This window comes from Macaca thibetana, chromosome 3 (genome assembly GCF_024542745.1).
Source record: "Macaca thibetana thibetana isolate TM-01 chromosome 3, ASM2454274v1, whole genome shotgun sequence".
NCBI lineage: Eukaryota > Metazoa > Chordata > Mammalia > Primates > Cercopithecidae > Macaca > Macaca thibetana.
This window is the reverse complement of record NC_065580.1, coordinates 6,670,569-6,742,657: the sequence shown is the minus strand read 5'-3', so window position 1 is coordinate 6,742,657 and position 72,089 is coordinate 6,670,569. Positions and strand designations below refer to the sequence as shown.

General features: G+C 44.0%; 1 protein-coding gene across 1 annotated transcript; it reads right to left on the bottom strand.

Annotated features, from left to right (window-relative positions):
- Positions 1 to 19,114: 19,114 nt before the first annotated feature.
- On the bottom strand, positions 19,115 to 51,462 carry XRCC2 (X-ray repair cross complementing 2). The gene is made up of 3 exons (XM_050785914.1): positions 51,303 to 51,462; positions 31,772 to 31,853; positions 19,115 to 20,494 (listed from the first exon to the last, which is right to left on the bottom strand). The coding sequence occupies exons 1-3, from the start codon at positions 51,339 to 51,341 to the stop codon at positions 19,773 to 19,775; spliced, it is 843 nt and encodes a 280-aa protein (XP_050641871.1). The 5' UTR covers positions 51,342 to 51,462; the 3' UTR covers positions 19,115 to 19,772.
- Positions 51,463 to 72,089: the final 20,627 nt, after the last annotated feature.

Sequence of the window (72,089 nt, the reverse complement as noted above, 5' to 3'; positions counted from 1 at the left end):
GCGGCCTGATCATGACTCACTGCAGTCTTGACTTCCCAGGCTCAAGCGATCCTCCTCTCTGAGCCTCCTAAGTAGCTGGGACCACAGGCATGCACCATCACATCTGGGTAATTTTTAAATTTTTTGTAGAGGCCAGGCGCGGTAGCTCATGCCTATAATTCCAGCACTTTGGGAGGAGGAGGTCGGGGGATCACTGGAGATCAGGAGTTGGAGACCAGCCTGGCCAACATAGTGAAACCCCACCTCTACTAAAAATACAGAAATTAGCCAGGCGTGGCAGCTTGTGCCTGTAGTCCCAGCTACTCAGGAGGCTGAGGCAGGAGAATCTCTTGAACCTGGGAGGCGGAGGTTGTGATGAACTGAAATTGGGCCACTGCACTCCAGCCTGGGCGACAGAGCGAGACTCTGTCTCAAAAATAAATAAATAAATAAATAAATAAATAAATAAATAAGTTTTTTGTAGAGATGAGGGTCTCACTATATTGCTCAGGCTGGTCTTGAACTCCCGAACTCAAGCATCCTCCTGCCTTGGCCTCCCAAAGTGCTAGGATTACAGGTGTGAGCCACTGTGCCCAGTTTGAGATGTTTGATAACATTAAAAAACTGTAGAAAAATTGTATAATTCTTGTAAACTTTTTAAAGTTTTTTACTTCTATAATTCTATTTTCAAAAAACAAAGAAATTGAAAGCCACTCAGATATTTCAAGAGTGATTAAATAATTACATATTTATTCCATAAGAGGAAATACGATGTACTCATTAAAAATCATAAAATATTTCTGTGGGTAAATACTATTGCAATTCCGTCAAATCAAGATTATTTTAACTGCAAGGAATAGAAAACCCAGAATCAGCTTTAATGATAAAACTTCTGGATAACCACTGCAGTTGAACATGCCTGTTAACCAGTAATTCCTCCTGAAACCTACTAAAATCACAGGAAAGGGGAAAAAAGCATAAACCCATAAAGACAAAAAAAAAAAGAAAAGGAGGGAAGACAATAGCAATTCCCCCTCTTTTTAAAATAGGGTGGTTTCCCAAACCAGAATAGGCTCATAAGCTCAGAGTTTCCCTAATTCCAATTAATTTTTTAAAATTGTTATTTTCTGTATTTTGTTGAAACATTCCAGTATTTATTTACTTATTTATTTTGAGACGGCGTCTCGCATGTTGCCCCAGCTGGAGTGCGGTGGCACGAGCTTAGTTCACTGCAGCCTCTGCCTCCTGGGTTCAAGCGATTCTCCTGCCTCAGCCTCCCGAGTAGCTGGGATTACAGGTGTCCACTATCACACCCGGCTAATTTTTTTGTATTTTTAGTAGAGACAGGATTTCACTCTATTGGCCAGGCTGGTCTCAAACTCCCGACTAAAGTGCTGGGATTATAGGCGTGAGCCACCGCCCCCGGCTGAAACATTCCAATATTTAAAGCTGGTAAAGTGGGGTAGGTCTGTGGACATAACAGAGCAGATGCTGTGAAAGCTAAGCAGAGAACTGGACATGCTTGGAAGCGGGAGTGCGGTGGGACAGAAAGGGAGAAGGTGGACGAGTCTGTATGAGAAATGAGAACTCAGGCTCCCCTAAGAAACCAAAGTCTACTTGCACTTTCTAAAGGCTACTTTCCCTCCCACATCCAACCGTGAAGCTTTTTACAAAATGTGGAGGCCGGAACACCCTATTCGTATGTGTGTGTATGTTATGATTATTGTAATACGTGATGAGTTATGAGGAATATTAAAAAAATAACCTCGGCCGGGCGCGGTGGCTCAAGCCTGTAATCCCAGCACTTTGGGAGGCCGAGATGGGTGGATCACGAGGTCAGGAGATCGAGACCATCCTGGCGAACACGGTGAAACCCCATCTCTACTAAAAAATACAAAAAACTAGCCGGGCGAGGTGGCGGCGCCTGTAGTCCCAGCTACTCAGGAGGCTGAGGCAGGAGAATGGCGTAAACCCGGGAGGCGGAGCTTGCAGTGAGCCGAGATCCGGCCACTGCACTCCAGCCTGGGTGACAGAGCGAGACTCCGTCTCAAAAAAAAAAAAAAAAAAAAAAAAATAACCTCGATGAACTTACTGGAACATTCCCAAAGAGCACGCTGCTGGTCCCTTGCTTTTCTTCTAATTTTAGCATATATTGTTTAGTTTTGTTTTTGAATCTTATTTTAAAAGGCATCTCCACACAAAGACTTGTAAATTGATATTCATTGCAGCATTCATCTAAATAGCCCCAAATTGGAGACAACCCAAATATCCATCCATTGATGATGGATTTTTAAAAAGTGGCGTATTTGTGCAATGGAATATTATATAGCTATAAGGACTAAACTGGCTGGGTGCAGTGACTCACTCCTGTAATCCCAGCACTTTGGGAGGCTGAGGCATGTGGATCACTTGAGCCCAGGAGTTCAAGACCAGCCTCTGTAACATGGCAAAACCCCATCTCGACAAAAAATACAAAAATTAGCTAGGCGTGGTGGTGCATGCCTGTAATTCTCCCAGCTACTCAGGAGGCTGAGAGGCAGGAGAATCGCTTGAGCCCAGGAGGCGGAGGTTGTGATGAGCTGAGATCATGCCACTACACTTCAGCCTGGGTGACAGAGTGAGACCCTGTCTTGAAAAACAAAAAAAGGAATAAACTATTGACATATATTATGACATGGATGAATCTTGAAAACATTATACTAAATGAAAGAAGACTCAGACCACAGAGTATATAAGTCTATGTATTTGAAATGTCCATAGCAGGCAAATGCAGACAGAAAGCAGGATAGGGTTACCAGGAGCTGGGGAAGAGAAGCATATGAGGAGTGACTACTAAGTGCTATGGGGTTTCTTTTCTTTTCTTTTCGGGGTGATGACAATGTTCTAAAATTAAATAGTCGCAGAACTTGGAGTTTACTAAAACCACCAAATAGTATACTTTAAATGAGCGAATTGTATAGTATGTGAGTTATGTCTTTTTTTTTTTTTTTTTTTTTTTTTTGAGATGAAGTCTTGCTCTTGTCCCCAAGGCTGGAGTGCAATGGTGTGAACTCGGCTCACTGCAACCTCTGCCTTCTGGATTCAAGTGATTTTCCTGCCTCAGCCTCCCAAGTAGCTGGGATTACAGGCACACGCCACCATGCTCAGCTAATTTTTGTATTTTAAGTAGAGACAGGGTTTCACCATGTTGGCCAGGCTTGTCTCGAACTCTTGAACTTAGGTGATCCGCCCACCTCGGCCTCCCAAGTGAGTTATCTCTTGATAAAGCTATTTTAAAAGGTATTATATTGAAGTTTTTTTTTTTAGACAGAGTTTTACTCTTTTTGCCCAGGCTGGAGTGCAATGGTGCCACCTTGGCTCACTGCAACCTCCATCTCCTGAGTTCAAGTGATTCTCCTGCCTCAGTCTCCCGAGTAGCTGGGATTACAGGCATGTGCCACCATGCCCAGCTAATTCTGGATTTTTAGTAGAGATGGAGTTTCACCATGTTGGCCAGGCTGATCTCAAACTCCTGACCTCAGGTGATCCACTCGCCTCGGCCTCCCAAAGTGCTGGGATTACAGGCGTGAGCCACCGCGCCCGGCCAAAGGTATTATTTCAAAAGGTATTATATTGAAAGTATTCCTTTGTAAATTCTTTAAGAAAAATCAGCAGACTCCACCCCTAGCCCCTTCCTCTCCCTGCCCAACCCACCCCTTCCTTAGCCTCTGAAAAAAAGAAAAAGTTAAAAAAAAAAAAAGAAAGAAAATTCAGGATTACGTTTGTATGATTTATTGACTGTTTATGCATCCTATAGTAATGCGTTCATTTTTAATGCTGTTGAGTGCTTCCTTGTATGAATATGCCACCATTTGTTTATCCATTCTGTTGTGAATGGATGTTTGATTCTGGCTTTCGTTGTTATAAATAATGCTAATATAAATATATTTATGCATCTTTCCTGATACACATGAGCAAGAATCTCTCAAAGATATATGCCAACTTGAAGGGTATATGTGTATTTAACTTTGAAAAATAATGCCAAGCCGGGCGCCGGGGCTCACGCCTGTAATCCCAGTACTTTGGGAGGCTGAGGCGGGCGGATTATGAGGTCAAGAGATCGAGACCATCCTGGCCAATATGGTGAAACCCCATCTCTACTAAAAATACAAAAATAAGCCGGGTGTGGCGGCGGGAGCCTGTAAGCCCAGCTACTCAGGAGGTTGAGGCAGGAGAATCGCTTGAACCCGGGAGGCGGAGCTTGCAGTGAACCAAGATTACATCACTGCACTCCAGCCTGGCATCAGAGCGAGACTCCATCTCAAAAGAAAAAAAGAAAGAAAGAAAGAAAGAAAGAAAGAAAGAAAGAAAGAAAGAAAGAAAGAAAGAAAATAATGCCCAGTTCGTTTTCCAGGTGCTTGCACTTCTTTGGTTTGACTTTGCCAGCAGCCCAGAGTTGGCGTTCTTTGTTGCACAACTTCTTCACTACTTGTTAATGTCAGCCTTTAAATTTCTGTCATCCAAGTGTGCGTGAAATGACACCTTACTGAGCTCTTAATTTGTATTTGCAATTACCAAGGAGATTGAACATCATTTCATGTTTTTTGACCAGTCCTGTTTCTTTTCTGTGAAATGCCTCTGAATATCCTTTGCCCATTTTTCTACTTAATTTTTCCTTGATGTATGTATACACACATAGTTGTGTGCACATATATACACACTTATGAGCATATACACTACATTTTGGTTTTAATATTAAACGTGTTGTTTGCATGGGTTGCAAATATACTGTCAGTTTGTAGCTTCTCTTTTTGTTTTGTTGATGGTATCTTTGATGACTAAAAATTGTAAATACCAATGTAATCCAGTTTTCACCTTCATCTTTTTCCGTGATGTAACATCCATCCTTGCTACAAGGATTTGAATAGTCCACCCTTTCTACATGATTTGCTGCTTCTGAAATACACTGAAGTCCATACGTGTGGGTTTCTTCTGAAGCTCTATATTCTGTTTGATTTGTGTATCCTTGAACCAATAGCATAACATACTCTCGCTTTAGCTACGTATCTTTTTTTTTTTTCCCCTGAGACGGAGTCTCGCTTTGTCGCCAGGCTGGAGTGTAGTGATGTGATCTTGGTTCATCGCAAGCTCCGCCTCCCGGGTTGAAGCAATTCTCCTGCCTCAGCCTCCCGAGTAGCTGGGACTACAGGCGCCCACCGCCATGCCCAGCTAATTTTTCTATTTTTAGTAGAGATAGGGGTTTCACCATGTTGGCCAGGATGGTCTCGATCTCTTGACCTCATGACCCGCCCACCATGGCCTCCCAAAGTGCTGGGATTACAGGCCTGAGCCACCATGCCAAGCCTTAGCTACGTATCCTTACATTTAATAGGATGAGTTCCCCTACCTCAGCCTCTAAGAACACTTAGCAGCCAGGCTGGGTGCGATGGCTCACGCCTGTAATCCCAGCACTTTGGGAGGCCGAGGCAGGCAGATCACTTATGGTCAGGAGTTCGAGACCATCCTAGCTAACATGGTGAAACCCCATCTCTACTAAAAAGACAAAAATTAGCTGGGCGTGCTGGCATGTGCCTGTAATTCCAGCTACTTGGGAGGCTGAGGCAGGAGCATTGTTTGAACCCAGGAGGCAGAGGTTGCAGTGAGCTGAGATTGTGCCACTGCACTCCAGCCTGGGCGAAGAAGCAAGAGTCCGTCTAAAAAACAAACAAAACACTTAGCTCTGATCTCCCTTTGAAAGTGAGTTATCTGGCCGGGTGTGGTGGCTCACACCTGTAATCCCAGTACTTTGGGAGGCCGAGGCAGGCAGATCACGAGGTCAGGAGATCGAGACCATCCTGGCTAACACAGTGAAACCCCATCTCTACTAAAAGTACAAAAAATTAGCGGGGCGTGGTGGCCGGCGCCTGTAGTCCCAGCTACTGGGGAGGCTGAGGCAAGAGAATGGCGTGAACCTGGGAGACGGAAGCTTGCAGTGAGCCGAGATCGTGCCACTGCACTCCAGCCTGGGCGACAGTGCAAGACCTTGTCTAAAAAGAAAAAAAAAAAAAGAAAGAAAGAAAGAGAGTTATCTGACAGCCTGCAGCTGAAGTGCCTTTTCTCTGCCACATTATTTGAGCTGAGATCATGTGCTCCTCAGGCAGCTCACGAGCACCTGAGCAAGGCAGAGGGGCAGGGATACTTCTGCCCAGTGAGGGTGTCCTCCAGACAGTCTTTGCATAGGAGTTCCCTGGTGGACAGGCCAAGACTTTCCCCGAGCTGCGCTGCCAGTCTCAAGTTTTTCCTCCCAGTTCCTCCTGCCGCCTTCCTTCCACAGGTGTCAGCCCGAAGATTTTCCCTGCCTCATTCTGCCCCTCTTGTCTTTCACCTCTTAGGCTTCTGACGTCATTTTTGCATCTGCCTCCTGGCGGACCTGAGCGGATACAAGCGGCTCCAGGATTCCTGGCTCCTCACTGTATACGTTTAAGAATCAGTTCCAAAATGAAGCAAAACAAAAATAGTTTTGTTGGGATTTTGACAGGAATTGCATTGGATCAAGTGCTCAGTTACAGAACTGACATCTTTATGTTAATGACAGAATCTCTCAATCACAAGCATGCTACTTCTCTCCATGTATTAGGGGTTCTCTACCCTTTTCCCATTTGCCCTGAGAATGCTCACTGGCGGTGCTTGTAGCTGTAGCGTTTACCCTGAGATAACTTTGCCACAAAATGTCTTGCTTTTATGATTATTTTCACATCGCTCTAGTAGATCGACTTCGGAAACAAAAGCCATTATTCTAATTATAGCATTCTGTCTTTAGTAGTAGTATTTCCATTTACAAAATATAGTAATTCTCGATCGCCGAAAATGTCAAATCCTAGACAATGCAGCATTCCTATACATGATGTTAACATTGTTCTCGACAGCTGGCCAAAGATTCATTCGATGAATCCGACTTTTCTGAAATAGATGATTCTGATGATTCAGACAATTCTGATGTTAGTTCTGTTTAGAAATAACTCCAAGAACAGTGTTTATATTTTATTTTCACATTGAAAATCAGTCAGATTTGCTTCAGTCTCCAAGAGTGTGTTTATGTAAAATTAAATGAGCGCTGGCAGTGGGCTGCACTTTTTTTCCTAAATGGGAAAAGGGTTAAACTCAGCTTCTTACAATATAGCTTTGTAATTTTCTCCAAAAAGGTCTTGCACATTTTTATTAGATTTATTTCTAGGAACTTTATATTTTTAGTTATGATTAAATATTATATGTGTTTAAAATTCCATTTTCTTTTTAAAAATTTATTTTTATAGAGACAGCGTCTCACACTATGTTGCCCAGGCTGGTCTCAAACTCCTAGGACTCAAGCAATCCTCCCTCCTTGGCCTCCCAAAGTGCTGGGACTATAGTTGTGAGCCACTGCACTCAGCCTAAAACTCTGTTTTTTAATTCTGTTGCTGGTACTTAGAAAAACTTAAATGTTGATCTTTTAGCTCGCAAATTTGCTAAACTCTGAATTCTAATAATCTGCTCATAGATGATACTGGATTTCCATACACACAGTCATCTAATCTTTAAAGAATGATAGTTTTGTTTCTTCCGTAGGCCTTTTTTTTTCATTTCCTTGCTTTACTGTGTTGACACTTCCAGTATAATGTTGAATACAAGTAATGAGAGCAGGCACTCTTGTTTTTTATTTTAAAAGAGACACTTCTCATATTTCACTGTTAACTAATGTTTACTGCAGGATTTTTGTATATGCCTTTTATCAGTTCAAGGGAATGAGCTGGGCGAGGTGGCACACACCTGTAGTCACAGCTACTTTGGAGGCTGAGGTGGGAGGTTCACTGGAACCCAGGAGTTTAAGGCTGCAGTGAGCTATGATGCCACTGCACTCCAGCCTGGGCAACGGAGCGAGACCTTGTCTCTAAAAATAAAGCAGCAAATATGTATTTTAAAAAACAGTCTAAAACTGTCATTTTAACTGGAGTCCTCAGTCCCTTTGCATATAATGTAATGATTGGTGTGGATGGGGTTAAATACACCATCTCCTCCGTGCTTTGGATCTGTCCTGCTGTTTTTAGTTCTTTTAAATTTAAAAATCAGCCCATCATTGTCCTGTTCCATTTTAAAGTTATGTCCCTTTTTCTATCCTTGAGTGGTTAAGAAATCAAAAGGTGCAGACTCTTTATCAATGTCTAATGTTGATACTTTTCCCCTTCTCCCGGATAATGCAAGGACCTTAGAACACCAATTCTTCTGCTCCCAATGTCAAGTTATATGCTGTTCTTGCCACGTGTTCTAAGTCTGTGAGAGGGTGTGCGTGTGTGCGTGTGTGTGCATGCACATTTTGAGGGAGTCCTTTGTTTCTGCAGTTTCTCATTCAGGGAGACTTGTGTTGTTGTTGTTGTTGTTTTGTTTTGTTTTTGAGACAGAGTCTCGCTCTGTCGCCCAGGCTGGAGTGCAGTGGCGTGATCTCGGCTCACTGCAACCTCTGCCTCCCAGGTTCAAGCAATTCTGCTGCCTCAGCCTCCCAAGTAGCTGGGATTACAGGCAGCGGCCACCATGCCCAGCTAATTTTTGTATTTTTAGTAGAGACAGGGTTTCACCATGTTGACCAGGATTGTCTCGATCTCTTGACCTTGTGATGCGTCTGCCTCAGCCTCCCAAAGTGCTGGGATTACAGGCGTGAGCCAAGGTGCCCAGTTGAGACTTGCCTTTGTATGTGCCATGTTACCGATTGTACTTCAGACACCACATTTGAAAATTCACTTTTGGCCGGGCGCGGTGGCTCAAGCCTGTAATCCCAGCACTTTGGGAGGCCGAGGCGGGCGGATCACAAGGTCAGGAGATCGAGACCACAGTGAAACCCCGTCTCTACTAAAAATACAAAAAATTAGCCGGGCGCGGTGGCGGGCGCCTGTAGTCCTAGCTACTCAGGAGGCTGAGGCAGGAGAATGGCGTGAACCCAGGAGGCGGAGCTTGCAGTGAGCCGAGATCGCGCCACTGCACTCCAGCCTGGGCAACAGCGTGAGACTCCGTCTCAAAAAAAAAAAAAAAAAAAAAGAAAATTCACTTTTACAAACAAATTGAGGCCTAGGATGATATTATCATCTTCCAGAGATAATTTTTATTTTCATAGGGTCTTAGGGGCACTAAAAATCAGAGATTGGTACCATACCCTAACAGTTACCAATATTTTACCACTTTCCTTTCATCTGTCTATCCCCAACTTTATTTTTAAAATATTTTTGTAGAGACGGGGGTCTCACAATGTTGCCCAGGCTGATCTCAAACTCCTGGCCCCAACTAATCCTCCCGCCTCGGCCTCCCAAAGTGTTGGGATTACAGGCCTGAGCCACTGAGCCTGACCAGATTTTTTTTTTTTCTTTTTTTTAAATATTTTTTAAGGTTTGTGACTTGTGACTTTTTTTTGAAACGTGTTCTCACTCCCTCACCCAGACTGCCTGGTCTGGACTGCAGTGGTGCGATCATAGCTTGGCTTGTGACTTTTTTTTTTTTTTTTTGAGACGGAGTCTCACTTTGTCACCCAGACTGGAGTGCAGTGGCACCATCTCGGCTCACTGCAAGCTCTGCCTCCTGGGTTCACGCCATTCTCCTGCCTCAGCCTCCGAGTAGCTGGGACTACAGGCACGCACCACCACGCTTGGTTAATTTTTTGTATTTTTAGTAGAGACGGGGTTTCACCATGTTAGCCAGGATGGTCTCGATCTCCTGACCTCGTGATCCGCCCGCCTCGGCCTTCCCCAAGTGCTGGGATTACAGGCGTGAGCCACCGCGCCCTGCGGCTTGTGACTTTTTAAGCCACTCAAATGATGTGAGACTGAACTGCAGTCTGGGTAAGAGGCTGGTTGACTTCCACTTCACCCTTAACCCTCGGGCACCACTCTTCAGGGTCCTAGTGACAGTGGGCTGTGGTTGACTGCTCCCCCAGGGACACCACCAAAAGCACAACTCACTCTGGGCTGCTGCAAGCAGCGTACGGAATTCCACGTGGCCTCTTCAGGATCTTCACCGGCTTCTTCACCAACTGCTTTGCTGCTCTTTGAAGTGTCAAATACGTTTGTATTTTATCCCGTTTCTTCATTTTAGGGGGTGAGTTTATCTAAATTACATATTTTATTACTGAAAATGGAAATCTCCCTAAATGTCTGGGGAGAGCTCAAATTACTGATTCAAGGCTTGTCATTATAGTTGCTTTTAAAAATATGTCCATTTTAGAGAGAGTTTTCCTGTTTTCTTGGAGACAGTTTTAGTAAGATGTGCCTATTGTGTTTTCAAATTTATCCATATAAATATTCTAAAAAAAAAATCTCTGCTCTATCTATAATTCTGTCCTCTTACTCATGCCTCCTACTGTTTTGAACTTAAGTTTTAAACGTACTCTTTGTAATCATACTTGAATCGAACCGGCTTTCACCTTTGTTGTTCCTGTTTGGTTTTCTATTTAATTAGTTTCTGCTGTTATTTCCTCCTTCTGTGTCCTTTGTTTTTCTTTATATAATTTAAGTTGTATATTAGTGTTTTTAAATTTTGAATATGATTTCTTTTCTTTTTTTTTTTTTTTGAGATGGAGTCTTACTCTTGTCACCCAGGCTGCAGTGCGGGGGCACGATCTCGGCTCACTGCAACCTCTGCCTCCAGAGTTCAAGCGATTTTCCCACCTCAGCCTCCTGAGCAGCTGGGACTACAGGCGCCCGCCACCACGCCCAGCTACTTTTTGTACTTTTAGTAGAGATGGGATTTTGCTATGTTGGCCTGGCCTCAAACTCCTGACTTCAAGTGATCCGTCCACCTTGGCCTCCCAAAGTGTTGGATTACAGGCATGAGCCACGGTGTCTGGCCTCTGTTGTGACTTCCGACAATTGCATTATGACCAAGAAAAGTGGTCTCCATTATAATAATTCTTTAAAATTTGATGTGTCAATTTTTTTTTTTTTTTTTTTTTTTTTTTTGAGACAGGGTCTGGCTTTGCTGCCAGGCTGGAATGCAGCGGCGTGATCTCTGCTCACAGCAACCTCCCAGGTTCAAGTGATTCTCCTGCCTCAGCCTCCTGAGTAGCTGGGGTTACAGGCATGATTACAGTGACTGGGGCTCAATGCAGTCTTGTCCTCCCAGGCTCCTGTGATCCCTCCCACCTCGGCATCCTGAGTAGCTGGCACCTGAGTAGTAGGCACGTACCACCGTGCCTGGCTAATTTTTGGTTGTTGTTGTTTGAATAGAAATTGGGTTTTGCCACGTTGCCCAGGCTGGTCTTGAACTCCTGGGCTCCAGCTGCCTGCCTCAGCCCCTTAAAGTGCTAGGATTACAAGCGTAGCCACTATGCGCAGCTGAGGCTGTCTTACAAGCATTAAGTTTTCATAGATTTCTCTTGTGTGTGTAAGAATTCTACACATGGCCGGGCGCAGCAGCCCACGCCTGTAATCCAGCAGTTTGGGAGGCTAAGGCAGGAGGATCACTAGGAGTTTGAAACCAGCCTGGGCAATGTAGGACTCTATTTCTACAAAAACTACAAAAATTAGCCAAAAAAATGTGCCTGTAGTCCCAGCTACTCAGGAGGCTGAGGCAAGAGGATGGCTTGAGGCCAGGAGTTCGAGACCAGCCTGTGCAACATAGTGAAACCCCGTCTTTACCAAAAAAAGGTCTATTTATACAACTACAGGAGCTTTATTTTGGTATTTCTCTAGTATATCTTTTTTTCATCTTTTGGTTTTCAACATTTCTGTATCTTTGTTTTAGATGCTTTTTTTTTTTTTTTGAGATGAAGCCTTGCTGTTGCCCAGGTTGGAGTGCAGTGGCATGAACTAGGCTCACTGCAACCTCTCCTTCCTGGGTGCAAGCGATTTTCCTGCCTCAGCCTCCCAAGTAGCTGGGGTTACAGGTGCCTGCCACCCATACCCGGCTAATTTTTGTATTTTTTAGTTGAGACAGAGTTTCACCATATTGTCCAGGCTGGTCTCAAACTCCTGAACTCAGGTGATCGGCCCGTCTCAGCCTCCCAAAGTGCTGATATTACAGGCGTGAGCCACTGTGCCTGGCCCCTCTTTTTTTTTTTTCTTTCTTAGTTTGAGACAAGGTGTCACTCTGTAGCCCAGGCTGGAGTGTAGTGGCACAATCATGGCTCTCTGTAGACTCAACTTCCTGGGCTCCAGTGATCCTCCCGCCTCAGCCTCCTGAGTAGTTGGGACTACAGGTGCTGCCACTATGCCTGACTAATTTTTAAACTTTTTTGTAGAGATAGGCTTATTCTGAAGGCGAGTAAAGATATGGACCAAATTTAGCCTTGATTATGAAGTTGAAATTTGGAAGGGCTGCCTGTAAAAGAAATTCTACCAGTTTGGAAGGCTTAGGCAGGAGGATTGCTTGAGCCGAGGAGTTTGAGACCAGCCTGGACAACATAGCTAGAACCTGTCCGTAACCCTGCCCCCAAAATAGTCAGGCGTGGTGGTGCACACCTGTAATTTCAACTCCTCAGGAAGTTGAGGTAGGAGGATCACTTGAGCCCAGAAGGTGCAGGCTGCAGTGAGTCAAGATCACGCCACTGCACTCCAGCTTGGGTGAGAGAGTGAGACCCTGCCTCAAAACAAAAAAGAATACTACAAGATCTTCAGGTCGAGTAAGTTCAGTTACCTTATATATGCTAGGCTTAAAGGAGACAATGGGCTATCTTGAATTTTAACTTTCTGTCATGTTTTTCCCCCACAAATCAAATATTGTTTTATACTATCAACTTTTCAAAAATGTTTAAGTTCAAGGGTACGTGTGCAGGTTTGTTATATAGGTAAACTTGTGTCACAGGGATTTGTTGTACAGATTATTTTGTCACCCAGGAACTAAGCTTAGTACCCAGTAGTTTTTCTTTCTGCTCTTCTCCCTCCAACCCTCCACCCTCATGTTGGCCCCAGTGTGTTGTTCCCTTCTTTGTGTCCATGAGTTCTCATCATTTAGTTCCCACTTATAAGTGAGAACATGCAGTATCTGGTTTTCTGTTCCTATGTTAGTTTGCTAAGGATAATAGTGTCCAGCCCCATCCATGTCCCTGGCAAAGGTATGATCTTGTTCCTTATTTTTTATTTTTTTATTTATTTTTATTTTTTAGAGATGGAGTCACCAGGCTGGAGTGCAATGGCGCGATCTCGGCTCACTGCAACCTCTGCCTCCCAGGTTCCAGCAATTCTTCTGCCTTGGACTCCTGAGTAGCTGGGACTAAAGGCACGCACCACCATGCCCAGCTAATTTTTTTGTATTTTAGTAGAGACAGGGTTTCACCATGTTGCCCAGGCTGGTCTCGACCCCTTGAGCTCAGGCAATTCACCCACCTCAGCCTCGCAAAGTGCTGGGATCACAGGCATAAGCCACCATGCCCGGTCAATCTTGTTCCTTTTTATGGTTGCATAGTATTCCCTGGCATGTATGTACCACATTTTTTTAATCCAGTCTGTCACTGATGGGCATTTAAGTTGATTTTATGCCTTTGCTATTGTGAACAGTGCTGCAATGAACATACACGTGCATGTGTCTTTATAACAGAATGATTTCTATTCCTTTGGGTATATACCCGGTAATGACATTGCTGGGTCGAATGGTATCTCTGTCTTTATCTCCACACTGTCTTCCACAATGGCTGAACTCATTTAATTTACACTTCCACCAACAGTATATAAGCGTATCTTTTTCTCCACAACCTCACCAGCATCTGTTATTTTTTGACGTTTTTATAATAGCCATTCGGACTGGTGTGAGATGGTATCTCATTGTGGCTTCGATTTGCATTTCTCTAATGACAGTGATGTTGGGCTTTTTTTCATAGGATTGTTGGCCACAGATGTCTTCTGAAAAGTGTCTGTTCATGTCCTTTGCCCACTTTTTAATGGGGTGGTTTTTTCTTCTGAATTTGTTTAAGTTCCTTATAGATGCTGGATTTCAGACCTTTCTCAGATGCATAGTTTGCAACAATTTTCTCCCATTCTGTAAACTGTCTGTTTACTCTGTTGAAAGTTTCTTTTGCTGTGCAGAAGCTCTTTAGTTTAATTAGATCCCATTTGTCAATGTTTGCTTTTGTTGCAATTGTTTTTGGCGTCTTCATCATGAAATCTTTGCCTGTGCCTATGTCCTGAATGGTACTGCCTGGGTTGTCTTCCAGGATCTTTATTATTTTGGGTTTTACATTAAGTCTTTAATCCATCTTGAGCTAATTTTTGTATATGGCATAAGGAAGGGGGTCCATTTTCAATTTTTTTGCATATGGCTGGCCATTTATCCCAGCACCATTTATTGAATAGAGAATCTATTGCCCATTGCTTGTTTTTGTCAGGTTTGTCGAAGATCTGAAAATTATAGTTGTGTGGTCTCATTTCTAAATTCTCTATTCTGTTCCATTGGTCTACGTTTGTTTTTGTGCCAGTACTATGCTGTTTTGGTTACTGTAGCCTTATAGTATAGTTTGAAGCTGGGTAGCATGATGCCTCCAGCTTTGTTCTTTTTGCTTAGGATTGCCTTACTGTCAATATTTCTTTTTTTTTTTGAGACAGTCTTGCTCTGTCGCCCAGGCTGGGGTGCAGTGGCCGGATCTCAGCTCACTGCAAGCTCCGCCTCCCGGGTTTACGCCATTCTCCTGCCTCAGCCTCCCGAGTAGCTGGGACTACAGGCGCCCGCCACCTCGCCCGGCTAGTTTTTTGTATTTTTTAGTAGAGACAGGGTTTCACCGTGTTAGCCAGGATGGTCTCGATCTCCTGACCTCGTGATCCGCCCGTCTCAGCCTCCCAAATATTTCTTTAGATTTACTCAAGTACTTACCATTTACTCATCATTACTTCTGACATCTCCCATTTACTTTCTGGGATAATCTTTTAAAAGTTCCTTTAGTGAAGAAATTTTTGTGGTAAATTCTGTTTTTCTTTATCTGAAAATGTCTATTTCACTCTCATTCTTAGATAATCCATATATAACAGAGTAGTCTACATAAAAAATTAATGATATTGATCATACAGCATCTTATAGTTGAAAGCAGAAAACTATATATTTGAAGCGAGTGATAAGGCACATACCCTATTTTTGTATAGTATATATGGAATGAATGTCTGGACTATTTTTCACATGTATTTTTTTCACTAGATTCTCAAAATGACCCTGAGAAGAAAAGTATTTTATGATCCCCATTTTTTGTTGTTGTTGTTTTTTGCAGGTAAATAAATACATGGGATATTCTAAGATTTGTAAACATGCACTTCTATTATTCTTCTGGTTCTATCCCGCATCCCTGGTGTCTGCTACATATGTAACTTAAAATGTCATATCTCTCTTTCTCTTTATAAGGTAAATTCTTTTTACAAGTGCTAAAATTTTTTTTTTTCCTATTTTTTTTTTGAGACAGGGTCTCACTGTTGCCCAGTCTGGAATGCAGTGGCACAATCTCAGCTTACTCCACCCTCCACCTCCCAGGCTCAAGCAATTTTCCTGCCTCAGCCTCCCGAGTAGCTAGGATTACAGGCACATGCCTCTACCGCCTGGCTAACTTTTTTTTATATTTTTAGTAGAGATGGGGTTTCACCATGTTGGCAAGGCTGGTCTCAAACTCCTGACCTGAAATGATCCACCTGCCTCAGCTTCCCAAAGTGCTGGGATTACAGGTGTGAGCCACCATGCCAGCCTTAAAATTTCTAGTGTATAAGTCTTTTTTTTTTTTATTAACCGGTATTCTTTTCTTCTTTTCTTTTTTTGAGATGCAGTCTCACTCTGTTGCCCAGACTGGAGTGCAGTGGCACAATCTCAGCTCACTGCAACCTCTGCCTCTGGGGCTCAAGCAATTCTCTTGCCTCAGACTCCCTAGTAGCTGGGATTACAGGTGTGCACCACCACACCCGGCTAATTTTTGTATTTTTAGTAGAGACTGAATTTCACCATGTTGGCCAGGCTGGTCTCGAACTCCTGACCTCAAGTGATCCGTCCACCTCGGCCTCCCAAAGTGCTGGAATTACAGGCATGAGCCACCGCGCCCGGCCTAGCCAGCATTCTTAATTCCTTCTAACATGTCAAATAACAAATCTTTTTAAGATAATGAAGTCTTTAGTCTGATACATTAATATATAATTGATAATTTAATATGAAAGCTCATTATTTTTTAATCATGTTCCTGAAGAATAAGTTATAAATCTGTGAATAACAGTCCATTAAATTAACACTTCTTTTATAGAAAGGGGAAATGGAAAATCCTATCATATTCAAGGCTAGACTTCTGCTGTGAGCTGCTGAGTTTTTCATACACACTTGGCATGCACAATTTAGAGCTTGAAAGGGAAGGTAACTGAATATTCACATCTTTTCTGCAGAGCTGAAAGTAGGAGTCTAGAGTAGAGAAAGATTCTGAATTGTACTGACCATACACCCTGATGGGGGAAAATTAGCATATTTCCCCAACTTACAAATGTTTATAAATTACTTAAGTATAACATGTATTGCATATAATAAAAGTACACAAAATTCAGAAAGATGAACTATTAAAAAATATATATATTCATGGCCAGGCGCAGTGGCTCAAGTCTTAATCCCAGCACTTTGGGAGGCAGAGGTGGGTGGATCACCCGAGGTCAGGAGTTCAAGACCAGCCAGGCCAACATGGTGAAACCCCGTCTCTACTAAAAATACAAAAATTAGCCAGGTGTGGTGGCGGGCACCTATAATCCCAGCTACTTGGGAGGCTGAGTCAGGAGAATCGCTTGAGCTCAGGAGGCGGAGGTTGCACTGAGCCAAGATCACACCACTACACTCCAGCCTGGGTGGCAGAGACTCTGTCTCAAAAAAAAAAAATATATATATATATACACACACACACACACACACACACACACACACACACACACACACACATTTTCATGATAAAATATTTAGTGGGAGCGTACAGGTGTGTGGGTGTGAACAACTGCCATCCGGTTTAATTTCGTAATGTGGCTGAAGGGCAAACACCATTGAAGGGCTGTTAGTCTGATGACTTTTTACTGTCTGCTGACACGTTCCTAAGACAGGCCTTGTTCACGAGGGAGACATCCCAGGAGGCCCCTGAGAAAGTGGGAAGTGAGGAATGGAAGGGAGGAAGGGCAGCAAGTGATGTGTCCATGAAGAGGTTATCGCTGTAAGCAACTGGGAGTGCCTCCTGCTGGGGCCACTCTGAGCAACAGCTCAGTGTCCTCTCTGAGGGCTGAGCAAATCCAGGTGTTTATGCACCAAATGCCCCTCGTTGAAGGACAGCCCAGCTTGCCCCACATGCAGCCCAGCAGGCTGTGACGTCCAGAAGACACCCTCAGAAGCCCTGGCTGTTTGGAAACAGTGGTGGGCCAGAGAACTAGGACTGGTGGGTGGGCACGGACAGGACCTGCTGCATCTGCTAGGCTGCGTCATGAAGAACATGATTTCCAGCTCAGTTTCTTTGCAGTGTTCCTCTTAAACCCTTGACCAGAACGTTCATGAGATAAGTGCATTTACAGTGAAATAGTTTTAACTGAAGAGGTAACATACAAATGAACAAACCCATGAGAACACTACTCTAAATCCCTTCCGTTTTTCCCGTGGAGTAACTCAGATACATATGTGACATATGACACTCTGACATACAGATTGAAGGAGACTGCTGAAGCCAATCTAAATATCAAACCAATATAAATGGATCTTTTCTTGAATTAAAATGTATTAATAGAATTTCTAAAATTTTCTTCCTCCACCATATCACCTTGTATACCCCTTGAGGTGCACACTCCCATTCGGGCCATCCCTGCACCAAAGTTCCTGTCCATGCCAAGTGCGGTGGCTCACGCCTGTAATCCTAGCACTTTGGGAGGCCGAGGCAGGCGGATCACTTGAGGTCAGGAGTTCAAGACCAACCTGACCAAAATGGCAAACCCATCTCTACTAAAAATACAAAATACAGCTGGGCGTGGTGGTGCGTGCCTGTAATCCCAGCGACTCGGGAGGCTGAGCCAGGAGAAGCACTTGAACCTGGGAGGTGGAGATTGCAGTGAGCCGAGATTGTGCCACCGCACTCCAGCCTGGGCAGCAGAGGGAGAGAGTCCATCTCAAAAACAACAAAAAAAGAGCCTGTCCAGCTCTCAGCTGGAAATGATTCAATCCATTTTGAGGTATGCCTGACTATTCTAAATAGGTAAGAAAATACTAGTAATTGGCTGGGCATGGTAGCTCACACCTGTAATTCTAGCACACTGGGAGGCCGAGGTAGATGGATTGTTTGAGCCCAGGAGTTTGAGACCAGCCTGGCCAATGTGGTGAAACCCATCTCCACAAAAAAATACAAATATTAGCTGGATGTGGTGGTCCATGCCTATAGTCCCAGCTACTCAAGAGGCCGAGGTAGGAGGCTCACTGGAGCCCGGGAGGTCAAGGCTGCAGTAAGCTGTGATCGTACCACTGCACTCTAGGCTGGGAAACAGACTGAGATCCTGTCTCAAAAAAAAAAAAAAAAAAAAAAAAAAAAAGAGACATATGAGAGAGAGAAAAAAAAGGAAAGAAAAGACGCCAGGCGCAACAGCTCATGCCTGTAATCCCAGCACTTTGGGAGGCCGAAGCGGGTGGATTGCAAGGTCAGGAGATTGAGACCATCCTGGCTAACACGGTGAAACCCTGTCTCTACTAAAAATACAAAAAATTAGCCCGGCATGGTGGCGGGTGCCTGTAGTCCCAGCTACTCAGGAGGCTGAGGCAGGAGAATGGTGTGAACCTGGGAGGTGGAGCTTGCAGTGAGCCAAGATGGCGCCACTGCACTCCAGCCTGGGCGACAGAGCGAGACTCCGTCTCAAAAAACAAACAAACAAACAACAACAACAAAAATTAGCTGGGTGTGGTGACGCATGCCTCTACTCCCAGCTACTTGGGAGGCTGAGACACGAGAATCACTTGAACCTGGGAGGCGGAGGTTACAGTGGGCCAAGATCACGCCACTGCACTCCAACCTGAGTGACAGAACAAGACTCCATCTCAAAACAAACAAATAAATAAATAAATGCATTTAAACTTTCTTAAACAACAAAGGACTTAACTGAATTCCAAAAATGTGACACAAAGTTAAATATGTCCATTTTATTTAGGCAGAAATATATGTATATATTATTTATTTCCTTTTAAAGCAAGCTTAATACAAAGTTTAATTGCTAAAATCACTTTGATTCAACAACCTAGAAACAGAATAGTCTTTAGTTTTACTGTGCTAGTTTAACAAATCCATTCTGTAAAGAAATACTGTTAATTCCCCTGGAGTTTAAAACTTTAGGGCCAGGCACGGGCCTGCAATCCCAGCACTTTGGGAGGCCGAGGCGGGTGGATTACTTGAGGTCAGGAGTTGGAGACCAGCCTGGCCAACGTGGTGAAACCCTGTCTCTACTAAAAATACAAACATTAGGCCGGCGTGGTGGTGAGAGCCTATAATCCCAGCTACTTGGGAGGCTGAGGCAGGAGAATCGCTTGAACCCAGGAGGCAGAGGTTGCAGTGAGCCGAGATCGTGCCACTGCACTCCAACAGCCTGGGAAACAGAGTGAGACTCTGTCTCAAAAAAAAAGAAAGAAAGAAAGAAAAGAAAACTTGTGGCCGCAAGCAGTGGCTCACACCTGTAATCCCTGCACTCTGGGAGGCACACATAGGAGGATCCCTTGAGGCCAGGAGTTCAAGGCTGCAGTGAGCCATGATTGTGCCACTGCACTCCAGCCTGGGAGACAGAGTGAGACTCTGTCTTGAGAAAGACAAATTTTAAGGTTTGCATAGTACCCTGCAAAAGACTATTTTATGATACATATCAACAAAATTCAACCCCACTTTCTCCAATAATAAAAAAATGTTTTTTAAAACTGTTACTTTTTAAACAACGTGAAACTAATGAAAATTGGTTGCTGCTTTGAGAATCATCTTGTTTGGAGAAAAAGATCCTGTGCTTCACCAGTTGCTGCCATGCCTTACAGAGATAGGGTCTGTGGTCCACGTCCACGTCACGCAGGCGTCGAGAGGCAGGAGAAGGTTCTTCCGACGAGTTCGAGGCTTTCTGCATTATCGTTTGTGTCGTTGCAAAAAGAACCAGGCGATAGTCATTTACAAGCTTCTCTAAGCACTGAGAACATTTCCTCAGAGTAGACTCCTGTAAGTTAACACTCTCTCCTCCATTGACACGGTCTATCCAGTAAAAAGCTGACAGGCTATCCAAAATCAAAAGGCAGAGAGACGGGTGACTACAAAACATACTTTCTAGCGAGTAAAGTGTAAGAAGCAGGTGGGTGCTACTACTGCAGTACACCAAAAAAAATCTTCCCAGGCAGTATTTGATTATTTCTTCAGAGCTTTGGGATAGTCTGTGCTCAAGAACTGTAACCAGCCGGAGCATATCGAAGTGGTAATCTGTGTCAATAAATAAGACTTCCACTTCCAGGCCACCTTCTGATTTGGGAAGTATACATCGTGCTGTTAGGTGATAAAGCATTTCTGTTTTTCCTGTTCCTTCTGAGCCATGAAATTCAAGAATATCACCTGTGTAAAAATTTAAACATCTCAGTCAAAATGCAGTAGCTCAAGGGTAGGCTACAAAATGCAAAGTCTGCAAAAAAGTTTAAAAAGACGTTTACTGGAATGTGAAAGAAAATCTAAATACACTTTTGCCAAAATGGAGCTGTACAAGCAAACACAAGAAACAAGGAAATCAGAGCCCGGTGAGAAGACTGGGAGAGGCTAGGGGACTCTCCTCGGGCCAGGCTCACATGCACTTCCACTTCAATTTGCGAGATTTGAAAATTAAGAGCCACAGATCTAGGGCCTTTCAAAAATCTGACTACTACAGTACACACCATTTCTGGTAGTTGATGACACCATATCCATTCTTCCCCTCTTCCTAAAGTATAAAATCCTAATTTGATGAGGAGGGAAATGTGTCCACTTTAAAACTATTTTTCATGGTCTCCTTTGAAAAGAAAGGTTACCAGGTAACACAGCTGTCACCAGTGAGATGCAGGCTGCTCTCTGTTGATGATTCTTTCCTATCCAGGGACACCTTCTGCCCTGCCGCGCCCTCCTGTGGGGGTGGAGCAGCCATCTGGAAGCAGTGAGGATGAAAGCCCCCGCTCAGGATGGTGGCGTGGAAGACAGAAGGTGCCCAGGACTCTGGGCATATGGAGCCCCCACCAGCCACGCACAGCCTGCCTCTGTGCCACTCAGGATGTGAGGAAAACAAGCCTCCACCTGGGCAAGCCACTAAGTTGGACTTCTATGACCTGCAGGTGAAAGCACTCCCTAATTAGGGTTTCTCAATGTTACTGATGTTATGGGGTGAACAATTCTGGATTTTGTGGTTTCACACATTACTGAGGCAAGAGCCCATGGCTCACAGGCCCTAAATGCCAACAGCACCCTTCAACTGAAAACAACCTCACACGTTCCCAAACTGCCTTCAGTTATTCTCTGCTATTGGAATTATCTCTTGAAACCATGTCCAGCTGCATTAGAAATTATTTTCCTAGCATTAAAAATCAAAGTCAACTACTCTGAACATTAAAGACTCCAACTCTCCTTCTATATAGGCTCAAATAACTCATTGAGGACAGCACAAGTTAAATCAAACGACACTGGGCAAGTTGCCTTGTTTCCAGAGCTTTTCAAAATGCACTCAACAGTGGCATTCAACTCTTGCTTGTCATTATTAATGTATGGCTGAACTACCTGATTGGAAACACTATGTTAAAATGCCAACTATTATCCCCAACCAAATGATGGTCTATATAAGAATTCAAGGGCTGGGCACAGTGGCTCACACCTGTAATCCCAGCACTTTGGGAGGCAGAGGCGGGCGGATCACCTGAGGTCAGAAGTTCAAAGAAACAGCTGGGCGTGGTGCATGTGCCAACATGGTGAAACCCTACTAAAAATACAATAAATTAGCTGGGCGTGGTGGTGGGCGCCTGTAATCCCAGCTACTTGGGAGGCTGAGGCAGGAGAAACACTTGAACCCGGGAGACAGAGGTTGCAGTGAGCTGAGATCACGCGATTGCACTCCAGCCTGGGTGACAAGAGCGAAACTCCGTCTCAAAAAACAAACAAAAAAAGAATTCAATTACTTTGTTTCTTATGATTAATTTTAATTTTTTTTGAGATGGAATCTTGTTCTGTTGCCTAGGCTGGAGTGCAGTGGTGCAATCTTGGTTTACTGCAACGCTTCCCAGGTTCAAGCAATTCTCCTGCCTCAGCCTCCCGAGTAGCTGGGATTACAGGTGTGCGCTACCACCCCCAGCTAATTTTTGTATTTTGGTAGAGATGGAGTTTTGCCATGTTGGCCAGGCTGGTCTCAAACTCCTGACCTCAGGTGATCCACCCACCTCAGCCTCCCAAAGTGCTGGGATTACAGGTGTGAACCACCGTACCCGGCCTTTCTTCTTCTTATTAACAAACCGTTGTAAGTTGGAGTATTCACAAATAATGTTTAAGAAATCTAGGTTGGGTACAGTAGCTCATGCCTGTAATTCCCTGCACTTTGGGAGGTCAAGGCAGGAGGATCACTTGAGCCCAAGAGTTAGATATCAGCCTGGTCAATATAGTGAGACCCCGACACTACAATTAAAAAACAAAAACAAAAAACAGCCACCCATGGTTGTGTGCATCACTAGTCCCAGCTAATTGGGAGGCTGAGGTTGGAGAATCAGCTGAGCCCAGGAGGTAGAGGCTGCAGTGAGCCAAGACTGCACCAAATTTCTACCATAATCTTACATACAACTTGCAATTCTAAATTTACCTTAAGAAGAACTTTAAAAACTGATTCCACCTCAGCCTCTCAAGTAGCTGGGACTACAGGCATGTGTCATCATGCCTGGCTAATTTTTGTATTTCTTGTAGAGACTGGATTCCATCATGTTGCCCAGGCTGGTCTTGAACTCCTGGGCTCAAGTGGTCTGCCTGTGTCAGCCTCCCAAAGTGCTGGGATTACAGGCATGAGCCCCCACACCTGGCTTCGGCTTTCTTATAGCGCAGTATGTTATCAGTTCTCATAGACTTCTCTTTTGTATTTAAGAATTCTACACATGGCTGGGCACAGTGGCTCAGGTCTGTAATCCAGCACTTTGGAAGCTGAAGTGGGAGGATCACTTGAGCCCAGGAGTTCATGACAAGCCTGGGCAACATAGGGAGACCCTGCCTCTATAAAAAATTTAAAAAAAGAAATAGCTGGGTGTGGTGGCATGTGCCTATAGTCCCAGTCTCAGCTACTCAGGGTGAAGTGGGAGCCTGTGAGGTTGAGGCTACAGCGAGCCGTGATCATGTCACTGCACTCTAGCCCAGGCAACAGAGGGAGACCCTGTCTCTAAAAAGAAAGAAAGAAAGAAAAAAGAGATTCCAGGCTCAAGGAGTAAAATTATTTTCATATTAACAACTGTCCATCTAATTAAAAGTTAACAGAGCAGCTAAACCTGTATTCCACCCAGATGTTCAGCGTGCCCTCTCCTACTATGTTACTGAGGAGCTACACTGAACCCACCACTCCTACCAAGCGCTTTTACTGCCCTGTGTGATAGAGAACAGGGACCATGCAGAAGCGCAGACGGGAAACCAAGAAGCAGACCACAGCAAATCCTCCCTCTCCTGCTCCCAGAGAGGCAGCCAGGGAGGCTGACCCACAGCTACTCACCTTTCTAGAGTACTGCATGCCTTAAAGAGGCTGCTTCAGACATGTCCTGTTTGCTCCTAATAACACTGAGGTAGGGAAAATAACAAACTCTGTCGTCTCCCATCATCACACGGATCACACTATATAAGCACTGACTATTTACTTGATTACATTTCCTGTTAGCTTCTCTAAGGTTGGGACTTGAGTATTCTGTCCCCAGCACAAAACCCAGGATCTTCTAAATGTGCTTCATCAGTTACCTTCTTCTTAAGATCCTCATGAGAGACATCTAAAGAATAAAAATACGAGTTTTGGTTTGTGAGGGTTAAGGGCCTAAAAGCCAATTGTTAAACTGGCATTTTAAATGGAAGCAGGTCTGGTAGGGAGCGACAGGTGGGGTGTGTGGCTTTGGTGGCAGAGCTCAGCAGGTAAGAAGGTCCGAGACCAGGGTTAACACAGGGACCAACATAGGAGGCAAAGCAAGGGAAGCAAACTGCCTGGTGTGGGGCCTGCTGCCAGAGACCACAGGGTCTCACACTTAGCGTGGTGAGGGCCTCAGTCCTGCAGGTGATAGGGTTTGGCTGTGTCCCCACCCAAATCTCGTTTGAATTCCCACGTATTGTGGGAGGGACCCAGTGGGGGGTAATTGAATCATGGGGGGAGGTCTTTCCTGTGCTGTTCTCGTGATAGTAAGTCTCATGGGATCTGATGGTTATTATAAGGGAGAATTTTCCTGTACAAGCTCTCTTTGCTTGCTGCCATCCATGTAAGATGGGACTTGTTCTTCCTTGCCTTCTGCCATGATTGTGAGGCTTCCCCAGGCACATGGAACTGTAAGTCCAATTAAACCTCTTTCTTTTGTAAATTGCCCAGTCTTGGGTATGTCTTTATCATACCCCTTGGGTATGTCTTTATCAGCAGCATGAAAATGGTTACCTTTTACAGCAGGTAAACCTAATGTGGTGATTTAAAAGTTCTTCTGAGCCGGGCGCGGTGGCTCAAGCCTGTAATCCCAGCACTTTGGGAGGCCGAGACGGGCGGATCACGAGGTCAGGAGATCGAGACCATCCTGGCTAACACGGTGAAACCCCGTCTCTACTAAAAAATACAGAAAACTAGCCGGGCGCGGTGGCGGGCGCCTGTAGTCCCAACTACTCGGGAGGCTGAGGCAGGAGAATGGCGTGAACCCGGGAGGCGGAGCTTTCAGTGAGCTGAGATCTGGCCACTGCACTCCAGCCTGGGCGGCAGAGCGAGACTCCGTCTCAAAAAAAAAAAAAAGTTCTTCTGAAAGATAGGCTTGGAAGTACCTGCACACATCAAATATAGACACAAAGTAGACTTTTTTTGAGACAGGGTCTTATTCTGTCACCCAGGCAAGAGTGTAGTGGCGTGACCTCAGCTCACTGCAACCTCCGCCTCCTGGGCTTAAGCCATCCTCCCACCTCAGCCTCCTGAGTAGCTGGGACCACAGGTGTGTGCCACGACGCCTGACTAATTTTTGTATTTTTTTGTAGAGACAGTCTTGCTGAGTTGCCCAGGCTGATCTCAAACTCCTGGGTTCAAGCGATCCACCCATCTCAGCCTCCCAAAGTGCTAGAATTACAGGCATGCACCACCCCACCCAGCCCAAAGTAGAAATTTTTAATTCACATAATTCAAATTGAGTATTCCAGCAAAAATTTAGCTTTCAAAATGGTATTTTTTTTTTAATGTATCTCTAGGTGTCACAAAATGAAAATGTCCTACAGCCACTAAGACAAAAGATTCAAGATGGTAAGCCAGGCGCGGTAGCTCACGCCTATAATCCCAGTACTTTGGGAGGCTGAGGCATGAGGCAGGTGGCTCACCTGAGGTTAGGAGTTCAAGACCAGCCTGGCCAACATGATGAAACCCTGCTTCTACTAAAAATATAAAAATTAGCTGGGCGTGGTGGCACGCACCTGTAATCCCAGCTACTTGGGAGGCTGAGACAGGAGAATTGCTTGAACTTGGGAGGCAGAGGTTGCAGTGAGCTGACATCGCGTCATTGCACTCCAGCCTGGGCAACAAGAATGAAACTCCATCTCAAAAAAAAAAAAAAGATTCAAGATGGTAATAAGGGGCTGGTTATAGCAGTCTAGGAGTAATCCACATAGAAATAATAAGAGAAAAAACAAAAATCTCTTTGATGGGTGGGTAATATGGACCTAAAATTAAGGCCAAAACTAAATTTTTGAGATATATCCACAGTTAGAAGAGGCATTAGAAGACAGCTAAAACAGAAACTTAATAGGAAAACCAGGAAGAAAAACATTACCGGGCAAAAGAGACTGTTTCAAGAAAATGAAACAGCACTAAATAATAAATGCAGCAGAAAAGTCATGACAATGAAAAATGGCGGGAAAAGATCACTGAGTTTGTCCAAAATAGTGGCCTTGGGGCATTAATTGTGTAGTCCGCAAAAGCATATTTAACATCTTATTTTGTGAACCAAACTTTTAAAACTGAGATACTCAGAAGACAGGAGACAACAGGACTAGCCTAGGCATTCACTGCTTCTAGAGTAACAGCAAGGACAGAGCAGATTCCCAACCAGTGAAACTGAGGCAAAGAAGTTGAGGGTTAAATCCCTGCCTAAGAGATACTCTTTTCCTTTTACACATTAATAGCAAATCAGGTATAAAAAAGGCATTTATAACAACCAGGGAAGACACTGCAAACTTGCAAGAGACACATGAATTATTATTAAGGTCCTTGAACTAAATTCCTCACAAATACGTTTAATGATGAACTGAAATCAGTTTTACTGATTTTATAAACATTTACTGTTTGATCCTCAAGATCAAAACCTGTAATCAAATATTATGTCCTACAGAAGGGACACCATCCTTTTCAATGTACTTGAAGTCACCATCTCATATGTTTCTGTGGCTGCTACAGGATGCTTGTCCAGCCAAAGTATGGAACGTGACGACTTGCAGTAAAAAAATCCCTAAGGTTTGGCACTTGAAGATATTAAACTAAATCAGAAAATCTGGATGATTTGGCCTTGACAGTTACTCTTACAAATAGAACGCTGTAAGGAGTTTGGGTAACAGATTGTCAGAAAGAGTTATGAATCTAAAGATCCTTCAAAATAAGGAAAAGAAAGGAAAAGCCAAAAAATCTATCATCTTGGTACCAGCCTACCAACTATATAACAAATATGTTGAATTTGCAGATTATAATCATTACAGAAGTAAAGAAGTAATGAATTGGTACATGGTACTGAATAACTCCTATCCAAAAAAGCATTAAAAATATGTTTACAGGTTGGACGTGGTGGTTCATGCCCATAATCCCAGCACTTTGGGAGGCTGAGGTGGGCAGATGGCTTGAGCCCAGGAGTTCAAGGCCATCCTAGGCAACATGGCAAAACTCCATCTCTACAAAATATACAAAAATTACTTGGGTATGCTGGCACACATCTGTGGTCCCAGCTATTAAGGAGGCAGAGCTGGGAGGATCACCTGAGCCCGGGGCTGGTCGAGGCTGCAGCGAGCCGTCACTGCGCCACTGCACTCCAGCCTGGGCAACAAGAGCGAGACCTGTCTCAAAAAGAAAAGTTTGGCACTGGGCACAATGGTTCATGCCTGTAATCTCAGCACTTTGGGAGGCCAACACGGGTGGATCACTTGAGGTCAAGACCAGCCTGGCCAACATGTTGAAACCCTGTCTCTACTAAAAATACAAAAACTTAGCTGGGCATGGTAGCACCCGCCAGTAATTCCAGCTACTTGGGAGGCTGACGTTGCAGTGAGCAGAGATCAAGCTGCACTCCAGCCTGGGTGACAGAGTGAGGCTCTGTCTCAAAATAAAAAAATAAATAAATAAATAAAATAAAATAAAATATAAAATAAAATTATAAAATGTAAAATATAAAATATAAAAAATAACATAAAATATAAAATATAAATATAAAATAAAAAATAAAATAAAATGAAACGTTTGGATGAGAACACATGGACACAGGAAGGGGAGTAACACACACCGGGGCCTGCCGAAGGCATGAGGGGAGGGAACGCATCAGGACAAATAGCTAAGACAAGTAACCTAGGTGATGGGTTGATAGATGCAGCCAACCACCATGGCATGCGTTTATCTATGTAACAAACCTTCATGTTCCGCACATGTATCCCAGAATTTAAAATTAAATTAAATTAAATTTAAATTTAAAAAAAGTTTGGATGGGTGCAGTGGCTCACACCTGTAATCCCAGAATTTTGGGAGGCCAAGGTGGGCGGATCACCTGAGGTTGGGTGTTCAAGACCAGCCTGGCCAACATAGTGAAATTCCATGTCTACTAAAAATACAGATGAGACAGAGCAAGACTCTGTCTCAAAAAAAAAGTTTACAATGGCATCGAGACTCTATAACCCCTAAATCTCTTACTACTTCAACTTAAGCTTTTCTATAACAAGTTCTGATAAACTTCTATTGTTGATAAATAATCTTTATAATCCCAGTCTTCTACCTGCTGTTGTTCCAATGGAGTACTCATCTAACTAGTTTTACAGCTACAGGATCTTCAGTAGTTTTCAGTAAACTTTTTTGTTAGTGACTAAACATGATGATGTTTTTCAATGTTTCTATAATATTCTAATGTAGAAGTTGTTCCACAAACACATTTTAACATATTAATGTCAGTTTCATAAGGCTCACCTTATTAATATCCTTCCCTATAGAGAGTGTACAAAGACCATTCTGTTTTTTGTCTTACATACTCGATCAAAATTTGTGTTTTATTATGGAGAATTTTGGTTAGCAAATCTGCTGTACAAGAAACACTAAAGGGAGTGCTTCAGGCTACATGAAAGGACACTAGACAGTACCTGAAATCCAAATGAGAAAATAAAAAGCATAGGGAAATGTAACTATCTATGTAAATATAAAAGACAGTACAGGCCGGGTGTGGTGGCTCATGTCTGTAATCCCAACACTTTGGGAGGCCAAGGCGGGTGGATCACCTGAGGTCAGGAGTTTGAGACCAGCCTGGCCAACATAGTGAAACCCCTCTACTAAAAATAAAAAATTAGCCAGGTGTGGTGGCACACACCTGTAGTCTCAGATACTGGGGAGGCTGAGGCAGGAGAATCACTTGAACCCAGGAGGTGGAGGTTGCAGTGAGCCGAGATCACACCACTGCACTCCAGGCTGGGCAACAGAGTGAGGCTCCATCTAAAAAAAAAAAAAAAAAAGATAGTATAAATGTGTTTTTATATTTGTAACTATTTTTTCATCTATCTGATTTAAGAAGGAAGTTGTTTTTGCGACAGAGTCTTGCTCTGTTGCCCAGGTTGGAGTGCAGTGGTGCAATCTCAGCTCACTGCAACCTCTGCCTCTCGGGTTCAAGCAGTTCTCCTGTCTCAGCCTCCCGAGTAGCTGGGATTACAGGTACCCGCTATCATGCCCGGCTAATTTTTTAGAGACGAGGTTTCATCATGTTGGCCAGGCTGGTCTCCAACTCCAGACCTCAGGTGATCTACCTACCTCGGCCTCCCAAAGTGCTGGGATTACAGGCATGAGCCACCGTGCCCAGCCTGTACTTTAACCATTTAGAAGTGTACAGCTCAGCGGTGTGAAGTACATTCACATTGCTGTGAAGCAATGAAGCAGAACTCCACAACTTTTCCATCTTGCAAAACTCACATTTTGCATCCATTAAACAATGACTGACTTCCTCCACCTCCCCAGCTCCTGATAACTACCATTTTACTTTCTTTTCTGTGAATTTAACTACCTTAACTACCTTAGAAACTACATGTAAGTGGAATCAAGCAGTTTGTCTTTTTGTCTGGCCTATTTCATTTAGCACAATGTCCTCAAGGTTCATCCATGTTGTAGCAAGTGACAGAATTTCCTTCTTCTGTAAGGCTGAAATATATCAATTGCATGTATATATCACATTTTGCATATACCACTCAACCATTGATGGATACCTTTCCCCCCAGGGATTCGTTATGAGTACACTGACGGACATTTAGGTTGGTTTTACCTCTTAGCTATTGTGAATAGTGTTGCTATAAACAAGAGTGTACAAATATTTCTCCAAGATCCTGCTTTCAATTTTTTTGGATGAATACCCACAGGTGAGATTATGGGCTCATACAGTAGCTCTATTTTTAATTGTTTGAGGAACCTCCATACTATTTTCCATAATGGTCGCACTGTTTTACAATCTTACCGACAGTGCAAAAGGGTTACAATTTCTCCACATCCTTGCTAACACTTGCTATTTCCTGTTTTTTTGATAGTAGCCTTCCTAATGGATGTGAAGTGATGAAGAAGAACATTTTTTTTTTTTTTTTTTTTTTTTTTTTTTTGAGACGGAGTCTCGCTCTGTCGCCCAGGCTGGAGTGCAGTGGCCGGATCTCAGCTCACTGCAAGCTCCACCTCCCGGGTTCACGCCATTCTCCTGCCTCAGCCTCCCGAGTAGCTGGGACTACAGGCGCCCGCCACCTCGCCCGGCTAGTTTTTTGTATTTTTTAGTAGAGACGGGGTTTCACCGTGTTAGCCAGGATGGTCTCGATCTCCCGACCTCGTGATCCGCCCGTCTCGGCCTCCCAAAGTGCTGGGATTATAGGCTTGAGCCACCGTGCCCGGCCGAAGAAGAACATTTTATAATGATAAATGGGTCAACCAGCAATAAGACAAAATAAAAAGTTATGTGTGCTTAACAATACATGAAGCCCCAAAATACAAAAGTAAAAAATGATAAAACTCAGGAGAGAAACAGACAATTCAACAATAACAGTTGGAAACTTCATTTTTAGTAGAGATGGGGTTTCACCATATTGGCCAGGCTGGTCTCGAACTCCTGACCTTGTGATCCGCCTGCCTCAGCCTCCCAAAAGTGCTGGGATTACAGGCGTGAGCCACCGCGCTTGGCTATAACCTGATTTTTTAAATGAGCAAAGGATCTGACGTTTCTCCAAAGATACACAATTTGCCAATAAGCCTGTGCAGATACTCAACATCACTGGCCGTGAGGAAAATGTAAGTCAAAAACCACACAGAGATAACACTTCCTACTGACTAGGATGGCTATTATCAGAAAGACAGACAATAACAAGTATTCCCAGAATATGGGAACTGGAACCATCATTGCATTGCTGGCAATGCAATGACGGTGCAAATAAAATGTGAAGCTCCTCTGGAAAACAGTCTGGCAGTTTCTCAAAAGGTTAAATGTAGAATTGCCATATGACCTAGCAACGCCTATGCTAGGTATTACCCGATAGAACTGAAAACATCTATCCACAGAAAAACACGTACACAGATAACCACAGCAGCAATTATGCATAACAGCCAGCAAATGAAACAACCCAAATGTCCATCCGCTAACAAACGGATAAGCAACATGCATACCCATGCAATGAAATATTTAACAAAAAGTGAACTACTAATATGTGTTATGATGTGGTGACAATGAATTATACAATGCAAATTATTCAAAGTAAAAAAGGACAGTCACAGAAGATCACATATTACATGATTCCAGTTATACGAAATGTCCAGAAAAGGCAAATCTATAGTTAGAAAGTAGACTAGTAGTTGCCTAGAGCTGGGGAACATGGGAGATGACAATGATTAGAAATGAGCTTCTTTATGAGGAGATAAAATGCTCTAAAATCAGTTGTGGTAATGGTTGCACAACTGTGTAATATACTAAAAATCACTTAACTGCACACTTAAGTGGGTGAATTTTATCTCTGTGAAGCCGCTACATTAAAAGAAAAAAAATCAACCTAAGCACACGCCCTTTGTAAGTTTTCCCTGTTGTAGAAATACTAAGAGAACAATTGGGTACCTAAGGACTTCCCTGTAACTCCGCAAACTTCTAAAGAAAAATAATTTCAAAATAAACTATAATAGCAGGACTTGCATAAATATTGTGTGTTGGCAATAAGACAGAGGTCAAGGCAGACTCTGAAGATTTACTGCAGAGAAGCAAACTTATCTTGTCTGACACCGGTGAGGAAAGCTTAAAAGCTGCCTGTCACAACCTGTGTCTCAGTTTTCAACTGGACAGTTTAACCTGTATAACCTCTTGCAGGAATACGTGTATACATGTGAGCTGATGTGAAAAATCCTTTTATAAAGCTTTATTTGCATTTATATTTTTATAAAGGTTGTATTTTTACCATGCACAGGTGAATCTTCATCAGCAAACAGATTTGGTTCTATTTCTTTCAAGGAACTTCTACCTTCAAGTCGGGCAAGGAGCTTACAAAAGAAAAGAGAGAAGGAAAACTCATTATTTAAAAATAGAAAATCCTACACATCTGTATTTATACCATTTTCCGAAAGTCTGTAAGATTTCAAAACTTTAGGCTGGGTGCTGTGGTTCACACCTGTAATCCCAACACTTTGGGAGGCCAAGGTGGGCAGATCACTTGAGTCCAGTTTGAGACCAACATGGTGAAACCGACTCTATAAAAAAATACAAAAATTAGCTGGGCATGGTAATCCCACGGTAATTAACTGAGACACGGTAATCACCTGAGACACGGTAATCCCGGCGACTCAGGAGGCTGAGGTGGGAAGATCACTTGAGCCCAAGAGGCAGAGGCTGCAGCCTGGGTGACAGAGTGAGGCCCCATCTCAAAAAAAATTTTTCATAATTTTGTGGATTTGGAAGAAAATATGAAATAGGAAATCTAGTTTAGGAGAAATGCTGTGTTTACTTATTTTTCAGATATTTTACTTTTTGTTTATCTACCAAATACTGACAGTATGAGTCTGTACCCTCAAAGGAATGGATAGTCTAGTTTAGGATATAGGACAAACTGCTATGGAAAAATTTTTACCTTCCTTATAATTAACTCTCACATTGTAATTCTTACCACACTTGTTACAGTTACCTGCCTTCATTTGTCTGCCCCACTCATTGTGAGCTCTTCATTTCACTGGGGAAGGGGACAAAGGAGAAAGGTGGAGGAGAACTTCCTTGAGCAGTCACCACCTGAGCTCTCTCCTAAGTAAGACTCTGCCAGGTGAAAGGGGTACAGGCAGGCCTAGCAGACCTGCTAGCAGGGACAGGAGCAGCCGCAGTGCAGAGGCTATAAACAGCACTGTGCACAGGGACGCTGTGCGCAGATTTGAACTCCTAGAGACTATAGCAGCACCAAACAGGCAGGACACAGGGAAGCCCTAAGAGCAGAAGTCAGAGCATGGAAGGGCTCAGATGTCATGTTTGGGAGCTTATCTTTGGCTTGTAGACAACAGCCAACAGGTGTGACACTAAGCAGTGAGAAGTATTTAGCACATAGTTAAGAGGAGACATCTGGGACCCCAGAGCCAGACCTGCTAGGTCACTGAGGTCCTCAGGCTTCTCATCTGTAAAGTGAGGATAACAAACAGCACCCTCCCTCGTAAGGATGGTGAGGATTAAATATGTGAAAAGAGTACCTGGCTTATTATCCTTTTTTTTTTTTTTTTTTTTTTTTTCAGGCAGAGTCTTGTCCTGTTGCCCAGGCTGGAGTTCAGTGGTGCGATCTCTGCTCACTGTAACCTCTGCCTTCTGGGCTCAAGTGATTCTCCTGCCTCAGCCTCCTGAGTAGCTGGGATTACAAGCGCCCACCACCACGGCTGGCTAATTTTTGTATTTTTAGTAGAGATGGGGTTTCACCATGTTGGCCAGGCTGGTTTCAAACTCCTGACCTCAAATGATCCGCCCCCACCGGCCTCCCAATCTGATGGGATTACAGGCGTGAGCCACCGTGCCCAGCCTATCCACGTTTCAAACAGACCATCTTGGTGGTTACCAGGGAACAGATGTGAGGAGAGTAAAACCATACGTGGAGAGGGCTGGAGTCTGTCACCCTAGTCTGGAGGAGGAGTGTCTGCACCATGACAGAAGTCATTAGGATCACAGGCGGCAACCTCGGTGAAGGATTTAACTGTCACAAGAGAGACAAAACTGATTCTCCAGGGAATCAAAACTGATTCTCAAGTTTCTTGGGAATCAGCACAGATTTGACAATGCTTCTATATGACAAAAGAAAAAAAATCTATCACAAATGGGAAGAAATAGTCACCTTTTATTTGCATTTTTTAAAAACCAAATCAAGTTGTGGAAAGACTTCCTAAAGTGATTAAAAGTTCTATGCATTCATTTAACAGGCGTTCGTTGAATTTCTGTTGCATATGAAGCACTGTGCTAGGTAAAATGTTGACTACAAAGATGAAGATGGCAACCTCCCCTCAAAGAATGTACAGTCTCGGTCCTCTTGCTTTATGTCATAAAACAAGGTAAAGATATAGGGTGCTTAGCTAGAGCAGAGGTTCTGAGGGCATAACCGTGGCCGAAACTATTTTCGTAAACAGAAAAAGTAAAAATTAAGATGTTATTTGCCTAGTTTGACATTAAGGTCGTAAAAGCAATAGTGGGTACCTGCTGACAGCTAGCGTAATCAAGGCAGTGGTGTGGAAATGTATTAGCACACATCGCCAAGCACTACCTGCACTCAAGCAGAACAAACAAAACCAGTTTTATGTAAGAATGTCTTTGATGAAAAAAAAAAAAAAAAAAAAAGGCTGGTTTTACTAAATTATGACCCTTGAGTACACTGTAAAAAATATTTAAAAAATATTCTTTGTGATGACATGAGAAACATACTGTGTAGTGAACAATTTAACCTTGCCCAAAGGGAGGTCTGGTTTTTGTCCTTGGCTCCTGAGCGGTAATTCTAAACCCTTGGAATGTCTTGCCTGATAAAAGTGTCTTTGGGCAGGGCACAGTGGCTCTCGCCTGTAATCCTAGTACTTCAGGAGGCCAAGGTGGGAGGATCGCTTGAGCCCAGGAGTTTAAGACCAGCCTGGGAAACATGGCGAAACACTGTCTCTACAAAAAATACAAAAATTGGCTGGGCATGGTGGCATACGCCTGTAGTCCCAGCTACTCAGAAGACTGACAGAGAAGAATCGCTTGAGTCCTGGAGGTCAAGGCTGCAGTGAACCAAGATTGTGCCACTGCACTCCAGCCTGGGCAACAGAGCAAGACCCTGTCCCCTACCACCCCCCAACAAAAAATAGTGTCTGTTTACAAGGGAACCTTGGGCTACACAAGAATGATTTATGGTGGGGGCTTTGGGTCATGCAGTGACAGGCCAACCTGGAGGTGCTGGAAGCTAAGGTCAGCTATGCAGGCAGTTGACTATGTCCACATGGCAGAGCCCCAATAAAACCTTTGGACATCAGAGTCTAGCTGAGATTCCCTGCTTGCCAATATTCTGTCTATTGTCACACATTGCTGCTGGGAGAATTTAGCACTGTTGATGACTCCACTGGGAGAGGACAGCTGGAAGCTCTGTGCTTGGAACTTCCTGAACTTTGTCCTATTGTGTCTCTTCCCTTGGCTGATTTTAATCTATATCCTTTTGCTGTTGCAAACCATAACCATGAGCATAACAGCTTTCATTGAGTTCTGAGTTCTTCTAGAGACTTATTAAGCCTGAAGGTGGCTGTGATGGTTAATTGTATGTGTCAACTAGATTAGGTTAAGAGATGCCCATATAGCTGGTAAAGCATGATTTCTGGGTGTGTTATGAGGGTGTTTCTGGAGGACATGAGCATTTCAATCAGTAGACTGATTAAAGAGGATCCATCCTCACCAATGTGGACGGGCATCCTCCAATCCCTCTTTTCTTGAGCTGGGACACCCATCTCCTGCCCTCAGATATCGGAGCCCCTGATTCTGGGACTTACCCCAGTGCTGCCTGTCCCGCAACCCTTCACCATTCTCAAGCCTTTAAAGCCCTGGACTGGGAGTTCCACCATGGGCCCTCCTGGCCCTCAGCCCTTCAGACTCAGACTGAATTACACCACAGGCTTTCTGGTTCCCCAGCTTGCAGATGGTGTGTCTGGGAATTCTTGGCCTCCATAATCATGCTGTTAGAGTAGGTAGACAGGCAGGTGTGAGTGGGGCAGGACAGGCCCCAAGGAATGTCCAGGTGGCCTCTTCAGGAATGATAACTGATTGCAGCTGGCACCAGGGAGGGGAAAATTTCCTAACAGGAAACATCTTGGGCTTATGGGCAACAACTTCCTGATAAGATCCTAGGAATTGAGCAAATATGTCCAGGAATGTGCAGTAAGGAGCAAAATGGTGGAGTGTGACCAGTACATGACCCTCCTCTGGGAGCAGTAGACCAGTAAGGGAAAATTGCCCTACGCAAGCATGCACAGAACTCCAAACACCAAATGGCACCTGTGGACCCTTTCAGATACTGGCAAGTCACTGCACATGAGGCAATTAGCCAGCAGCCCACCCAAGGAGAAGGATGAGAGGAGACCAGGAAGGATCAGGAAATAGGGGCATTCAATATTTCAAGTTGTCCATTTGGTCCCTTCCAAATGAACGTTACTTCAAAAAACCTTCACTCCTGCCTTGAATCTTGGCTGAATTCTTTCTTCCAAGAAGACAAGAACTGAGGACTGTGGATCCCAACCGGACTTGCCACCCTGGTAACAATGTGAGCCAATTTCCATAATAAATTTCCTCTTAGGTATCTACATGTATCCTATTGGTCGTGTCTCCTCTGGAGAACTGTGCCTAACACATAACTCAGTGAACCATCCAAAAGATGCATGATGTGAAATCATTCCTGGGTAGATTTCACTCCAACTGTAAGACAGACTTTTTTTTTTTTTTTTGAGACAGGGTGTAACTTACTCCCATCACCCAGGCTGGAGTACAATGGCACGATGAGCCTCAACCTCCCAGGCTCAAGTGATCCTCCCACCTCGGCCTCCCAAGTAGCTGGACTACAGGCTCGTGCCACTATGTCCAGCTAATTTTTTGTTATTTTTAGGAGACAGGGTCTCACTATGTTGCCCAGGCTGGTCTCGAACTCCTAGGCTCAAGTGATCCACCTGCCTTGGCCTCCCAAAGTGCTGCAATTACAGGTATGAGCTACTGCACCTGGCCAAGGTCTTAAGATTTTATATCCCACATTATAGTTAGCCTTTAGGAAAACTACTACTTGTCAAGGTTTGGTACAGTAACCAAGAAGAATATCTATAATTCTCTGAAAAGGTCTTAAAATACTCCTCCCTTTCCCAACGTGACTTTCTCTGAGAGGATGGATGTTCTTCGTGTACTTTAACCCGATCAACATATGATAACAGAATGCATAAGAACCCAGTTCTATTAAGCCAGATATTAAAAAGATTTGCAAATATGTAAAACGACATCACTTTTCTAAGATTTTTCTTAGAAAAATACAGCTATTTTTCATAAAAATGTTTTATGAAAATATTCAATGTGTCACTGTACATGAATGTAAATATTTTAAAAATTTAAATTTCTGTTTCATGGATACATATAACATAAACAAAAGCTCTTTAGATTCTTCAATTTTTTTTTTGAGACAGGGTCTTGCTCTGTCACCCAGGCTGGAGTGCAGTGATGCCATCATGGCTCTCTGCAGTCGTGACCTCTTGGGCCCATGAGATCCTTGCATATCAGCCTCCTGAGTAGCTGGGACCACAGGTATGTGCCACCACACCCGGCTAATTTTTTTACTTTTTGCAAAGGCAGGGTCTCCCTGTGTTGTCCGGGCTGGTCTCGAACTCCTGGGCTCAAGCAATTCTCCCACCTTAGCCTCCCAAAGTGCTGGGATTACAAGCATGAGCCACCATGCCCAGTGGAATCTCCCATTTTTAAATGTGTTCTGTAGTCCTAAGGCTACAACGTATAAGAACCACTGGGCTATAAGACCGCAAGAATATAACTCAAAGAAAAATACAGATTTTTTTTTTTTTTTGAGACAGAATCTCGCTTTGTCATCGAGGCTGGAGTGCAGTGGTACAAGTTCGGCTCACTGCAACCTCTGCCTCCTGGGTTCAAGCGATTCTCCTGCTTCAGCCTCCTGAGTAGCTAGAATTACAGGCATGTGCCACCATGCCTTGCTAATTTTTATATTTTTAGTAGAGATGGGGTTTCGCCATGTTGGTCAGGCTGGTCTCAAACTCCTGACCTCAGGTGATCCACCTGCCTCAGCCTCCCAAAGTGCTGGGATTACAGGCGTGAGCCACCGCGCTCAGCAAGACGGAGAGGCTTTCATGGACAAGAAAAAGCACGTGGAAACGACTACAAAATATCTTCAAAGGCATGTATACGAATGAATAACATCATCATTAGATTAACTTGGGAAGACACTCCAATTGTTTACTCTTACTGTCATTACTCAAAACACTTTAGAATCCTCACCCCTGAGAAATCCTGGCAAAATAATATTCAAGGAAGTATTATAGGCCAGGCGTGGTGGCTCACGCCTGTAATTCCAGCACTTTGGGAGGTCGAGGGTGGATCACCTGAGATTGGGAGTTCGAGGCCAGCCTGCCCAACATGGAGAAACCCTATCTCTACTAAAAATACAAAATTAGCCAAGTGTGGTGGCACATGCCTGTAATCCCAGCTACTCAGGAGGCTGAGGCGGGATAATCGCTTGAATCCGAGGCAGAGGTTGCGATGAGCCGAGATCCCACCACTGCACTCCAGCCTGGGCAGCAAAAGCGAAACTCCATCTCAAAAAAAAAAAAAAAAGCATTATAATTTTATTGACAGGACTCTTTTGAGTGAAGATAGTATTGCTCCTCTTAGTTACTCACAAGGATTAGGCAATCTGCATCAGACTTTCCTCTGTTACTTAAAAAATCAAATTTATTTTCAAAGGAGAAAAACTGTCCACCATTGAGAATATCCAAAGCAACGTTTTACAATGTCAAAGCAGAGTATACTGAATTATAAAGGGGGTGAAAGAACCTCCCAGAAATAGGAAATGGATTTAAATTTACAAGTAATGGATAATATTATTACAATTCACAAGCCAAGTGAATTGTTAATATTACAATTAACAATTGTAATTGTGGCTCACACCCATAATCCCAGCACTTTGGGAGGCCGAGGCAGGTGGATCACCTGAGGTCAGGAGTTCGAGACCAGCCTGGCCAACATGGTGAAACCCCATCATTACTAAAAATACAAAAAATTAGCCAGGTGTGGTGGTGGGCACCTGTAATCCCAGCTACTCGGGAGGTGAGGCAGGAGAATCACTTGAACCCAGAAGGTGGAAGTTGCAGTGAGCCGAGATCGCACCACCGCACTCTAGCCTAGGAGACAGAACGAGACTCCATCTCAAAAAAAAAAGAGAAACTTCTAAACATAAGCAGAAAATACACTTGTCCCCCCTTATCTGCAGTTTCATTTTCTGTGGTTTCAGTTATAGCCAACCACAGTTCTTAACTATTAAACAGAAAATTCTAGAAATATATAAGTTTTCAATTGCATGTCATTCTGAGTAGCATAATAAAATATCGTACCATCCTGTTCTGCCCCAAGTGGGACATGAATCATCCCTTTATCCAGCATATCCATGCTGTATTCACTACCTGTTCATTACTGTATGGGAAAAAACATAGTGTATATAGGGTTCATTACTATCTGTAGTTTCAGCATCCACTGGGGGTCTTGGAACATATCCTCCATGGACAAGAAAAGAGGTACTCCAAAAATCTGACATAGGCCTATTATAGAAAATTAAAATTAATGATGTCCAGATTCAATGAAAGAGTCAATAGAAGCAAGGTATGGTCAACCTGCAGTTTCAGAGCGAAAGAAGAGTTTGTTAAGTGTCCAGGATAAAGGGAACCCAAGTAAATTCTGCTTGACGTGACAGTTTAATCCTCTTAGGGAAGACTAATACATCAGGCATCAGAGCTTGGTGATGGTAGCCATTATGACAAACTGTTTCTCTTAATTCTCTAAGCAACCTTTCCAAGGCAAAATTTCCTAACTAGAAAAGAATACACAGTGGACATAACAATTTTAATCTATTTGACAGTTTCACTAATATTGTGAGTCAATAGATTTGATATTTGGATTGTAAATCAGCATCTGCTAAGTTCTATTATTGTAACAATAGCTATCTAATAATAGTTATTTGAGCTTACTGTGGTATCAGCAGTACATTCTTTATATTATATCCTTTAATTGTTACATCAACCCTATTTGTTACTATTCTGCTTTTCACATGAGAAAACTGGTAAATGCCAGAGCCAGGATTTAATCAAGATCTCTGTGATTCTCAAAGCCTGGAATTTTTCTACTACACTGTACAACCTCAGTATCACTAAGACTAATCAAATATGAGTACAAGGACTAAACTGAGTTTTTGGACCTATTAAACTGAAAATCAGGCCAGGTGCAGTGGTTCACACCTGTCATCCAAGCACTTTGAGAGGCTGAGGCAAGAGGAGTACTTGGGGCCAAGAGTTCAAGACTAGCCTGGGCAACATAGTGAGATCCCACCTCTACAGAAAAATAAAGGTAAAAATTAAAAAACAGGAGGAAAGCCATCTGAGGTCCTGTCTGGGCAACTATCTGACTTCTTTCAACCATTCCTTTAGTGGAAACTTGAACACTAACAAGGTGTCCCAAACGTCTTCAGCAGCAGCAGCATTGCTGGAGCAAGCTTGCAGTCTGCAAAAGGGATAATGCTCAATTATACAGACATTTAATGGTAAACATTTTACGGAATCTCACTCTGTCGCCCAGGCTGGAGTGCAGAGGCGCAATCTCAGCTCACTGCAACCCCCTGGGTTCAAGTGATTCTCCTGCCTCAGCCTCCTGAGTAACTGGGATTATAGGCGCCCACCACCACATCCAGCTACTTTTTCTATTTTTAGTAGAGATGGAGTTTCACCACGTTGGCCAGGCTGGTCTCGAACTCCTAACCTCAAGTGATCTGCCTGCCCCAATCTCCCAAAGTGCTGGGATTAGAGGTGTGAGCCACCGCGCCCGGCCATTTACCGGTGAACATTTCATGCAAGTCAAGTATGTTCCAGGAACTGCGGTAAGTGCTAGGGATATAAAGATGTAGCCAACACAGTTGCTGTTTTCAACTAAACTGATGGGGAGGCAGGGCATCGTGGCTCATGCCTGTAATCCCAGCACTTTCTTGAGCCAAGGCTAGCAACACAGTGAGACCTCACTAGCAACATAGTGTGACCTATTTAAACTAAGCAGTCAAAAAGTTGTAAAAAAAAAAAAAAAAAAAAAAAAAAAAAAAAAAAAAAAAAAGGTACAATAAAGTTAGGCAGGTGCTGTAACAGAAATACACATGGGGCATTGTAAAGGCATAAAAGAGAGTTGGTCAATTCTAACCTGCATGAGAGTGACTTTTGAGTGAGAGATTTTGGTACATAGTTATTTCAGGTACATATAAACTGTGCACTGATAGAGAAATGCTTTTTTTCCTTCTACCTGGAATATCTTTACCCTATTTCCTCCAACTAAATTCTCTACTGAATGAATGAAAATTCTGGGCATTCTTCAAGGCTCCTTCCCTCCATGAAGCTATTACTATCCTTAAGAACATATTGCCAGCCAGTCTCCCTCATCTGGATATAAACACTTAAAAGGAAAGAGATCAATACTGGCTTGGTTACCAATTCCAAAATGCAATGCTTTATGCTTAGTAGAAACTTAATAGCTGCCTATTAAACTATAAGCAAACAAGGCATGCGCAGGCAGAACTGGGAAAGAATGGGGAGAGTAAAGAACCTCCAACTATTTAGATGTTCAGGTTTGGATAACTGATGCAAACCTCTATTACACAGAAGTCCATGAGTACACATCCTTATGACTACAATCAAGGTACTGACAAAACATTGCTCTGTTTTAGGGCAATCAGTATATTGCCTGTTTAGTAGAATACATATTATATAGACTTTCTTTTTTTTTTTGAGACCAAGTCTCACTCTATCACCCAGGCTGGAGTGAAGTGGCATGATCTCAGCTCACTGCAACCTCCGTCTTCTCGGGTTCAAGCAATTCTCCTTCCTCAGCCTCCTGAGTTGCTGGGATTACAGGCATGTGCCACCATGCCAGGTAATTTTTGTATTTTCAGTAGAGACAGGGTTTTGCCATGTTGGTCAGGCTGGTCTTGAACTGCTGAACTCAGGTGATCCGCCCGCTTTGGCCTCCCAAAGTGCCGGGATTACAGGCTCACTGAGCCACCATGCCCGGCCCATATAATTGCTTTTAAACATCATTTAGAAAAGCTTACGCTAGTCTGGGCGTGGTGGCTCACGCCTCTAATCCCAGCACTTTGGGTGGCCAAGGTGGGTGGATCACCTGAGGTCAGGAGTTCAAGACCAGCCTGGACAACATGGCAAAACCCCCTCTCTAATAAAAATACAATAAATTAGCTGGGCGTGGTGGCAGGTGCCTGTAATCCCAGCTACTCAGGAGGCTGAGGCAGGAGAATCGCTTGAACCCAGGAGGTGGTGGTTGCAGTGAGCTGAGATCATGCCATTGCACTCCAGCCTGGGTGACAAGAGCAAAACTCCACCTCAAAAAAAAAAAAAAAAGAAAAAAAAAAGCTTACACTAAAGCAGGGAGTGCTTAAATTAACCAGAAATGAATGACATGTATAAAACAAACATGTACATAAGACCTGATATAGTTTGTCTATTTGTTCCCACCCAAATCTCATGTTGAATCATAATCCCCATTGTTGGAGGTAGGGCCTGATGGTGGGAGGTGTTTGGATCACGGGGGCAGATCCTTCTGAATGGGTTGGGCCCATCCCCTTGGTGATAAGTGAGCCCATGACAAGAGATCTAGTCACTTAAACGCGTGTCACACATCCCTCTCCACTATTCTCTCTCCTCTTGCTCCTGCTTTCACCAGGTGACGGGCCTGCTCTTGTGCCTTCCACCATGATTGGAGGCTTCCTGGGGCCTCCCCAGAAGTAGATGCCACTATGCTTTCTGTACAGCCTGCAGAACCGGGAGACAATTAAACCTCTTTTGAAATAAATTATCCAGACTCAGGTATTCCTTAGGAATGCAAGAATGGCCTAAGACAAGACCCATTTGGATAAAGGTTTATCTCCTCACCCCTTTTGTGATTAAATCTGCTTGGAAATGGACCCCACTCACTGGCAAGGTTTCAAACCAGTTTAAGCAGTGGAAAAGGCTACCTAAAGCAGCAAACATGCGAAACCAAATATTCCCAACCTTGCTCTGTAAGAGGCCTGGATTTCCACCGACATGTTGAATATTTTTTTTTCCTTTGTCTTTTTTACCCCTGAATACAAAACAGTGAATACAATTCTTTTTTTTTTTTTTTTCCTGAGACGGAGTCTCGCTCTGTTGCCCAGGCCGGAGTACATTGGCAGCATCTTGGCTCTTTGCAACCTCCGCCTACCAGGTTCAAGTGATTCTCCTGCCTTAGCCTCCCAGGTAGCTGGGATTACAGGCGTGAGCCACTACGCCTGGCTAATTTTTGTATTTTTCATACAGATGGGGTTTCACCATGTTGGCCAGGTTGATCTCGAACTCCTGACCTCAGGTGATCCACCTGCCTCGGCCTCCCAAAGTGCTGGGATTACAGGCCTGAGCCACTGCGCCCGACCAAATACAAGTCTTAATAGTTGTACTACTGATATGTAGAGGCAGTTCACTTCAAGCAAAAATGTGTGTGTAACCTGGTAGCACAGGGAAAGCAGAGAGCAGCTGGAATGAGTAGGAGGCAAAGGAGAGCTGTAGTGATGTGAGGACATGTGGGATCAATGTAAAGCTTGGCCCTTATCACCGCATTTCCTAGAATCAGAGGACTAATTCTCCATCACATGTGAAATCAGACTTCTCTGCCACTTTGAAAATTCAGTTGTCCTTCAAGGCATGGTACTGGCTCTTCAGTAAAGCATTTGTCTAAATTTTATGGAAAAGACAACTATTACTCAAATACCATTGTTTTCTAAGTATATTCCCTGAAGGGCTGCTGCTTTCTTAATTACTTTTTTTTTTTTTGAGACGGAGTCTTATTCAGTCACCCAGGCTGGAGTGCAGTGGCACAATCTCAGCTCACTGCAAGCTCCACCTCCCGGGTTGACACCATTCTCTTGCCTCAGCCTTCCGAGTAGCTGGGACTACAGGCACCCGCCACCATGCCTGGCTAATGTTTTTTTTTTTTTTTTGTATTTTTAGTAGAGATGGGGTTTCACCATGTTAGCCAGGATGGTCTCGATCTCCTGGCCCCGTGGATCCACCATGCCCGGCCTTATAATTACTTTTTAAAAAGCAATCATCCTGTAAGAGGAAAGGGAAAATAGAAGAATACATAAAAAGTCAAGCGAAAATTATCTATACGTGACTATTTTTTAAAAGTTTTTTTCATGGACAGTTTATCATGATTGTAGTACTAAATTTTAAATTTAAGAAGTTTCCCAGTTTGTTAATTCCATTAAATGAATCCTTAAGATTAGAAAATTTTATCAGACTGCTTCAAAATTTCATTTAGACATAAAAAATAATCTATATGCAAGATCATAGCAAGAGGCAGGAAAGCACAAAATCAAAACTGCAGGAGCTTCCTGATGGTGAAATACTCATTACCCCATTTGTATGGGAAGAATTCCGCTGGAAAAATACTTCTGGCATTTTCTCCCATCTTTTCCTTCTCTCTTCTTCCAGGAAAGAGAGATTTTTCTACGGGTAATTTTAAGAGCAGAAACTAGACATGCATGAATCTGCCCCCTCCTCAGACAGCTTGCCTGCAGGAAGCATGCATTTTCCTGTATTCCTTTAGGCCTAAGTTGGACTGAGGCAGGCCCTTAAGAGTCCTGAGGGAAGGAAGATACATGATCAACTGTGAGGTCCAGTAGGAGGAGGACACAGAAACGAGTGCCGCACTGGCAGCTGGTGGTTGATCACCGTGATGGGAGCACTTTCAATGAACAGGGTGGAGAGGGAAGCAGAACACAGTGGGCTAAGGCTGCTGTGAGAGGAGGAAGTGGGGGCAGAGAGCAAGGACCACTCATCGCTGTGACGAAGGGTACAGAACTGGGGTGGGGGGTGGTGGAGAGGGAGGTCTTTCGTTTGTCTTGTTTCCATTGTTTTAGGATGGGATCCTGATGGAAAAGACGGGGAGAAAAAATGCAGAAGGCAGAGAAAAACGACTGAAGTGGGAAGGACGGCAGGTGTGATGTCCTTGAGGAGGACGCATGGGACGGAGGGGACCCATCTCACAAGTACAGAAGTTGCCCTTTCCTAGGAGCAAAAATTATGACTCTATTATTTATTTACTTTTATCTTCTTTTGGCCCAAGAAGAGAAAAAAATATTACTCTACTTTAGGAAGAGGAAATTCTGAAAAGAATCAGTATATATAATTTTCAGAAGGATAAAATCATAATTCCCCCCCTTTTTTTTAGGAGCAACCCTTATTAACTGAAAAATCATAGTATTTGAGTAAATATAAAATGAACACTTGGCCGGGTGCAGTAGCTCACGCCTGTAATGCCAGCACTTTGGGAGGCCAAGGCAGGAGGATCACCTGAGGTCAGGAGTTTGGGACCAGCCTGGCTAACATAGCGAAACCCGGTCTATACTAAAAATACAAAAATTAGCTGGGTGTGGTGGTACACACCCATCGTCCCAGCTACTCGGGAGGCTAAGGCAGGAGAATCGCTTGAATTCGGGAGGCAGAGGTTGCATTGAGCCGAGATAGCACCACTGCCCTCCAGCCTGGACAAGAACAAGACTCCATCTCAAAAAAAAAAGAACAAACGGTAAAGGAGTCAGGGCTGACAGGAGGGCTGCTCCACACAGATGAGCAGGAAAGGCTTCTCCTGTTTGCTGACATCTGAGCGGAAACTGGAAGCACCTGAGGAAGTGAGCTATGTGAATTTCTGAGGGAAGCACAATCGAGGCAGAATGATCAGGAAGTGCAAACAGCTCTGACATGGAACCATGTTTGGCATATTCAAGGGACAATGTCTGAAGAAGACTGGGACAGCAGGAGATGAGAACAAAAGGGCAGGAGACTGAGACAGAAGGTATGGGTGGGACTACAGGGTGATGCTATATCAGAGGATAAGGACTCTGGATTTTACTGTAAATGATACGGGAGCCTCTGGGAAGCTTTTGGCAGTAGAGTCTGCTTATGTTTAAAATGAATCACTCTGGATATTATGTAGAAAATAGCCTGGGGTAAGTGTGGAAAGGTTGGAAGCGGAGACCATTTAGGTTGCCGCAATAAAAGGAGGTGCTGGCGACAGCAGCAGGAATGATGGCTGCGGTAAAGACAGTGAGGAGTGGTCAATTTCACAATGTATGCTGAATGTACAGGAGACAGAATTTGCTTATGAATCAAGTGGACTGACAGGAGTTATGTGAGAACAAGCAGAGTCAAGGAGGACTCCAAGGTGTTTGGCTTATGCACCAGGTAGAATGAAGCCGCCGTTTAACAAGACAGGGAAGACCTGAAAAGCAGCAGGCTGGGGGTGAGTGCACGTGTGTGGTAGTCAACAAGACTTCAGTTTGAGGCACATTAAGTTTTTGCCCCCAAGTTTTAAATTTTGAAAAATTTGGCCGGGTGCGGTGGCTCACACCTGTAATCCCAGCACTACGAGAGGCCAAGGCGGGTGAATCACGAGGCCAGGAGTTCAAGACCAGCCTGGCCAATATGGTGAAACCCCATCTCTACTAAAAATACAAAAATTAGCCGGGCATGGTGGCAGGTGCCTGTAATCCCAGCTACTCAGGAGGCTGAGGCAGGAGAATCACTTGAACCCAGGAGGCGGAGGCTGCAGTGAGCCGAGATCAGGCCACTGTACTCCAGCCTGTGCGACGGAGCAAGACTCTATCTCAAAAAAAAAAAAAAGGAAAACCTCCAGAGAAAGTGTAAGAATAGTACAGTGAACACCCAGTAACTTCACCTAGATCCACCAATTGCTAACATTTTGCCAAATTTGAGTTAACTTTTTCTTTTGTTGAACTTCGCCTCATTTACTTTAATATGTATCTAAGCAAAAAAAATTCCTAACAAACAAAAACAAACAAAACCAAAATAATAAACTCAAAAAAGAGGAAAAAGGTATTCTGCATAATCACATTACAATCACAATCATAAATTTAACATTGATACATACAAGACCCTTCTCTAATACATATATTCTTTATTATATTTTCCCTGGATCTAGACACAATTGAGGATGAATATGTTAAATCTGGGATTCCTATTAAACATACACATAGTGACGTCAAGATGATAGAACATGAGTCTGGAATTCCAGGAGAAGGTTGGATGTTTTGTAGTGAGAAAGTGAATTACTAGAGAAATATAGTTAGACTGGGTGCCCATTTAAGATTGATGAATATAAATTTAAAATGGAGCCAGGCACCGTGGCTCACACCTGTAATCCCAACACTTTGGGAGGCCAAGGCAGGTGGATCACTTGAGCCCAGGAGTTGAGACCAGCCTGGGAAACATGGTGAAACCCCATCACTACAAAAAATACAAAAATTAGCCAGACAAGGTGGTGTGTCCCTTTAGTTCCAGCTACTCGGGAGGCTGAGGTGGGAGAATCACCTGACCCCAGGAGGTCAAGGCTGCAGAGAGCTGTAATCATGCCAGTGTCATCCAGCCTAACAGAGCGAGACCCTTTCTCAAAAACATGAAAATATACAAATTTAAAATAAAATCCAGTCAGCCTAGTTGTGATTTTCTCTAGTAATATTCTAGCTGAGTGGAAGTAGACAGTTGGTTTTCACTATGGTTGGGTAAATAGATTAGAGGTGTTAAGAGGCAAGTAATTTGATGGCAATTATAATGGAATAATTATAATGAAGGAATATGGATTCTATTCTGGGTAAAAAGGAAGCAAAGATAAAAGGTGATAAGCATTATTCTAAAAGTCTGTGATTACACAACACCAATTATTATTTTACAAGAAATATTAAATATTTGTCTTATGTAATATTTGCATCTAGCAAAAAGACCACCCTGTAGCTTTTCTTTTTAAGAAAGCCAACCTTTATTATCAGTAAATCTTTACGTTTACTATGCAGACACTGTGTTTAGTTCAAAGGATACAAAGAAGTATATGAGCTGTAAGGGAACTGAGAAATCAGTCTACCACCCTCATTTCACAAAAGTACAGCAAAGGTTAAATGACTTATCCAAAATCACAATGCTTGCTCCTGGCAGATCCAAGGTTTCTGAACTTCTAGTCCAGTATTCTCTATATCTCAGCCTCCAAAATATGTCATTAGAAAATTCCTGGAAGAATGTACAGATATTCACAGGGCTATCCTTGGGTAATGATAATGTGGAGACATTTCCTACTTTTCACTTCAGTGCTATTGGAATTTTCTGCCATGTACATGAACTGCTTTAATAATAAATATAATTGAGTTAGTTTTTTAAAGAAAAAAAACATGGCATGCTGTGCATAGCAACCAAAACTGGACACACTTCCCATTTTTTATTTACCAATTATTTTTAAACTCAACGCATATTACCATTCTTGAAAAAATGCAAAGTACACCATTATTTAACAACTATACGCAAATGAAGCCATTTAGTGGATGATACCAAACTACTGCCCAAATCACTGAATCTTTTCTCACAATCTCAATGAGACATAAAAGTAAAAATCCGATTGCTACTATGCAAAGGTAAAAATAGATTGTCTATTGTAAACTGTAGTCAAATGCTTGTCTTCTTTAAATCAAGGGCGCATATGTTCTCCACTCTCCACCTGGCTTACCAAAAACTTCAACCCTAGAATCTGCTAAAAATATATTCGTTTTTTTTGAGACCGAGTTGTGCTCTGTCACCCAGGCTGGACTGCAGAGGCGTGATGTCGGCTTACTGAAACCCCTGCCTCCCGGGTTCAAGCAACTCTCCTCCCTCACCCTCCCAAGTAGCTGGGATTACAGGTGCCCACCACCACACCCAGCTAATTTTTATTTTTAGTAGAGGCAGGGTTTCTCTCTTAACTCCTGACCTCAGGTGATCTGCCCACCTCAACCCCCCAAAGTGCTGGGGTTACAGGCAGGAGCCACCACACCCAGCCTAAAAAAATATTCTTACAACTTTATTTTCTTGAAGACCCCATATGAAATGTATTTTCCCTGATATTCACAAGAAAGGTTAACTATTTTATTAGGTTCTAATTCTAGCGAATTAAAATTTTAAAGGAGGCTGGGCGTGGTGGCTCATGCCTGTAATCCCAGCACTTCGGGAGGCCAAGGCAGGTGGATCACAAGGTCAGGAGTTCAAGACCAGCCTGGCCAACATAGTGAAACCTGGTCTCTGCTAAAAAAAAAAAAAAAAAAAAAAATTAGCCAGGCAAGGTGGCGTGAGCCTGTAGTCCCAGCTACTCAGGAGGCTGAGACAGGAGAACTGCTTGAACCCGGGAGGCAGAGGTTACAGTGAGCCGAGATCGTGCCACTGCACTCCAGGCCTGGGCGACAGAGTGAGACTCTTATCTCAAAAAAAAAAAAAAAAAAAATTAAAGTAGCTTATTTCAGTTTCTTGGGTTAGCTTATGGCTTCAGATATATTCGTCAACACAATCCCTCCAAGTAAACTCAAAGTAGATGAATGTGCAAAGCAGCTAGAGTTCAAACAAATTTGGCAGTGGCCACACAGTTCCCCAAGACACTTAAAGTGAAAGAGGCTGGCTTAACGGGTTTTGTTAATAAAAAGGAAAACAGAGCAGCGCCAATCGCCTAGCTCCTAGTCTCCATTCCACCCCACTCTACTCCAGAATAATATGAACTAGCTTAGGATTGCCACACAGACAAGGTAGGCAAATGATATGATGTTAAGTTCTTTGTTCCATGACTTAACTGTGCTACACTCCCATTTTTTGGATGTGAGGCTTGTTCTGATGGCAAAAATCATCAGACCTTAACCTGGGTTTCAAATAATCATTTAAACGTAAGGTTTTGGCAGGGCGCAGTGGCTCACACATGTAATCCCAGCACTTTGGGAGGCTGAGGCAGGCGGATCGCCTGAGGTCAGGAGTTCCAGACTAGCCTCGCCAAAACAGGGAAACCCCATCTCTACTAAAAATACAAAGGTTAGCTGGGTGTGGTGGCACATGCCTGTAGTCCCAACTACTTGGGAGGCTGAGGCAGGAGAATCGTTTGAACCCGGGAAGCAGAAGTTGCAGAGAGCTGAGATTGCACCACTGCGCTCCAGCCTGGGAAGAAGAGCAAGACTTCATCTCGAAAAATATATATTTATATATAAAAAATGTGTTTTTATATATTATATGCTTTCTATATATTATATATAAATATATTTTTAAACATATATATATATGATTTTAACTGTAGCCGTTCTTATACTAAGCAGTGGCTCTACTTTTTAGGAACAGGGATTGTCAAACTATGGCCAGAAAGCCAAATCCAAAACACAAAGCTTTCTTGGAACGCTGCCATGTGCCTTTATCTATGACTGCCTTCCCATTAGAACAGCAGAGTTGAGTGGTTGTGACAGAAACGGCATGGCCTGCAAAGCCTAAATATTTACCATATGGCCCTCCACAAAAAAGTTTGCTGACTCTTTTGAGATTGCTTCCTCTCTCATCTACATAAAAGATCCTTCAGGCCAGGCGCGGTGGCTCAAGCCTGTAATCCCAGCACTTTGGGAGGCCGAGACGGGCGGATCGCGAGGTCAGGAGATCGAGACCATCCTGGCTAACACGGTGAAACCCCGTCTCTACTAAAAAAATACGAAAAACTAGCCGGGCGAGGTGGTGGGCGCCTGTAGTCCCAGCTATTCGGGAGGCTGAGGCAGGAGAATGGCGTAAACCCGGGAGGCGGAGCTTGCAGTGAGCTGAGATCCGGCCACTGCACTCCAGCCTGGGGGACAGAGCAAGACTCCCTCTCAAAAAAAAAAAAAAAAAAAAAAAAGATCCTTCATACCCTGCCCACTGCTGAGCGCTAACTTCCCAACCTATTGTCCCTCACTCCCTTTGTTCCAATTTTACAGAAACAGTTGCAGTTATCTAAATAAGCCATGCTCTTGCTTAATCCATGTACTCCCCACTGTCTCCGCTCTGAATGTCATCCCCTCCTTGCCAAATCATTTCAAATGGTCCTTGGAACTTCAGTCATCTCCTCCTGCATCTTCCATGATGCCCGCCCCTCTAATGCACAACAAACTTTTGTGCAATACTGTAATTCTTACAGCAGCCTCCCTTACTAGTTATTTAATGGCAGAAGTTGTCTTTTGTTGCTTACTCCTATCCCTTAACCCGTAGTTGACACACAGTAAGCGCTGGACACTTAGTTCAATTCTTGAGAGGCCTCCATCGGCTTGTGTGGCTCTGGAGCTACCTGGGCTGGAAATGAATACTGGGGGGTCGCGAGACCCAGATGCCCTAAGCAGAGACACGTGGACTACAGGGAGGTGAGGCAACCTCCGCAAACACCACCTGTTCCAGAAAAGCTCCAAATGCTCCAACGGGCGACCCCTCTCTTTTCTAGCTTTTCTTGCATAGCTTGCCACTTCCAACAGTAATCTGTGACGGGTTTTTAGACCATCACTCTTGGGAGGAGAGACCTCCTATGTTATATCGATCTGGGCAGACAGCAGGTCTTCCAAACTATCCAGAAAGACTTCCTCCACCTCCGCCCGGTCCTCGCACCTCGGAGGACTCCAGGTTGCCCAGGGGCGGACCCCTGGGGCCCAGGTGAGAGGTGGCAGAGGGTGCCAGCATCGCCGGTGTCCAGGCCGAGAGCCCGGTCCCAGCCTGGCCAGGCCGCGCCGCCCCAAGCCTCCCAGCCCCCCGGGTTCCCTCGGCTCCCCTGGTCACCTGCGGCCTTGTTCCCATCTCCCTCGCTCCCAACCCGGCGGCTCTCACCTCGGTCCCAGACTCAGCCCTATGGAAGTCACTACACATCGCCCCGAAGGCTCGGCGCAGGAGACACTCAACTTTCCCGCCACCAACGCCATTCACCAACGGCGCAGACGCCACTGCCCGTCAAACCAGCCCACGCGCGCGCGTGCGCACTGTGCCCGGCCGCGCCGGGAGGCGGGAGCATGCGCAATAGGGTGTGCGGGCCACCACCGCCCCCAGTTCCTGTGACGTCAGACTCCCGCGGCCCCCGTGGCGCTCTCCAGTGTCTCCTTGGAGACCGGGCAGGGGTGGCGGGGACAGCTGGTGCTTTGCTTTTCTTCCCTGTTGTAAACTTTGGTTCGTTATTATTACGTTAGGTAAAACTGACCTCATGTACTTAATTTGTTTAACCTTTAAAAATACTTGTACTGCACAAGCAGGCCCCTTTGTCCGTTCTCGGGTTAAAAGCCTCAGGCTGTGTGTGCGATTCCTGGTTAATTCTGGAAAAAAAGAGAAAAGTATACTATATTTAAAAGAATTTTAAAAATATACCGGGCCTGTGGATTTATCAAGTTGCTTTTTGAGGTGGGCAGGAGGATCACTTGAGGTCAGGAGTTCGAGACCAGCCTGGCCAAAATAGTGAAAAACCCTGTCTACACTAAAAATACGAAAATTAGCCGGGCATGGTGGCTGGCGCCTGTAATCCCAGCTACTCAGGGAGGCTGAGGTAGGAGAATCGCTTAAACCAGGGAGGCAGAGGTTGCAGTGAGCCGAGATTGTGCCACTGCACTCCAGCTTGGGTGACAGAGAGAGACTCTGACTCCAGAGTTACATGCTGGAGAAAGAGCATGTAACAATGAAGTATTTCTCATACATAATATTAAAGTTGCTCGTTTTGTAAGTTAGAATGGTTTTGGTTGCAAGTCATGGAAAACCCAACTCTTATTTACTGAAACAAATGGGCTTTACCGGGTGACATCACTAGAAGTCCAAGGGTAAGACAGGCTTCAAGTTTAGTTTAATTGAGAGGCTTGATTAGGCAAACAAGTACCTCATTTCTTTTTACCTCAGATTCATATTTTCTACCTTGGCCTCTTCTCTACCTAGGGTTGCAGACCCACATCTGAAACATTAACAACCATCAGGAGTGAGATTGGTCTGGTTAGCTTAGGCCTGAGCCGTGTGCCCCACTTCTTTTTTTCCTTTTTTTTTTTTTGAGACTGAGTCTCGCTCTGTCACTCAGTCAGGAGTGCAGTGGCGCGATCTCAGCTCACTGCAACCTCTGCCTCCCGGGTTCAAGTGATTCTTCTGCCTCAGCCTCCCAAGTATCTGGGACTACAGGCACACCCCACCACGCCTGGCTAATTTTTGTATTTTTAGTAGAGACGGGGTTTCGCCATATTGGCCAGGCTGATCTCGAACTCCTGACCTTGTGATCCGCCCACCTCGGCCTCCCAAAGTGCTGGGATTACAGGTGTGAGCCACTGCACCTGGCCCCATGTGCTCCACTTCTATCCGGAATACAGACATATTCTTTCAAAGCACATAGGCTCTGTGGAAAGGTGTGCAGAACAGTGAATGACAACAATAACAACAAATTGTGAATCACTAACAAGAGGAGTGAGAGTGGATGCTTGGGAGGCCACCTCTACCGTCTTTTTTTTTTTTTTTTTTTCTTTTTTCCCTTTCCTATGGTGCCGAACCACCTCTATCTTCATTATGCCCTCTGTAATGAGGATATGTGTGTACCAAACCACATATGTAGGTCAACCCCCTCGTCCATTCCACACACTTCTATACAAAGTAAATATTTCCTCACATAGTAAATCAATATTTGAGAAAGGAGACTTTACAATTGAATAGCTGCTCTAGGCTAAATTAGTTTTTCAGTCTCCACACTGTTCCTAATGAAGACGACATGTCAGCTGAACTAGTTTAGTCCATTAAGTGCACACCTGTTTGTGTGAGCACAACATGGTTTTGAAATTACTTCAGTTTTAATGCTCCAGAAACATCCCTTCTTGTTTAAAAGGATACTTGAAGCGCTCTCAGAAATTGCTGGTAGACATGAAAACATACGGTCTTTTTGGAAAGGAATTTGGCAATATCTTTTTTTTTTTAATTAATAGAGATGGGGTTTCGCCATGTTGCCTAGGCTGGTTTACAACTTCTGGGCTCAAGTGATCCTCCTGCCTCCTAAAGTGCTGGGATTACAGGCATGAGCCACTGCACCTGGCCGAAATTGGCACTATCTTAACAAAATGATGCATTTATTAACTCTTTCACTCAGCAATCCTAATTCTAGGAATTTAGCTTGAAGTCATATTTCCAACATTGCAAAAACATGTATGCAAAAAAGCGTATTGCAGCATGGTTTGTAATTGCAAAATCCTGGAAATGGCCTAAATGCGTATACGTAGGAGAGTGGTTGAAAACAATATGGCACTGCCACAAAATGGAGCACTATGCAGCTGCAACAAAAATGGTCAAGATCTCTATACATGTGTAAGGAATGATTTCCAGGATATAGCATTAAGTGAAAAAGGCAAAATGGGAAGGGGTGTCTACAGTTTGCTAGCTTTCTTGTAACAAGGGAGGGGGAAAGAAAAAGATACACATGTCTCTGCTCATCTGGGTAAAAAGAAACACAGGAAGAATACATGAGAAACAAACAGGATTCTTTATCTACAGAGGGTGGATAAAAATAGGTTGGAAAAAATAGAGGATGAAAATAGGGTAAAAGAGATGGGGTGAGGGATACTTCTCTACATGTAACTTTTTTTGACAGCTCCAATTTTTTTTTTTTTTTTTTTTTTTTTTTTTTGAGTCAGAGTCTTGCTGTGTCACCTAGGCTGGAGTGCAATGGCACAATCCTGGCTCACTGCAACCTCTGCCTCTGGGTTCAAGTGATTCTCATGCCTCAGCCTCCTGAGTAGCTGGGATTACAGGCTCCTGCCACCATGCCTGGCTAATTTTTGTATTTTTAGTAGAGATGGGGTTTCACCACGTTGGTCAGGCTGGTCTGGAACTCCTGATCTCAGGTGATCCACCAACCTTGGCATCCCCAAAGTGCTAGAATTACATGCATGAGCCACCATGACTGGCCAGCTCTAACTTTTAGAATCATACTAATGTTTTACCTCCTAAAAAAGAAATTATCAGTTGTTCACGCCTGTAATCCTGGCACTTTGGGAGGCCAAGGCTGGTAGATCACCTGAGGTCAGGAGTTTGAGACCAGCCTGGCCAACATGGCAAAACCCTGTCTCTACTAAAAATACAGAAATTAACCGGGTGTGGTGTGCATGCCTGTATTCCCAGCTACTCGGGGGGCTGAGACAGGAGAATTGCTTGAACAGGGAGGTAGAAGTTGCAGTGAGCCGAGACCATGCCCTTGCACTCCAGCCTGGGCAACAGAGTGAGACTCTGTCTCAAACAAGAAAAAAACAAAACAAAAACAAGATCATGTCCCTTGCAGGAATATGGACGGAGCTGGAGACCACTCTCCTTAACAAACTAACACAAGAACAGAAAACCAAATACCACATGTTGTCACCTATAATTGGGAGCTAAATGATGAGAACTCATGCACGAAAAGAAAGGAACAACACGCACTGGGGCCTACTTGAGAGTGGAGGGTGGGAGGAGGGAGAAGAGCAGAAAAAATAACTATTGGATACTAGGCTTAGTAGTGACAAAATAATTCCTACAGCAAACCCCCATGACATGAGTTTATCTGTATAACAAACCTGCACATGTACCCCTGAACCCAAAATCAAAATGTTTACAAATTGCCACAGTAGGCCAGGCACGGTGGCTCATGTCTATGGCGCCACTGCACTCCAGGCTGGTGACAGAGCAAGACTCTGTCTAAAAAAAAAAAAAAAAGAGAGAGAGGCTGGGCATGGTGGCTCACACCTGTAATCCTAGCACTTTGGGAGGCCAAGGCGGGTGGATCACGAGGTCAATAGATCAAGACCATCCTGGCCAACATGGTGAAACCCCATCTCTATTAAAAATACAAAAAATTGGCCGGGCATGGTGGCTCAAGCCTGTAATCCCAGCACTTTGGGAGGCTGAGACTGGCAGATCACGAGGTCAGGAGATCGAGACCATCCTGGCTAACACAGTGAAACCCCGTCTCTACTAAAAAATACAAAAAACTAGCCGGGTAGGGTGGCGGGCGCCTGTGGTCCCAGCTACTCCGGAGGCTGAGGCAGGAGAATGGCGTGAACCCGGGAGGCAGAGCTTGCAGTGAGCTGAGATCCAGCCACTGCACTCCAGCCTGGGCGACAGAGCGAGACTCCGTCTCAAAAAAAAAAAAAAAATACAAAAATTAGGAGGGTGTGGTGGCATGTGCCTGAAGTCCCAGCTGCTCAAGAGGCCGAGGCAGGAGAATCACTTGAACCCGGGAGGTGGAGGTTGCAGTGAGCTGAGATTGTGCCACTGCACTCCAGCCTGGCGACAGAGTAAGATTCCGTCTCAAAAAAAAAAAAAAAAAAAAAAAAAATTGCCACAGTAATAGTTTGGAAGAGATTAAGGATAATCAATTGATACTAAAATTATTAGATAAAAGTATAATTAAAAACAGACTATAGCCTAAAGTCTGTCCCTACAAGATACTTGTTAACTACAAAGAAAAGAGTGACCATGCCATGGAGAAAACTTTTTTCTATTTCTCTTTTCTTTTTTTTTATTATTGAGACGGAGTTTCACTCTGTCGCCCACGCTGGAGTGCGGTGGCGCAATCTCAGCTTGCTGCAACGTATGTCTCCCGGGTTCAAGTGATTCTTTTACCCCAGCCTCCCTAGTAGCTGGGACTACAGATGCGAACCACCATGCCCGGCTAATTTTTGTATTTTTAGTAGCGACCGGGTTTCACCATATTGGCCAGGTTGGTCTTGAATTCCCGACCTTGTGATGTGCCCACCTTGGCCCCCCCAGAATGCTGGGATTACTACAGGTGTGAGCCACCGTGCCCTGCCGCCCAGCTAATTTTTTTGTATTTTTAGCAGAGACGGGGTTTTACCATGTTGACCAGACTGGTCTCAAACTCCTGACTTCAGGTGATCCACCCGCCTCAGCCTCCCAAAGTGCTGGGATTACAGGTGTGAGGCCCCATGCCTAGCGCCATGGAGAGACCTATCAAACATCACCTTAACCATGTGATCCAAGTTAACATCACCTGTAATGAGAAAAATAGGTATCACGTGCCTCCTAGTACCGTGCACTGGGAAGAACACAGCATCCCTTCTGTGGTATTCCCACCAAAAACGCATAACCCCAATTTAATCATGCACAAACATTACACAAACGCAAACTGAGGTACATTATATTCTAGAATGTAACCAACCAGTATTCTTTGAAAAATCTAGATTAAAAAAACAAAAACAAAAACAAAAAAAACGTGGCTGGGCACAGTGGCTCCTGCCTGTAAGCCCAGCACTTTGGGAGACTGAGGTGGGTGGATCACCTGAGGTCAGGAGTTCAAGACCAGCCTGGCCGACATGGTGAAACCCCGTCTCTACTAAAAATACAAACATTAGCCAGGCATGGTGACAGGTGCCTGTAATCCCAGCTACTCCGGAGGCTGAGACAGGAGAATCGCGTGAACCCGGGTGATGGAGGTTGCAGTGAGCAGAGATTATGACACTGCACTCCAGCCTGGGTAACAGAGTGAGATTCCATCTCAAACAAAACAAAACAAGGACTGAGGAAATATTCCAGATTAAGAGTGACTAAAGAGGCATGACACCTATATATTAATATAATGTGTGATCCTGAACTGGATTCTGAACCAGAAAAATACATTAGTGAGACAGTTGACAAAAGTCAAATACATCTGTTATTTATTTGTTTATTTTTCGGAGACAGGGTCTTTCTCTGTTACCCAGGTTGTAGTGCAGTGGCACCATCTGGGCTCACTGCAACTTCTGCATCCTGGGCTTTAGTGATCCTCAGACCTCAGCCTCCTAAGTAGCTGGGATTACAGGCATGCACCATCACACCTGGCTAGTTGTTGTATTTTTGTAGAGACAGGGTCCTGCTATGTTGCTCAGGCTGGTCTCGAACTCCTGGGCTCAAGTGATTCTTCCATCTTGACCTCCCAAAGTGCTGAGATTATAGCTGTGAGCCACTGGACCTGGCCACGTATATAATTTAGATAATTTTTTATCAATATTAATTTCATAATGTTGAAATGATGCTCTAATGTTCTGAGAGAAAGCCTTTGTTTCAAGAAAATATACACTGATGTCTTTAGACATCTTTTTTTTTTTTTTTTTGAGACAGAGTCCTGCTCTGTCACCAGGCTGGAGTAGTGGCACGATCTCAGCTCACTGCAACCTCAGCTTCCCGCAGTTCAAGTAATTCTCCTCCCTCAGCCTCCTGAGTAGCTGAGACTACAAGTGCACACCACCACGCCCAGCTAATTTTTGTATTTTTGGTAGAGACAGGGTTTCTTCAAGTTGGTCGGGCTGCTCTCAAACTCCTGACCTCAGGTGATCCACCCCCCTCAGCCTCCTAAAGTGCTGGGATTACAGGCACGAGCCACCGCACCCGGCCAAGATTTTTTCCTAAAGATATTTCTATTAGTATGAACTAATTTCAAATCCACTTATTTAAAATCATAAGAAACAAATAGAAAGTCAATCTACAAAGCTAAGCCTGGCCAGGTATGGTGGCTAATCCCTATAATCCTAGCACTTTGGGGGGGCGAAGGTGGGACGATTGTTTGAGCTTAGGAGCTCAAGACCAGCCTGGGCAACATAGTGAGAACTTGTCTTTAAAAAAAAAAAAAAAAAAAAAATGCCGGTGTAGCTCAAGCCTGTAATCCCAACACTTTGGGAGGCCGAGGTGGGTGGATCACCTGAGGTCCGGAGTTCCAGACCAGCCTGACCAATATGGCGAAACCCTGTCTCTACTAAAAATACAAAAATTAACCAGGCATAGTGGTGGGCACCTGTAATCCCAACTACTTGGGAGGCTAAGGCAGGAGAATCGGTTGAACCTGGAAGGCGGAGGTTGCAGTGAGCCGAGATCATGCCATTGCACTCCAGCCTGGGCAACAGAGCAAGACTCCATCTCCAAAAAAAAAAAAAAAAAGAGAAAAAAGAAAAAAACCAAAAAACCTCTGCCTAAAGAGTCATTCAATCGTTGGCCTTTCAATTAATACAGTTCAAGGTGAAGCAGACAAACAGAAGCAGCATAGCCGGGTGGAATGTTTCTGGAATGAGGATCAAGAGATTCAAAATCTGTCATCAGCTCTGCTCTCCCTACATGATTCCGGGCCCGGCCTCTGAGACACGATGGCCTCCACTTCTTTCTTGGTGAGGTGAGGGGTTTGGATGAGATGACAGATCTTCCATCAGACTATAAGGCCTGTGGTCTTTCTAACATGTTAAGTTGCTTCCAGATGATTCCAAGGATCGAAGGCCATTTACAAGGCTAGATTCTGTGATTCTTTAATATGAAGAAGCAAGAAGATCGAGGAAATGGGCATGTTTATTAAGGTGCCAATAGGTCATAACCTAAATTTCCACTCCCTTTTCCCAGAGGAATAACAACAGCTAAATGAGTATCAGCTAAATGAATATTCCCTTATGCTGAAGTCATTCTCACTGAACTTCTTTTTTATGTACCTTGGGGTTAGTTAATTGCACTTTTCAGTTTGTGGCCAGTTCTCGGCTCTTGCAGGCCCTGCTCTTCTCCATTTATTTATTCCCTTTTAGTCCCATTTCTTACTCCCTATCTCATCCCTGCATAGGCAATTACTCTAATGTATTTTAAATATTTACTTGTGTCTATAACTTCCTTGCCAAAAAATAGTAGTTTTGTTTTGAATGCGTTCTTATTTGTACTTTGTATGAAGAGTTGTGATCAGTCGGTGTTCAGGCTGGTACCTTTTACTCTCAAATTATCTTCTTCTTTCCTTGCTCTGCTTTGTATCGCAGGAGAGGGCAGGGGACGGGAGAGTGGGGTGGCAAGGAGGGGAGGCATGGGCTGACCTTTCCAACTGCGTTTCCAGGTTCCCAGGTGAGCTTCCTTCTGTGCTTACAGTGGGGAGCCTAAAGGAGGGAGGAAGAGGAAGGCGGCAGATGCTCCCTTTCCAGAAGCAGCCCAAATTCTAGTTTAAAAGTATTTAAAGTCTAAATGAGTTAATATTTATAATAAAAAAATAATTAAAGGGGCTGGGCATGGTGGCTCATGCCTGTAATCCTAGCACTTTGGGAGGCCGAGGTGGGCAGATCACCTGAGGTCAGGAGTTTGAGACCAGCCTGGCCAACATGACGAAACCCCATCTCTGCTAAAAATACAAAAAAATTAGCCGGGTGTGGTGGTGCATGCCTGTAATCCCGGTTACTACGGAGGCTGAGGCAGGAGAATCGCTTGAACCCGGGAGGCAAGAGGTTGCAGTGAGCCAAGAATGCGCCATTGCACTCCAGCCTGACAAGAGTGGAACTTTGTCTAAAAACAAAAAAAACCTTAAAGTAGTTTCTGTTTTCCTGATTAATCCCCCGCTGATACATTTAGTTTTCCCCCTTTTTATGGACACCATATTTTAAGGCCTAACTGTGCTTTTCTTTTTTTTTTTTTTTTTGAGACGGAGCCTTGCTCAGTTGCCCAGGCTGTAATGCAGTCGTGCGATCTCGGCTCACTGCAACCTCCACCACTGGGTTCAAGTGATTCTCCCACTTCAGCTTTTTGAGTAGCTGGGATTACAGGTATACACCACCACACCCGGCTCATTTTTGTATTTTTAGAAGAAACAGGATTTCACAATGTTGGCCAGGCTGGTCTTGAACTCCTGACCTCAAGTGATCTGCCCACCTCAGCCTCACAAAGTGCTGGGATTACAAATGTGAGCCACTATGCCTGGCCTTAACCAGTGGTTGTAAAAGTATGATCTAAAGACCCCTGGAACCTGGGAGGCGGAGGTTGCAGTGCGCCGAGATCACGCCACTGCACTCCAGCCTGGGCAACAGAGCCAGACTTTGTTTCAAAAAATAATAAAAAAAAATAATGACCCCTGAAGACTTTTCAGGATGGCTTTTCACAGGGTTCACAAGATCAAAACTATGTTCCTAAAAATACTGAGAGGTCATTTTCTTTTTCTGTTGCGTTGGCTATTCGCATTACGTTGGTACCATGACAGACTGAGTTCAGAAGCTGGCATGAGCTTGCAGCTAACCATTCAAGTAAGCCAGCCATTAAAGAGATTTGCAAAAATGAAAAGCAATGCTACTCTTCCCAATATTTTATTCCAGAAAATGTTTCTAATAAAATAAGTTTTTTATGTGCACATGTAATCGGTTGAATAAATAAGGAAAATTTTGATTTCTCCATTTTACTTGTAGTATGGTAAATATCAGTTGATATAACCTTCCTGAACAAAAACCTTGTTGGGGTCCTTAATATATATATATGTGTGTGTGTGTGTGTGTGTGTGTGTGTGTGTGTGTATATATATATATTTTTTTTTTTTTTTGAGATGGAATCTTGCTCTGTCACCTAGGCTAGAGTGCAATGAACTCACTACAACCTCAGCCTCCTGGGTTCAAGAGATTCTCCTACCTCAGCCTCCCGAGTAGCTGGGATTACAGGAATGCTCCACTGAGCCCAGCTAATTTTGTATTTTTAAGTAGAGATAGGGTTTCGCCATGTTGGTCAGGCTGGTCTCAAACTCCTGACCTCAGGAGATCCACCTGCTTAGGCCTCCCAAAGTGTTGGGATTATAGGTGTGAGCCTCTGCACCTGGCAATAATTTTTTTATTTCTTATTTATTTATTTATTTATTTTTGAGACAGAGTTTTGCTCTTGTTGCCCAAGCTGGAGTGAATGGTGCGATCTTGGCTCACCACAACCTCCACCTCCGCTGAGAGACAGGACTAGCTGGACTTCCTAGGCCGACTAAGGATCCCTAAGCCTAGCTGGGAAGGTGACCGCATCCACCTTTAAACTCGGGGCTTGCAACTTAGCTCACACCCGACCAATCAGGTAGTAAAGAGAGCTCACTAAAATGTTAATTAGGCAAAAACAGGAGGTAAAGAAATAGCCAATCATCTATCGCCAGATAGTGCAGCGGGAGGGACAATGACTGGGATATAAACCCAGGCATTCGAGCCAGCAACGGCTACCCTCTTTGGGTCCCCTCCCTGTTTTCACTCTATTAAATCTTGCAACTGCACTCTCTTCTGGTCCGTGTTTGTTACAGCTCGAGCTGAGCTTTTGCTTGCCATTCACCACTGCTCTTTGCTGCTGTCGCAGACCCGCTGCCAACTTCCATCCCTCTGGATCCGGCAGGGTGTCCGCTGTGCTCCTGATCCAGCGAGGCGCCCATTGCTGCCCCAATCAGGCTAAAGGCTTGTCATTGTCCCTGCACGGCTAAGGGCCCGGGTTCATCCTAATGGAGCTGAACACTAGTCACTGGGTTCCACGGTTCTCTTCTGTGACCCATGGCTTCTAATACAGCTATAACACTCACCACATGGCCCAAGATTCCATTCCTTGGAATCCGTGAGGCCAAGAACCCCAGGTCAGAGAACATGAGGCTTGCCACCATCTTGGAAGTGACCTGCCACCATCTTGGAAGTGGCCTACCACCATCTTGGGAGCTCTTGGAGCAAGGACCCCTCCCCCGGGCCCCCCACCTGCCACTAATACCAGGTTCAAGTGATTCTCCTGCCTTAGCCTCCCAAGTATCTGGGATTACAAGCATGCGCCACAACGCCCGGCTAATTTTGTATTTTTAGTAGAGATGGGGTTTCTCCTTATTGGTCAGGCTGGTCTTGAACGCCTGACCTCAGATGATCTGCCCACTTCAGCCTCCCAAAGTGCTGGGATTACAGGCGTGAGCCACCGCACCAGGCCAGCAATAATTTTTAAGAGTACAGAGTTACTGGCCCCAAAAGTTTGAGAACTGCTACACTAAAATAGTTATTCAAATCCAGTCTGGATAGTTTTTTGTTGTTGTTATTTTGATTTTCTTTTTTTGAAATGGAGTCTCACTCTATTGGCCAGGCTGAAGTGCATTGGCGTGATCTCAGGATTACAGGCATGAGCCACTGCTGCCAATTTTTTTTTTTTTTTTTTTTTTTTGAGGCAGAGTCTCGCACTGTCTCCTGGGCTGGAGTGCAATAGCGGGATCTCGGCTCACTGCAGCCTCCACCTCCCAGGTTCAAGTGATTCTCCTGCCTCAGCCTCCAGAATAGCTGGGATTACAGGTGCCTGTCACCATGCCCAGCTAACTTTTTGTATTTTTAGTAGAGACAGGTTTCACTTATGTTGGTCAGGCTGGTCTTGAACTCCTGACCTTGTGATCTGCCCACCTCAGGATATAAACCCAGGCATTCCAGCTAGCAACGGCTACCCTCTTTGGGTCCCCTCCCTTTGTATGGGAGCTCTGTTTTCACTCTATTAAATCTTACAACTGCACTCTCTTCTGGTCCGTGTTTGTTACAGCACAAGCTGAGTTTTTGCTCCAGCCTGGGTGACAGAGTGAGACACCATCTGAAAAAAAAAAAAAAAAAAAAAGGCTACAAATTGGGTGGTTCATTGTGTGCTTGCTCAGGTGATGGGTACACCAAAATCTCACAAATCACCACTAAAGAATTTACTCATATAACCAAATACCACCTGTTCCCCAAAAACCTATGAAAATAAAACAAAAACAAATTAAAAAATAAAACAACAACAACAACAACAAAAAACCCTGTGCACCTGTTAGTGGGAACACACATCCTGGTGGAGAAGATGGTGGGAAGCTTAGGAAAGCAGAAATGGAGAAGGGAGGTGACTGTAGGGACAGCCAGCCAGAGACTGCCAGGCCCATGGGGAAAATGAGAGGCAAAGCCAGCCCAGGAGCACACAAAGGGTTAAGCCGTCTGCTCGCTGGTGGATATCTCCTTCTGTTGGAAACAGCATCTGATACAAACTTTACTTGGATGTAACAAAATTTAAAAACTGTTCAAAGGGATGTTAAATGAGAGGAATTGTTACATAAAATTTAATTCTGGGCCAGGCTAGGTGGCTCATGCCTGTAATCCCAGCACTTTGGGAGGCCGAGGCAGGCAGATCACTTGAGGCCAGGAGTTCGAGACCAGCCTGGCCAACATGGTGAAACCCCATCTCTACTAAAAATACAAAAAATGAGCCAGGTGTGGGGGTGCATGCCTGTAGTCCCAGCAGCTCGGGAGGCTGAGGCAGGAGAATCGCTTGAATTCAGGAGGTGGAGGTTGCAGTGAGCCGAGGTCATGCCACTGAACTCCAGCCTGAGTGACAGAGCAAGATTCCATCTAAAAAAAAAAAAAAAAAAAAAAAAAAAAACCTTAATTCTGCAACAACTTAATTCTGACAGAGTGGAAAGGGCAATGGAAAAAAAGCTTGTAATCTTAGAGGAAGCATGGGGTCCAGTCGGATATGTCCTAGACCTAAGAATAGTAGAATTTCAGAGAAGGGAAAAAATAGAGCTGAAACTGTGTGGGTAGATAATTTGAAAGAGAATAGGGTCAAAGAAAGATAAGTCTCTAAAAATGAGTAAGCCCTTTTATCATGCAATTGTCATAGAGATGATACATTTTTATTAAACCAAGCATTTAATAGTTCGTGAATAAGATGGAGAAATAAGACTAACAAAACAGATTCACTATTTCAAAATCTTTATTTCTAGAAGGCTTAAAAGACTACAGCCAATATCCTGGGACTCCTCAATGCCCCTCTAAGTATCCATCTGTCAGAAATACTAGCACACTGGCCAGGTGCAGTGGCTCATGCCTGCAATCCCAGCGCTTTGGGGACTTGAGTGGGAGGATTGCTTGAGGCCAGGAGTTCAAGACCAGCCTGGGCAACATAGTGATACTCCATCTATACAAGAAAAAATCTAATAAAATGAAGAAATAATAGCATGTATACATAAATATTTGCAAAGATGTGTACTGTATCTTTGTACTAGAAAAAGTAAAATAATACAAATATCTGTAAATGAATGCTCAGCTTAATAAATTATGGTGATTCCATGTAACAAAATAGTACATAGCTCTCATAGTGGATGTAAATCTATATATAGGTATGAAAATGGTATGGACAGAATATTGTTCAGTAAAGGCCAGGCCTGGTGGCTCATGCCTGTAATCCCAGCACTTTGGGAGGCCGAGGTGGGCAGATCACTTGAGGTCAGGAGTTAGAGACTAGCCTGGCCAACATGGCAAAAACCCGTCTCTACTAAAAATATAAAAATTAGCCAGGAGTGGTGGCACACACCTGTAATCCCAGCTACTCGGGAGGCTGAATCAGGAGAATTGCTTGAACCTGGGAGGCAGAGGTTGCAGTGAGCCCAGATCATGCCTGTGTACTCCAGTCTGGGCAACAGAGTGAGACTCCATCTCAAAAGATAAACATAGACAGACAGATAGATAGATAGATAGATAGATAGATAGATAGATAGATAGATAGATAGATAGATAGTGAATGATGGGAGCCAGGTGTCTCACTGTTGGGGTGGGAATTTACATATAAGCAAGGGAAGTAGGCTAGAACAATCATATGGTAATGGAATAGAGTTAGATGGATTAGTAAGAACTCGTATGTTGCTTAATATAGATACATGTAGTAACATATATAAATATTTACAGATATGAGGAGGGTTATTATACTCATGCATATTTATGTGCTCTGTCATCTGAGAGGTCTTAGGAGCAATGATATCACAGTAGTAGTGAGCACATCCAGACCATGATTTCTGATATCATTAGAATACAATAGCACCCAGACCATGATTTCTTTTCTTTTTTCTTTCTTTCTTTTTTTTTTTTTTGAGACAGAGTTTCACTCTTGTTTCCCAGGCTGGAGTGGAGTGGCACGATCTTGGCTCACCGCAACCTCTGCCTCCTGGGTTCAAGCGATTCTCCTGTCTCAGCCTCCTGAGTAGCTGGGATTACAGGCACATGCCCTCATGCTTGGCTAATTTTTGTATTTTTAGTAGAGATGGGGTTTCATCATGTTGGTCAGGCTGGTCTCGAACTCCTTGACCTCAGGTGATCCACCTGCGTTGGCCTCCCAAAGTGCTGAGATTACAGGCATGAGCCCCAGTGCTCGGGCTAAGACCATGATTTCTAATACCATTTTCCTACAAAAGGAATCAGGGTTCCTCAGAGAAATGGTTGATTCTAGAACTGGGGCAGAAATGTACAGAATGAGTCTGAAGCTTTTTTTTTTTTTTTTTTTTTTGAGACAGGATCTTGCTCTGTCACCAGGCTGGAGTGCAGTGATGCAATCTCTGCTCGCTGTAGCCTCAAACTCCCAGGCTCAGTGGTGAATCCTCCTGTCTCACCCCCCGAGTAGTTGAGATTTCAGGAGTACACCACCATGACTGCTAATTTTTGCATTTTTTTAGTAGAGATGGGGCTTCATCATGTTGCCCAGGCTGTTCCCTAACTCCTGGACTCAAGCAATTCACCTGCTTTGGTCTCCCAAAACGCTAGAATTATAGGCATGAGCCACCACACCCAGCCTGGAGCTTTTTTTTTTTTTTTTTCAGTGAGACGGAGTTTTGCTCTTGCTGCCCAGGCTGGAGTGCAATGGCGGGATCTCTGCTCACTGCAACACTGCAACCTCCATCTTCCAGGTTCAAGTGATTCTCCTGCCTCAGCCTCCTGAGTAGCTGGAATTACAGGCATGCGCCACCACGCCTGGCTAATTTGTATTTTTAGTCGAGACAGGGTTTCTCCATGTTGGTTGGACTGCTCTCGATCTCCAGACCTCGGGCGATCTGCCAGCCTCGGCCTCCCAAAGTGCTGAGATTACAGGCGTGAGCCACTGCACCCGGCTTAATATTTTTAAATGTAACAAATATACCATACCAACGTAAGATGCCATTCATGGGTGAAACTGGGTGCTGGGTATATGGGAACTCTGCACGATTGTCTCCACTTTTTTTTGTAAATGTAAAATTATAGAACTAGGCCAGGTGTGGTGGCTCATGCCTGCAATCCCAGCACTTTGGGAAGTCGAGGCGGGTGAATCACTTGAACTTGGGAGTTGGAGACCAGCCTGGCCAACATGGTGAAACCCCGTCTCTACCAAAAATACAAAAAAAAATTAGCTGGGCGTGGTGGCACATGTCTGTAGTCCCAGCTACATGAGAGGCTGAGGTATGAGGATTGCTTGAACCCAGGAAGCAGAGGGTACAGTGAGCCAAGATCATGCTGCTGCACTCCTGCCTGGGTGACAGAGCGAGACCTTGTCTCAAAAGAGAGAGAGAGAGAGAAAAAAAAAAATATATATATATATATATGTGTGTGTGTATATATACACATATATGAGCACAAATGAAACATTTAAGGATAAACAGATTCTATTTAAAGTGATAATTTATTGTATTCGATCACCTTTTGTATTAAAGCAAAAATGAAGGGCAAAGTGTGGCAGATATCACAATATATTTGCCAGTTATAGTAGAGAATCCCAATGATTCTCATGTTAAAAGACTAAAACATTTCATATAAATTATAAATTTCTCATAATTTATACATTATTTATTTATTTATTTATTTATTTATTTATTTTGAGACGGAGTCTCGCTCTGTCGCCCAGGCTGGAGTGCAGTGGCGCGATCTCGGCTCACTGCAAGCTCCGCCTCCCGGGTTCACGCCATTCTCCTGCCTCAGCCTCCCGAGTAGCTGGGACTACAGGCGCCCACAACTGCGCCCGGCTAATTTTTTGTATTTTTAGTAGAGACAGGGTTTCATCGTGGTCTCAATCTCCTGACCTTGTGATCCGCCCGCCTCGGCCTCCCAAAGTGCTGGGATTACAGGCGTGAGCCACCGCGCCCGGCCTATACATTTATTTTTAACTACTGGTGGCAAAAGAGTATTCTTTGCCTTGTTTAAAGTATAACCATTTTACTCACTTTGGACTTGAAAGTTTTTTTATTCTTGCTAGTCTCCCAAGACCTCCTGTCAAACTGAAATATGTAACTTTTTTTTTTTCATTTTTGATCTTAGCATTTGTAAGGGATAAATAATTGATTAGCATAGGAATTATGGGAATATATTTAGCTGATGCTCAGCACTAAACTATTTTTAAATGTCCCCAGGCATCAACCCAAAATGTACATCCAAAGGGTGTCAATTGGAAATTGGGAAGTGGAGTGACAGTATAGATTAGAACTATGAAATGGAAAATGCAACCACAGGAATAGCAGTTGTCAGTTTCACTGCGACTTTAACAGTCAGTCTACCTTGCTGTATTTTTAAAAATTCCTTAAATGGGCTGGGCGCGGTGGCTCACGCCTGTAATCCCAGCACTTTGGGAGGCCAGGCAGGCTGATCACCTGAGGTCAGGAGTTCGAGACCAGTCTGACTAACATGGTAAAATCCCGTCTCTACTAAAAATACAAAAATTAGCTGGGTGTAGTGGCGGGTACCTGTATTCCCAGCTACTTGAGCAACTGAGGCAGGAGAATTGCTTGGACCCAGGAGGCAGAGGTTGCAGTGAGCCGAGATCACACCTTTGCACTCCAGCCTGGGAGACAGAGTGAGACTCCATCTCAAAAAAAAAAAAAAAAAAAAAAAAAAAAAAAAAAAAAAAAAAATTCCCTAAATGTCTCTCTGATAAGACTATAACCTCAGGCTAGGCGTGGTGGCTCACGCCTGTAACCCCAGCATTTTGGGAGGCTGCGGCAGGTGGATCACCAGGTCAGGGGTTTAAGGCCAGCCTGGCCAATGCTGTGAAACCCGTCTCTACTAAAGATACAAAAAATTAGCGTGGCATGGTGGTGGGCACCTGTAATCTCAGCTACTCGGGAGGCTGAGGCAGGAGAACCTGGGAGGCAGAGGTTGCAGTGAGCTGAGATTGAGCCATTGTACTCCAGCCTGGGCCACAAGGCAAGATTCTGTCTCACAAAAAAAAAAAAAAAAAAAAAAAAAAAAAAAAGACTAAAACCTCTTTGAGGGCAGAATCTTCCCTTCTAATTTCACAAAATTTGGCTGAAAGCAGAAACTTCAGGCCAGGTACGGTGGCTCATGCCTATAATCCCAGCACTTTGGGAGGCTGACGGGGGCGGATCACTTGAGGTCAGGAGTTCGAGACCAGCCTGGACAACATGGTGAAACCCCATCTCTACTAAAAGTACAAAAATTAGCCAACAGAGCCGAGTGCGGTGCCTCACACCTGTAATCCCAGCACTTTGGGAGGCCGAGGCAGACAGATCACGAGGTCAGGAGATCGAGACCATCCTGGATAACATGGTGAAACCCCATCTCTACTAAAAATACAAAAATTAACCTGGCCTGGTGGCGGGCACCTGTAATCCCAGCTACTTGGGAGGCTGAGGCAGGAGAATGGGGTGAACCTGGGGGGCGGAGCTTACAGTGAGCTGAGATGGCACCACTGCACTCCAACCTGGGTGACAGAGTGAGACTCCGTCTCAAAAAAAAAAAAAAAAAAAAAAAATTAGTCAGGGGTGGTGGCATGTGCCTATAATCTCAATTACTGGGGAGGCTGAGGCAGGTGAATTACTTGAACCCAGGAGGCGGAGGTTGCAGTGAGCCGAGATCATTCCACTGCACTCCAGCCTGGGCCACAAGAGCAAGACTCCATTTCAAAAAAAAAAAAAAAAAAAAGCAGAAACTGCAAAATGAATTGAAGAAAAAGTAAAATTTTAAAAACTTTATTTTAATATAAGATAACATGAGGTCTATGCTCCTAATACAGTGTGTGTTTTTTTGTTTTTTTTTGTTTTTTGAGACGGAGTCTCGCTGTGTCACCCAGGCTGGAGTGCAGTGGCACGATCTCGGCTCACTGCAAGCTCCGCCTCCCGGGTTCACGCCATTCTCCTGCCTCAGCCTCCGGAGTAGCTGGAACTACAGGTGCACACCACCAAGCCTGGCTAATTTTTTGTATTTTTAGTAGAGACGAGGTTTCACCGTGTTAGCCAGGATGGTCTTGATCTCCTGACCTCCTGATCCTCCCGCCTCGGCCTTCAAATTGCTGGGACTACAGGCGTGAACCACCATGCCTGCCAGCTCCTAATACATTTTAAGTGTAAGATATGGTACTGTTAACTATAGGGACAATGTTGCACAGCAGATCTCCAGAACTCACTCAGTCCCCATCATCGAAACTTTATGCCTGTTAATTAGCTGCTCCCCATTCCCCCTCCTCCAGCTCTTGGCAGCCTTCATTCTACTCTCTGATTCTTTGAGTTTGACTATTTTAGATCTCTCATATGCATTCAGTCATGTAGTATTTGTCCTTCTGTGACTCGTTTAATTCACTTAGCATAATGTTCTCCAGTTTTGTCCACGTCCTTGCATATTGCAAGATTTCCTTTTGTTTTAAGGCTCCACGATATTGCATTTTATGTACATACCACCCTTGCTTTATCGACTCATCCATCTATAGACATTTAGGTTGCTTCCATAGCATTGCTATTGTGAATAATGCTACAGTGAACATTTGATAGGGGTTGATTTCTAAAATATATAAAGAACTCCTACAATTCAACAGCAAAGCAAAAACAGCAAATAACCTGGTTTTACAAAGTATATGGGACATGAACTCAAATATGAAGAATTTTTTTTTTTTTGATACGAAGTTTTACTCTTGTCACCCAGGCTGGAGTGCAATGGCGCAATCTTGGCTCACTGCAACTCCAGCCTGGGCAACAAAGTGAAACTCTGTCTCAAAAAAACAAACAAACAAACAAAAACACAAAACCCAGTCTCTGCTAAAAATACAAAAATTAACCAGGTGTGGTGGCGTGTCCCTGTAGTCCCAGCTACTCGGGAGACTGAAGCAGGAGAATCGCTTGAACCGGGGAGGCAGAGGTTGCGGTGAGCTGAGATTGTGCCATTGGACTCCAGCCTAGGCAACAAGACTGAAACTCGGTCTCAGAATAAATAAAGAATGAATGTGTTGAATATTGAATGGAATAAAAAGCCCATCTTCCAACCATCTCAAGGCCTGTATTAAATTAACACTGGAATTGCCAGTGTCCCTAGGCTCCTGCCAAAAGCATGTGTAGATTTTTTCTAGCAAAAGATAACATCATGGCCGGGTGCGGTGGCTCACACCTGTAATCCCAGCACTTTGGGAGGCCAAGGTGGGCAGATCACAAGATCAGGAGTTCGAGACCAGGCTGGCCAACATAATGAAATCCCATCTCTACCAAAAATACAAAAAATTAGCCTGGTGTGGTGGTGTGCACCTGTAATCCCAGCTACCCAGGAGGCTGAGGCAGGAGAATCGCTTGAACCCGGGAGGTAGAGGTTGCAGTCAGCCAAGATTGCGCCACTGCACTCCAGCCCAGGCAACAGTGTGAGACTCCGTCTCAAATCAATCAATCAATCAATCAATATCAATCAATCAATAACATCATAGTAGACTCAAGTTATTTCTTCAATAATTAAGACAATTATTACTTCTACTTACTTTGCTCCTCATGAACCTATTTATTTATTTATTTATTTATTTATTTATTTTTAAGACAGGGTCTCATTCTGTCGCCTAGGTTGGAGTGTAATGGAGCGATCTCAGCTCACTGCAACCTCTGCCTCCCGGGTTCAAGTGATTCTCCAGCTTCAGTCTCCCGAGTAGCTGGGACTACAGGTGTGCACCACCATGCCCAGCTAATTTTTGTATTTTTAGTAGAGACGGGGTTTTGCCACGTTGCCCAGGCTGGTCTCAAACTCCTGACCTCAAGTGATCCACCTGTCTCAGTTTCCCAAAGTGCTGGGATTACAGGCACCTGGCCTGCCTATTTACTTTTCACTATGCAAGACATTCTGTAAAAACGTAAAAATAGAAAATAAATAGGCTCATGAGGAGTCAAGTAAGTAGAAGTAATAATTGCCTTAATTATTGAAGAAATAATTTGAGTCTACTCTGATGTTATCTTTTGCTAGGGAAGATCTACTTATGGTTTTTGCAGGAGCCTAGGGACACTGGCAATTCCAGTGTTGATTTAATTTAGGCCTTGAGATGGTTGGAAGCTGGGCTCTAGTTCACCCTTATTCCTAGGGTCTAGCCCTTGAGTTTTCCCAACCCAAAGCATGATTTTTTTCCCCCAAGATTTCTTCTCATTTGTAGGTCCTCCTCACCACATTTTGTGGAAACATCTGCTCAGCTTCTCAATCTTTTGTGACCTTGTTAAATGCCCTGCGAGAACAGTAGCCCAAACCGGACACATCTTCTTCTGTGGATCTCAGTCCTGTAACTCTTTAATTCTTTATTGTGTTGTGAGCTCCCCCAATGCCTTAAAGCAAATTATTCTTAGCCTTTCTGCTGCATTTGCAGTTGTTTTCAGTGGAAGGGTGGTTCCTCATTATCTAGTCTGTCATTTTCAGAGAGATCAAACTCAATGCTTATGAAAATTTTATTCTTACCAGACAAGCTGATAGTAAACAAAATACAGGGTTGTTTTTTTTTTTTTTTTTTTTTTTTGTTTAATGCCACTTTCTGTTTCTTTAGTCATTGGTGAAGATGCTATTAAAGCACTTTCTAAATAACTGAGAAGCAAGGCAGATGGCCAAACAAGACAAAGGAAAAGATCGGGTTAATTCACAAACCATGTAGTCAGCCTGAACAATGGAGATAAAAGAGACGTTCCCCAAATTAGACTGAGCAGACATCCTCCTTTTTAAAGGGCAATCCCATTTTCAGTATTTATGTCTTATTTGTTCCTTGAGGCAAATGTCTCTTTATGCAAAGCATAAAGTAATCAGGTATTTTATCAGGTGGGAAAGAGCTTGTTTTTTACTCCCTCTGTGACCTGGAGTTGTGCACAGCGTACGTCACATCAGGGGTGTCAGCAGCACC

Coding starts and splice junctions, on each gene's coding strand:
- XRCC2 (XM_050785914.1), bottom strand. CDS start 51,341: ATGTGTAGTGACTTCCATAGGGCTGAGTCTGGGACCGAG. Junction 31,854..51,302: donor GGGCTGAGTCTGGGACCGAG/GTGAGAGCCGCC, acceptor TTCTTTTGTAAG/CTCCTTGCCCGACTTGAAGG. Junction 20,495..31,771: donor TGAAGATTCACCTGTGCATG/GTAAAAATACAA, acceptor ATTTTTACACAG/GTGATATTCTTGAATTTCAT.